Source organism: Bubalus kerabau, chromosome 10 (genome assembly GCF_029407905.1).
Source record: "Bubalus kerabau isolate K-KA32 ecotype Philippines breed swamp buffalo chromosome 10, PCC_UOA_SB_1v2, whole genome shotgun sequence".
NCBI classification, from domain to species: Eukaryota; Metazoa; Chordata; class Mammalia; order Artiodactyla; family Bovidae; genus Bubalus; species Bubalus kerabau.
Window position 1 is genome coordinate 70,101,689 of NC_073633.1, and position 51,937 is coordinate 70,153,625.

General features: G+C 42.0%; 1 protein-coding gene across 1 annotated transcript; it reads right to left on the reverse strand.

Annotated features, from left to right (window-relative positions):
* Positions 1–836: 836 nt before the first annotated feature.
* Positions 837–34,942, reverse strand: SLC28A2 (solute carrier family 28 member 2). Its single transcript, XM_055539012.1, has 17 exons — positions 34,862–34,942; positions 34,639–34,727; positions 20,925–21,016; positions 19,675–19,858; positions 18,092–18,233; positions 17,393–17,506; positions 16,986–17,063; positions 16,453–16,533; positions 15,931–16,011; positions 13,805–13,930; positions 13,592–13,722; positions 12,993–13,161; positions 12,607–12,814; positions 12,058–12,132; positions 9,950–10,048; positions 9,671–9,782; positions 837–1,044 (listed from the first exon to the last, which is right to left on the reverse strand). The coding sequence occupies exons 1-17, from the start codon at positions 34,940–34,942 to the stop codon at positions 837–839; spliced, it is 2,070 nt and encodes a 689-aa protein (XP_055394987.1).
* Between the last annotated feature and the right edge of the window lie 16,995 nt (positions 34,943–51,937).

Sequence of the window (51,937 nt, forward strand, 5' to 3'; positions counted from 1 at the left end):
TTTTATAACTTTTTGAGGAGCTCCTACATTCTTTTGAAACTCTTCCTTAAGGCTATAATATTATAAATAATATTAGATATAAGAAATATTCTAAGTCAGAGTGTCTCAACTTGAGCACTGCTGACATTTGGGGCCAGAGAATTCTTTGCTGTGGAGGCTGACCGTGCACACTAGAATGCTTAACAGCATTTCTGGCCTCTACTCAATAGAAGACATCAGTAGCATCCCCCAAGTTGTGACAATTAATTATACCTCAAGACACTGACAAATGTCCTCTGGGAGGAAAAAGTGTCATCTCCCCCGCAAACCATCATTTTAAAAGAGTCGGTAAACTTGAAGCAAAATGGCACTAAAGCAGAATACTAAAACAAAGCAAGGGCCTCTAAGAAATAGACATTCCTTATAAGTCTGCATACAGGAAATATTACTATGTAATGATTTTAAGGAGTTTTCAGGTTTACAAATGTGTGACAACCAGAAAAATCTTATGGTTCAATATTCATATAATTTTCATATATACCTTTAGTACCATAAACCCAGCTCATCCACAGAAATCCAAGAAATACAGCTTTTTACCTCAGTACACATTACATACCAAATCACATTTATAGCTTACTACATCATATAATTCTTAAGATGGCAACTAGAAGCAAGGTTTGTAAGATATTTTTTGATATGGTAATATTTATTATTTTGACTCTAAGCTCAAACAGAGCCCATACGAAATTTCTTATTTGGTTCAGCCAAATAATGGAAAAATGAGTGCTAATTTTCATTACTGACATATACTGAACCAAAATGAAAATTTTATATTTACTGTTAAAGATCAAAGTGCATTAGTTATACAATGAGAACTCTGAGTACATAAATACCTTTGCCATCAAAAAGCCATCCATATTAGGACTTTTATGGAAATTAACCAGCTTTAGACAGACAGCACTGGTGTAGAGATCACAGCAGCTATAAAGTGTGATAGCACTGAATTCTTTATCTTCCCAGGGACCAGAAAAAGAAGGAGGGTTGTAGGTCCCATTCAGAGAAGTACTGAAATGAAAAACCAGAGAGATACACAGTGGGTCAGATAAAAACAATGCAACAAGATGTATCAGTACATTCTACCAAGCAGGTGAAAACAAAAACAGAAACCTATTAATGAATCCAGTCACAATGACCAAGAAGGTAGGACAGAATTAAGTGTATTTTTTCATTCATGCCCATACTAGCAAGAAACCCTATACAATGTGTCTGCTTCTGTGCCCAATTCCAATTCCTAACCACAGTCCTTTCCAAACATCACTGAAGCAAAATTTATTCTTTGTAATGTGATTTAGAATTGAATTTATTCAAAAAAGTGAGATGATATTCCAAAGCCACTTCCCTCTTAAGAAAGGAAAACACTGGGAAGGTCATGTACACACTGCTATGTTTAAAATGCATAACCAACAAAGACCTATTGTATAGCACATGGAATTCTGCTCAAAGTTATGTACCAGTCTGGATGGGAGGAGGGTTTGGGGGAGAATGGATACACGTACATATATGGCTGAATCCTTTCTCTGTTCACCTGAAACTACCACAACATTGTTAATAGGCTATACTCCAACACAAAATAAAAAGTTTAAAGTTTGGAAAAAGAGAAAACAGCTCAGGCTTGGTTGTATATGTATGTGTGTTTCAGCTTTACTGAGGTATAATTAACAAAGTTGTAATATATAGAAAGTGTACAGTGTGATCAGTTGACATATGCATATATTGTGAAAGGATTCCCAACATTGTGTTAATTAACACATCCATCACCTCACATATTTACTTTTGTGTGTGTATGATGAGAACACAAGTTCTACTCTCTTAGCAAATTTCAATTATATGCTACAGTATTATTAACTATAGCCACTATGAGACACATTAAATTTTCAGATCTATTATCTTATATCTGAAAGTTTGTACTATTATACCAGCTTCTCCCTATCCCTCTAGCCGCTAGGCACAGGCAACCACCATTTCTGCACGTGCAATTTTTATTTTTTTTTTATATTTCACATATAAGTGAGACTATGCAGTATTTGTCTTTTTCTGGCTTATTTTGCTTAGTGTAATTGTTCATCTACATTGTTGCAAATACCAGGATTTCTTTCTTTTTAAGGATGAATAACATTGCAGTCTATATTCTACAACATTTTATTTATCCATCCACCTGTTAGTGGACACATAGGTTGTTTCCATACCATGGCTACAATAGTAGCCATAATAATGCTGCAATGAACATGGGAGTACAGATAATGACTTTGTTTCCTTTGGATACAAATCCAGAAAGGAGATTTCTGGATAATATGGTAGTTCTATTTTTAGTTTCTTCAGGAACCTCCAAGTGACTGTACCATTTTACATTTCTACAAACTGTGTAAAAGGGTTTCCTTTTCTCCACATCCTTGCCAGCATTTGTTGTCACTTGTCTTCTTTATGACAGCCACCCTAATAGGTGTAAGGTGATACTTCATTTTGGTTATTATTTGCATTTCCTTGTTAGTTGGTGATATCAAGCACCTTTTCATGTACCTGCTGGCCATTGACCATTTGGGTGACTTCTTTGGAAAAATGTCTGTTCAATTCCTCTGCTCATTTTTAAATTGGATTATTTGGGGGTGGTTGCTATTGATCTATATAAGTTCCTTGTATATTTTGTATATTAATTCCTTACTGGATATGTGTTTTGCAAATATTTTCTCCCATTTTGTTAGTTGACTTTTCATCTTTTTTTTTTTTTTTTTTTTTTTGCTGTGCAGAAGCTTTTTAGTTTGATGAAGTCCCAGTTGGCTCTTTTTTGTTTTTGTTGCTTTTGCTTTGGGTTTCAAATCCAAAAAAAAAAAAAAAAAAATCATTACTAACAAAAACAGAAGTACAGATCAATGGAACAGGATAGAAAGCTCCAGAGATAAATCCACACACCTGTGGTCGCCTTATCTTTGACAAAGGAGGCAAGCAAATACAATGGAGAAAAGACAGCCTCTTCAATAAGTGGTGCTGGCAAAACTGGACAGCTACATATAAAAGAATGAAATTACAACACTCAAATAGATGGGGAAACAGTGGAAACAGTGTCAGACTTTATTTTTGGGGGGTTCAAAATCACTGCAGATGGTGATTGCAGCCATGAAATTAAAAGACGCTTACTCCTTGGAAGAAAAGTTATGACCAACCTAGATAGCATATTGAAAAGCAGAGACATTACTTTGCCAACAAAGGTTCGTCTAGTCAAGGCTACGGTTTTTCCAGTGGTCATGTATGGATGCGAGAGTTGGACTGTGAAGAAGGCTGAGCGCCGAAGAATTGATGCTTTTGAACTGTGGTGTTGGAGAAGACTCTTGAGAGTCCCTTGGACTGCAAGGAGATCCAACCAGTCCATTCTGAAGGAGATCAGCCCTGGGATTTCTTTGGAAGGAATGATGCTAAAGCTGCAACTCCAGTACTTTGGCCACCTCATGCGAAGAGTTGACTCATTGGAAAAGACTCTGATGCTGGGAGGGATTGGGGGCAAGAGGAAAAGGGGACGACAGAGGCTGAGATGACTGGATGGCATCACCGACTCAATGGACGTGAGTTTGAGTGAACTCTGGGAGATGGTGATGGACAGGGAGGCCTGGTGTGCTGCGATTCATGGGGTCGCAAAGAGTCAGACACGACTGAGCGACTGAACTGAACTGAACGCCATTCTCAAAAATAAACTCAAAATGGATTAAAGACCTAAATGTAAGGCCAGATACTATAAAACTCTTACAGAAAACATAGGTAGAACACTCTTTGACATAAATCACTGCAAGATACTTATTGATCCACCTCCTAGAATAACGAAAATAAAAACAGAAATAAATGGGAAATAATTAAACTGTTTATAAAAGCTTTGCACAGCAATGGAAAACTATAAACAAGATGAAAAGACAACACTCAGAATGGGAGAAAATATTTGCAAATGAAACAACTGACAAAGGATTGATCTCCAAAATATACACGCAGCTCATACAACTCAATATCAAAATAACAAAGAACCCAATCAAAAAATGGATGAAAGATCTAAATAGACATTTCTCCAAAGAAGATATACAAATGGCCAAGAAACACGTAAAGAGATGCTCAACATCACTAATTATTAGAGAAATACAAATCAAAACCACAGCGAGTTAACACCTCAAACTAGTCAGAATGGCCATCATCAAAAAATCTACAAACAATAAATGCTGAAGAGTGTGTGGAGAAAAGGGAACCCTTATGCACTGTTGGTGGGAACATAAATTTATATGGCCACTAAGGAGAACATGCGGAGGTTCCTTAAAAAAATTAAAAATAGAAAAACCATATGACCCAACAATCCCACTACTAGGCATATACCCTGAGAAAACTATTAATTCAAAAAGATACATGTACCCCACTGCTCATTGCAGCACTATTTACAAAAGCCAGGGCATGGAAGCAACCTAGATGTCCATCAACAGAAGATGGGATACATATATACAATGGAATACTGCTGCTATTGTTTTGGTCACTAAGTCATGTCTGACTCTTTTGTGAGCCCATGGACAGATTGAACCAGCGTCACCTGTGGCTCCTGCATTAGCAGGCAGATTCTTTACCACACAGAGCCACCAAGGAAGCTCCCAGTGGAATATTACTCAGGCATTAAAAGGAACAAAATTGGGTCATTTGTAGTTACATGAATGAACCTAGAGTCTGTCATACTGAGTGAAATCATTCAGAAAAACAAATATCGTATATTAATCTAGCAAATGATACTGATGAACATATCTGCAGGGCAGGAATAGAGACAGAGATATAGAGAACGGACTTGTGGATGCAGCAGGGGAGGGTGGGACTAATTGAGAGACATATATACACTACATACACACATGTGTAAAATAGCTAGTGGGAAGCTGCTGTGTAGCACAGAGAACTCAGATCAGTGCTCTGCAATGACCTAGAGGGGTGGGATTGGGGGTGGGGTGGGAGGGAGGTTTAAGATGGAGGAAATATATGTATACATAGGATGGAGGAGTCTGGTGGGCTGCAGTCCGAGGGGTTGCTAAGAGTCAGATACGACTGAGCGACTTCACTTTCACTTTTCACTTTCATGCATTGGAGAAGGAAATGGCAACCCACTCCAGTGTTCTTGCCTGGAGAATCCCAGGGATGGGGGAACCTGCTGGGCTGCTGTCTATGGGGTCGCACAGAGTTGGACACGACTGAAGCGACTTAGCAGCAGCAGCAGCTGATTCACTTTGCTGTACAGCAGAAACTAACACAACATTGTAAAGCAAGTATATACAATTTTTTAAATTTTTATTAAAAAAAAAAAAAAAACCATTACTAAGACCAATGTCCAGGGCTGTCTATGTTTTCTGCAAGGATTTTCAAGGTTTCAGGTCTTATGTTCAAGTCTTTGATCAATTTTGAGTCAACTTTTGTGTATGGTATAAGACAGGAGTTCAGTTTCATTCTCTTACATGGGTGAACATGAAGGGGTTAGGGAAGTAGGCAGAGTGGAGCTTTAAACACTGGGGGCATAGATGTGCAGCCTAAACCCTTCACTGCTTAGGGGGAAGCTTAGAGCTGGGAGTTCCTTTCCATTACATGATGCTCTGCCAGGGCTGGGGTTTATAATGAGAGTATATCTCGACCTTTCCTACCCAGTTCAGTGTAGCTATTTTCTCAGTCATAGGAGTCATTCAGCTAGTTTCTTGATTTTTCTTAGAGGGAATTATTCCACGTGTAGCTGTACACTTGGTGCATACATAGGAAAAGGGAAATTCAAGCCTCCTTTGTTGTCATCTTGGTCTGGAGTCACTCCAAGTATTTACTATGAATGAACTGGACAAAAACATTCTCTTTCAGATTCTAGATACTAATGATACTCAGTAAGTGACTTTAGGCAAAAAGTCAGTTGCATTTCTGAGGGCAGAAATGAGCAGGAAAGAGTATTCTATTAATCCTTTAGTGAGGTTCAGTGATGTACTCATCATTAAACAAAAATTAGCAATTTTCACCTTATTCATTTACTTTAGATTATGCCTACAATGATATCTGCTGAACTGCCACAAGAACAGAGGAATCATAACTATGCCAGACCAATGATCTATCTAGATTATGATTCATCTTTATCAGTGCAGCGCAAAGATTATTTTTTCAGAAGATATTGGTTGCCTTCTCTGGTGAAAACCTCCAAACCCAGGAGGGTAATATCTGTTCACCTGGCATTGTTACCTGTTAAGGAGGTAGTACCCAAGCCTCTACTTGTATAGTGAACATATGTAAGATCACATACTTAATAATGACTTCCAAATCTATCTCCAGTTCTTATTTCTCTCCTAAACTCCAGACCTAAGTCGCTTCACATGATGTTTCCACAGGTGCTTCTAAATCAACATGCTGTTGCTGCTGCTGCTAAGTCGCTTCAGTCGTGTCCGACTCTGTGCAACCCCATAGATGGCAGCCCACCAGGCTCCCCCGTCCCTGGGATTCTCCAGGCAAGAACACTGGAGTGGATTGCCATTTCCTTCTCCATGCATGAAAGTGAAAAGTGAAAGTGAAGTCGCTCAGTTGTATCCGACTCTTAGTGACCCCATGGCCTGCAGCCTACCAGGCTCCTCCGTCCATGGGATTTTCCAGGCAAGAGTACTGGAGTGGGGTGCTATTGCCTTCTCCGGTAAATCAACATCTTTACCTGAATTAAGCCATAATCTCTCCCCTTTACTCCCATTCCCGGAATCAATCCCCTTCTTGTTAGTTAATAAATGGCAGCCTTTAGATCTACTTGCCCGAGCCAGAAAGGGTACAGACATTTGAGACTCCTTTCTCATCCTTACCCTTTTCTTCCGTTCAATAAACAATCCTATTGATTCTCCTTAGTCTAATGTATCTTCATCCTCACAACTACTTAGTATCAGCTCTCATCATCTCCTACTTGAGAGTATTACAGCAATGTGTTTATTGGTCTCCCCAACATCCAAATGGCTACCCAACATGATCTTTTGAAAAAACATCTCAGCATGTGTTCAGAATTCTGTAAGTCCAAATCTAAATTCCTTAGCACTTCATCCTGCTGCTGCTGCTAAGTCACTTCAGTCGTGTCCGACTCTGTGCGACCCCCGAGATGGCAGCCCACCAGGTTCCCCGTCCCTGGGATTCTCCAGCCAAGAACACTGGAGTGGGTTGCCATTGCCTTCTCCAATGCGTGAAAGTGAAAAGTGAAAGTGAAGTCGTTCAGTCGTGTCCGACTCTTTGAGACCCCCTGGACTGCAGCCTACCAGGCTCCTGTGTCCATGGGATTTTCCAGGCAAGAGTACTGCAGTGGGGTGCCATTGCCTTCTCCATAGCACTTCATAGAAGGCCTTATAAGATCTCTTAGCCTCATCTTCCAGAACTCTTTATTCACCCACATATCAGTACAAGTACACACACCTTTTGCTTTTGCAGAACCAAAGATCTTTTGCAGTTCCTCAGATCTTTCCTTTCTGGGTCCTGTAACTAATTCTTTTAGCTTATGATATACTCCCTTTAGTTTTCAACTGACTTCTTTTGGTATTTTTTCTTTGTCTTTGATTTTCTATCACTTGAAAATGATATGTTTAAGTATAGTTCTCTTGGCATTTATCCTGCTTGATGTTCTCTGAGCTTCCCAGATCTGTGATTTGGTGCCTGACATTAATTTGGGGAAATTCTCAGTCATAATTGTTTCGAATATTTCTTCTTCTCCTTTTGGTATTCATACTACATGTATGTTACACCTTTTGAAGTTGTCCCATAATCCTTGAATGTTCTATTTTAGTTTTTTTTCCAAGTCTTTGTTCTCTTTGCTTTTCAGTTTTGATGATTTCTGCTGATACATCTTCAAGCTGAAAGTGCTTTTCTCAGATGTGCTTAGTCTACTAATAAGCTATTCAAAGGCATTCTTCACTTATGTTACAGTGTTTTTGATCTGCAGCATTTCCTTTTGGTTCTTTCTTAAGATTCCTGTGTCTCTGTACTTCCATTGCTCACCTGTTCTTGCACGCTGCCTGCTTTATCCATTAGAGCCCTTAGTGTAGTAATCATTGTTGTTTAGTCACTAAGTCATGTCCAACTCGTTTGTGGCCCCATGGACTGTGGCCCTCCAGGCTCCTCTCTCCATGGAATTTTCCAGGCAAGAATACTGGAGTAGGTTGACATTTCCTTCTCCAGGGATCTTCCCAATCCAGGGTTGGAACCCGAGTCTCCTACATTGGCAGGTGGATTCTTTACCACTGAGCCACTAGGGAAGGTCCATATTAATCATAGCTGTTTAAAATTCCCACTCTGATCATCTGAAAATCTCTGCCATGTCTGGTTTTGATGCTTGCTCTGTCCCCTCAAATTGTGTTTTTTGCCTTTTAGTGTGTTTTGTAATTTCTTCTTGATAACTAGACATGACATACCCATAAAAGGAACAGCTGTAAATAGACCTTAGCAATGTAATGGTGAGATGTTGGAGAGGGGAAGCATTCTATTGTCCTGTGGTTAGGTCTCAGCCTTTTAGTTAGCCTGAGCCTCTGAACTCTGAACTTCACAAGTGTTTCTCAGTCTTTCCTCCCTCCTTGAATGGGACGAGATGGCTAGAGTGGGCTGCAGTTGGGTATTTCTCTTTTTCTAGGTCAGGTGGACTCTGATAATACCCCAGGTGGTTAGGCTTTGGTTAATTAGTTTTTCCTAAAGGCAGGTCTTGTTTAAAAAAACAGAGTGCTTTGGTGTATTTCAAAATAGTTCCTTTTCCCCTCCACCTGCCAGAAGCATGAGGGGGGTTTTGTCTGATATTTACTATGAGAACCTAGTCTAGTTCCAAGAGGTAAAACTTCCAAAAGTGTGGGGTTTCCCCTGAGAAGTGGGTCCCCTCAGAGTTTTTAACACTCAGCCTTGTCCTCCCCAAGGCTTCAGCAACTGCAGTTTCAGGTTTTCCTGCCCCTGCACGGGTTTCTGTGGCTCCAGTAAACCATTACTCCCTGTGTTTGCCTGTCACTCCAATCTTGGGGTCAGCAGTTTGCCTTGGGTTTATTACAGATTCAAGAAGAGTTATTGATTTTTCAGACTCTTCAGCTTTTTTTCACTTTCATCTTAAGATGGAGTGGTGACCTCTGAGTTCCTTACACACAGAACCAGAAAACTATTCTAATAATATCCCACGAATTGGTAAACAAGTTCATTTTTACACTACCTGAATGCATTGTGATTTTATCAATTAGACTTTATCTGTCTCAGTCTTCATTTCTGTCTGAAGAAGCTCTTAAGTTTTGGGCCACTCAGGACCACTGTCAACCTTCACCTACAACCTATCTATATTCAGATCACAATAAATACTTCACTTCTGATGAGGGAAATCACCCTCCCTTACTTCTTCTGCTACCCCGCCACTTCTCAGTACCCCATCAATACAAGATATTGTCATTTGTAAAACTGATGATTTGTCCATGCTAGAGCCAATAGTGAGTATGCATCTAATAATAAAAAAGAAGAGAGATCTAGACCACCACAAATACCTATCCCCCTTCTTATATGTTCTCTTCAGTATCCATGTGATTACCCTCAAGACCTTACTTTTCTCCAATCCCAGAAATTCCTGAGTGAAAGAGAGCGTAAGAGAGGAGACTCGAGCAGGGATCCAGTGCTCACTCACCTCTGAAAGAGCTCTCTGCAGCACACATAGGTCTCATAGGTTCGGTTGGTGAAACTTGTGTTTAGGAAGGAGACACAGTCAGTTTCTGCTCCCCTGGGGACATAGAGGATTCCTGGATAAAGGAGACAGAGATGCTAAGGGGAAGATTTTACACATGTTCCTTAAGGCTCTTAATTCTCTGGGTATAAATTGAGAATACTGTAGATTTGAAGCCTTTTCCATGCATATGTGAGACGGATGGTTAAATCAGTTATTCTGAGACTAAGCTAGGACACTTACCTGCCACACAGGCACTGATAAGGGATACACAGGCCCCTGTGAAGAGGGCACTGACCACAGCCTTGGACAAGTCACTCTTCCGGTGGGGTACCATTGATGCTCCAGACAACAAAACAAAACAATTCAATCTCTTCTCTGCCAGGCAACTGGGTATACCCATGAAACCTGATTAGAAGAATGCTGAGTATCAAAACACAGCGGATGAATCGCATTCTTACTGCCAACCACCAGATGCTTGCCAGTGGTGTGCTTTGAAGTATATGTATTCATAGGTCACTAACTTAGACACTCCCCAGGTCAAGGATGGTGCGTCTGACTCTAACTTCCGTGGTTCTGTGAACATTCCTAAGATGTATCTGAACCAAGAAAAGCTCTGCATTGCTCCAGACAGTACAAATGCCTTGGGTGTTCACTATTTGAAATTGGCATGCTTGCTGCTGCTACTGCTAAGTCGCTTCAGTCGTGTCCGACTCTGTGCGACCCCATAGACGGCAGCCCACCAGGCTCCTCCGTCCATGGGATTTTCCAGGCAAGAGTACTGGAGTGGGTTGCCATTGGCATGCTTAGGGTGGACAGAATTAGACAATTTTGAGCCAGAGAGATGAGACCAGCAACATTCATCTAAGCCTTAGTCATGTGGTGCGTATTCCACCACTAGATGGCAATCTCACAGTCAGGTGGTAATGGGGCATCAGAATTAGAAGACAGACAACTTTGTGACAGAAGGGGAAAAGAAACTGAAAGGAAACTGTTTCGCCTTTAAATTGTTTGATCAGCTACCAAGTAAATCAACTTAATGATTCTAGCCCAGAACATGAATGAAATAAAAAACGAACACACTAAGCTGTGTTTTTCTTATTTATTGTTCTTTAGTCGCTCAGTCGTGTCCGACTTTTTGCAACCCCATGGACTGCAGCATGCGAGGTTTCCCTGTCCTTCACCAACTCCCAGAGCTTGCTCATACTGAGTCGGTGATACCATCCAACCATCCTGTCCTCTGTCATCCCCTTCTCCTCCCGCCCTCAACTCTTCCTAGCATCAGGGTCTTTTTCAATAAGTCGGCTCCTCACATCAGGGGGCCAAAGTATTGGAGCTTCAGCTTCAACATTAGTCCTTTCAAATGAATGTTCAGGACTGATTTCCTTTCGGATTGACTGGCTGGATCTCCCTGCAGTCCAAGGGACTCTCAAGAGTCTTCTCCAGCACCACAGTTCAAAAGCATCAATTCTTCAGCGCTCAGCTTTCTTTATGGTCCAACTCTCACATCCATACTTGACTACTGGAAAAACCATAGCTTTGACTAGATGAACCTTTGTCGGCAAAGCAAGGTGTCTGCTTTTTAATATACTGTCTAGGTTTGTCATAGATTTTCTTCCAAGGAACAAGCGTCTTTTAATCTCATGGTCACCATCTGCAGTGATTTTGGAGCCCAAGGATCTTCCAAACTCTTGGAATCCACTATTCTCTTTGCCCAGCCTTCAAGGACAGCTCCACTGTCTTCATATTATTTCCTCCAACCATCGCCATTTAGCAATATTCTTAGCAATCTAAATGTAATCTGTGTATGCTTAAAATACTCATTCCTCCTACAGCTGGTGACTTGTAGCTTTAATTCCAACACTTCACAGCACTTGCTCTATCTATCTACCTTATATGTCTCTGTTTTTATTTGTTCTATGATTCCTTGCACAAGGCCTATTTCTAAGAAGTCAACTGGTGAGCAGCATAATTTCAGAAAGTACCTTCACTACTGAACAAAAAACAAAATACTTTTACTTATTTATGTACTATGTCCATTTAATGGTAAAATAAAAATAATACCATTATAGTGTCCCTCATAGGAAAAAGAAAAATAAAATTGGTTTCTTGGGCCTCCAACAGGGAGGAAAAAAAAAATAACTGAAGTTGAGATTCTAAACCCAGCCTTGGCTCCACACATAGCCAGGTAGCATGATTACTTGAACTCCAAATTAACTGCCAATGGAGAGGACCATTTCACATCAGCTTCTCTATCTGGGCTCAACTTGTACTGAAGCACCAGGGCTGCCTACTATAGATGCTGGGACCTGGCTGGCATATTGGGTAGCTGGGAAAAAGAATTAACTCACTCAAGCCTCCCAGTGTGATTCCTATGGAACTCAGATTGGCAAATCTACAGAGTGAAAACGTTGTAATGATTTCCACTCTCACCTAGGGAAAACAAAAATAAATAAACTCAGCCCCATGTGTGCAGCTGTGTAATCACGAGAGAAGTTCCAGAGTACTTGGAACCCCTAATCTTGTCCGTACCACTCTAAGGAGTGTGGAAAGGATGCTCAGAAAATAACCACTCCTTGAGTTATTACAGGGATAATGACATGAAAACCACCCTGGTTTCTTGCCCAGTGTTCTTGTCTAAGCCTTGAGAGCCTGTGAAATCTATGATAGAAGCTGGGTCAGTGTGGAGCGGGGTGGGGGAGGGGGGGAAAATGACCTCAGGGCAGCTCAGGCACAGAAGCTAAGCACACTGTTACTCTCCTGCTTTGGGTCAGACTCTGCTTTGACCCTGACTCTTCCTAGGGTCAGGCCTGGGACCCTGGAGAGGGATCTGTGTGTGTGAGATAAACTTTTGTGTAATACTTTGTATCTGTCCACAGACTGTTAATGCTTTTCCAGACTGGCACTTAGAGAAATCCACTGCTTCTTGCCTTCGATCCACTCCTCCACTCCAGAGAGACGCTTGTTTTTGTACTGAGACAGTTGCTGATAGGCCACAAACTCGTTCGTGAAGAATTTCATCCCCACCATCTCAGCCACCATTGGACAGTCTGCCCACTCGACACCCATCATGAAAACCATGGGCCTTAAGACATAGGAGCAGATGACCTGGGTGAGAGAGATATCTCACATCAGGAGCCCAGGACTTCTCTGGAACCTTGACTCAGTCCCCTAACCCCTTCTCCCTGCCATGCTCCCTTAGCTCACTGCAGGTCAGAAGACGTGCAATTCAAGGACTTCGTAAACACACCCTAGAAGGACCTCCCTGGTAAATGGAATCCATTACCTGAAAAGTGAGTCCCTGTATGTCCATCATTTCCCCTAGCCAGGAGAGGGCAGCATTGATGAAGGCCAACACGGCCAAAAAAGCAATCAGGTTAGCTGCTACGTTAGAAGCAAGGCCCACGGCATCTGTGGCTCCATTGCTGGCAGCTTCCAGGACATTCTTCTCCTTCCTGTGGTTATTGGGCATAAGGGAAGAACACGGTGTCTAAAGTAATCTCAGCCCCTCAGAAAAGAGATGTCCCAGTGCCCCAGGAGTGCAGGAGTGCAACAGAAGAGTGCAAGAACAGCTTAAGAGGTGATGGGGGTTCCTAGTGACCCTTGCTGTGGAAATTACTAATTTTCACAGTATCAAATTCAATCACCATGAAATTGTACTGACACAAAGAACAGAGGATAATGGCATGTAGAAGGCAGAGGAAATGGCAGGGTTAAACAAAAGAAACAAATCAACATGAATAGCTAGAGGCAGAGGTAGACACAAGGAGATATGGAATCATATTATTCCCTCTCCGGGAGACTTGGAGCCTTGAACCACAGCACCACTCTTGATTCTGCACATGACCTCACCATCTCCCAAATTATATGCTTCATTGGACTCACCCACAGGGCAATTTTACCCCCTCCTTATTCTTGAACTTCGACTCCTCTACTTCTGGATATACCAGCTTTGACAAAGCAAGAGCAGAAGGGGCAGCCATCACAGAGGCAGAAATCAAGGATGATGCATCAATCTGTAAGGCCAGACTTAGGAGTTAGCATCTACAGAACCCAGACTTGGGCTCACCCAGGAGTGATCAAACAGACTATGCTTACCCCAAAGGATATGAAGGCTCCCAACACAGTGCCTGAAATGGTGGCAAACCCTCCAGTCATCACTGTGTGGATTTCAGAGAGCGTCATGTCTGCAAGGTATGGACGGATGAGCAGAGGTGCCTCCATCTAAAAATAAGACGGAGAGAGTCAGATTCAAGAGGGGTACAGTTTCCCACCCCAGAGTGCCCATCCCAGCCCTGGGCTCATAGCCCTCCAGTGTGGGTGCCCTTCAAACTCTGAGCTCTGCTCTTAAGCTCTCCTAGTGTCTAGCTCACTCCCTCTAGCACCTAATTATATCCTGGCTGGCATTGTTCTATGTGTTTTCATATGTGTTTGTCTCATCTATTTAAAAATTAGAATTCTATAGATGAGAAATGGTATATTTCTTTTGTAGGTTCTCAGTCTAAAACTGTATACTTAATGGATGACTTTATGGAGTACAGTGTACTTAGTAATAACTATTAACTGCTTAAAAAGTATTCATTAAATGAACTGCTACATGAATGAAGCCCAACGTTGATGAAACAATCAAAAGAAACAACGTTTGTGAAAATGGTATGAAATTATGAAGGCCCGACTATGCAAACTATATCTAGTATTGTAAAATAGGTAATATTTACTATTTAAAGAATGATAACTATGTGCCTAGTGCTATAGATGACAGGGACATTTTATGAACAAGGCAAAGTTTCTACTCTTAGGACTTCATAGTCTAGCAGAGGAAATCAAATTGATTATGGAGAATTTCAGCAAAATGTTGCATTTTATGCTAGAAATATATAGAAGTACTCTGAGACCATTGAAAGGTGTCGCCTCCATATTCTGGTTTCTTCCAGTGACCTTTGTTTTCCAGGGTCTCTAAGGAGCCTTGCTCAGGGCCAACACCAAAGCTCTTCCCCATAATACTTTTTTGATACATTTGTCTATATGGAGTAGGTGCTCAGTATATGCTACTGACTGATCAACTTAACACTAGGGACAATGGCTTGTCAAACTGACAAGGGATTGGTATTGAAGTCTTTCTCTTCTAAGGTCCTAGGCTGATTAACTATTTGAAATGGTCTCTGCTACTGCTGCTGCTGCTGCTAAGTCACTTCAGTCGTGTCCAACTCTGTGCGACCCCATAGACGGCAGCCCAGCAGGCTCCGCCATCCCTGGGATTCTCCAGGCAAGAACGCTGGAGTGGGTTGCCATTTCTTTCTCCAATGCATGAAAGTGAAAAGTGAAAGTGAAGTCGCTCAGTCGTGTCTGACCCTCAGTGACCCAATGGACAGCAGCCTTCCAGGCTCCTCCGTCCATAGAATTTTCCTACTCTTGCCTGTCCTATGGACGGAGGAGCCTGGAAGGCTGCAGTCCATTGGGTCACTGAGGGTCAGACACGACTGAGCGACTTCACTTTCACTTTTCACTTTCATGCATTGGAGAAGGAAATGGCAACCCACTCCAGCGTTCTTGCCTGGAGAATCCCAGGGATGGCGGAGCCTGCTGGGCTGCCGTCTATGGGGTCGCACAGAGTTGGACACGACTGAAGTGACTTAGCAGCAGCAGCAGCAGTAGCAGAGACCATTTCAAATAGTTAATCAGCCTAGGACCTTAGAAGAGAAAGACTTCAATACCAATCCCTTGTCAGTTTGACAAGCCATTGTCCCTAGTGTTAAGTTGATCAGTCAGTAGCATATACTGAGCACCTACTCCATATAGACAAATGTATCAAAAAAGTATTATGGGGAAGAGCTTTGGTGTTGGCCCTGAGCAAGGCTCCTTAGAGACCCTGGAAAACAAAGGTCACTGGAAGAAACCAGAATATGGAGGAGACACCTTTCATAGTCCCTGAAGGGGGACGATTTAGACCAGAACATTTCCCTAAATCCCTGTGTAAGAAGTTAGATCTGTGGTTAAGTATGTCCCCATCACACGCATCACATAAGTATTATTTGAGATGAAGGGTGAAAGCAATGAGTTGCATTTCCTTTGAGCTTCTGAATTTTGTTTCATCAGAATGAGTGGCTCCCCATAGAGTCTTCATTTATCTGACTTTTCAAAAGGAAAGCATACATTTCTCAGCCCATTGTCTGCCATACTTTCTATTCCCCAGAGAAAAGATCAAAAGTCCTCAGGATGCTTACCATACCCACAAAAATGTTTCCTGCCACAGCCAGGGTCTCTGTGGCCATGGTGCCCATGGTGATTTGCAAAAACCAAGCAATCTAAAGGGATGCGAACACCCAAAACATTAACATTAGCAGAAATCTCAGAGTGTATCCAGCAAAACCCCTCCTCCATTAACATTGGTAATGAAATCAAGGCCGTGAGAAGAAGAGTAACAAGGCCGAGACCACAAGGCAAGTTACAAACAGATCCTGGACCAGAACTCAGGGCTCTTCGCTTCCAGAAAAAATAAATTAAAACTCAGGATGAAATGGTAGCTCAGTCCATTTTTTCTCCTTGCTGTGCCCCTCAGCCTGCCCAGGGCCTGGTCCTGACCATCTGATATCAGGCACGCTTGAAAGAGTGTGCTTTTCACATTGGTTCTAATGCTCAAGATATGAAATATGAGCCTTCTTTTTCAAAGTAAGTATCATCTTCATGCCTCTTGACAGATCACACAATAAAAGCCCACCTCCTGGCTGCATAGCAGAATGACTCACCTCCTGAACAACCCACTGCACAAGGCCCAGGTAGTAAAGGATGGACATCACACATCCAAAGAAAAGGATGATGGGTAAGGCCTGTAATGAGAATGATGGGGCAGGCAGTGAGATCCTACAATGAACATGCCATGAGCAAACTGTGTTTCAGGCATGTAAGATAACTTCCCATCATCCCAAGTGCAGCTGATACAGTATAGATACTCAGTGGATATTTAAACACAAGCTAGTTTAGGAATAAATTTTAAGTGTATTGCAAATCTATCATGCCATCAATACTAAGCCACAAAAAGATGTTTTCTGAACCTTCCTCTCCCACCCCTACTTCATTCCAATTTCAGTATGGCACTGAACAAAGGGCAAGAGACTGACGCTGCTTCCTATATGAATGGGATCAAATCCTCTTCTTAGGGTCATTGGTATACAGACTGTCTGATTTCTTGGACATACATCTTCATCATCTGTTTTATCCCTCTTCCCACACCCCACCCATCACCACTGACCCTCTTTCTTGCTCATGAAACAGACATGACCTGAAAGGCGAAGACATCTTTGACCAGAACATCCCCCAAAACAAAACTGGAGCCAGCCACTGTATAGCTGAGGAAAATCTGAAAGAAAAGGGAGAGAGAGATAACAAGAGTGAAGTCACGAAAGACATAAGGAAGATAAGATCAGCCTCATGTATGACTTGGACCTACTGCTGCTACTGAAGTTGGCCTCCCTTTGACAGCATGGGAAGCAGGCTATGTCCCTGTGAGTTACTCAGTGAAGGACAGAGGACTCAGCAGTTCAGTTCTCTTCATTCCTATGCTTAGCTGTACCCCCGTGTACTCTCTCCTTTCCTCATTAACAAGACACAGTGTGATCTCATGTTTTTCCCAATCTCCTTTCTCTAGGGTTTGCAAAGAGCAATGCCCTCACATTCGATTTCTCATACCTGAACCTGTTCTCCCAGCCACTGAAATGCATTAAATCCAGGATCAGTTCTGATGACCAAGATCCCAAAGATGAACTGAAGACCTAGGCCCCAAAGCACTGCCCTCCAGGACACCTGGGACCAAAAAGAACATTATTCCAATGTGAGTTCTAAATCAGACTTGTTAATTACCTGACTGGTGTTTTAAACATGGGTATATGTACTCTGGAACCAATCTAGGATGTTAATAGTAAATCTGGGGTAAGATGGAAGTAGAGAGAATGTGGTACAGGGTAGTGATATACAAAGAGCCACATACATATATGTGTTTTTTAAACTTACACCTACAGGTTAGGTCTGACACAGTCAGACACACACACACATACATATAAAAGCATCATAAACCAATACTTTAATATTACTATGTGCAGTACTAGTTGATTCTCTACTAGTATTCTATTTTCTTTCTTTCCTTCTTTATTTTTTGTTTTGTTTTGTCTTTAACACTGGCCTGCATTCACAAAATTGATATCAAGACTCAGTTTGTGAATAAGTGGTCCAGGGCCTCTTAGAACCTTAAACTTCACTTAAGAGCAAAATTATCAAAGGAGAAAATTCCAGAGATTGTTAAGAACTCAGTTCTCTGCCTTTGTAATCAATACTTGGCATATGCGCTTGGCTAGGTATTACTATGCCCACCCCTGCATAACCCAAACTCACTGCGCTATGGTGTTTGGAGCAGGCAAAGAGGATGATGATGAACATGCAGATTCCTGCAAGGGAGATCAGCTGCTCTGGCCTTTGGGCTGTGTCCAGAGCCAGCCACAGGATAAGGCCAATCAAGGAGACTCCTGCCAACACCCTGCAGAGGGAATTTCAGGATAATGCCATCAACTCAGTGAATGAATAAGAAATAATCAACTTAACCTCTAAAAACCAGAAATTCATCAAATGGATAAATTCATCAAAAGGATAAACACAATAGGTTAGACACAGAGACATGTCTTTAGAATCATTCATCTGGTGGTTTCCCAGTTACCACCTCTCCCCTCCCCTCAACTCTTTTACTCACAGATGGAAGGTCAAAGAGTCCAATCTGAGGACATAAATCTCATGACTTCCTCAATCTATCATATCAGTAACAAAAAGACTTATTCTTCAAGATTGTTCTAATGCAAAACCTAAATATTTTCAAAAGAAGAAGGAAAAGTCCCCTATGGATCTCCACCCAGTTTCCAACCACTTGAAGGGGCAGAATAAAGGCTAAGGCTAAGCCACAAATCAACGACTTATGGCCTTATGGTCCCTTGATGTACCAAACATCACAGTCAGTACACAAACTAGTCTCCTCAAGTCTGAGTGTTGGAGTCATTTCAGTTCAAGGAGTAAGAATTAGAGGGCAAATCACATGTGAAAAGAAAAGAAAACCAAAACACACACACACTGTCCATTGAGATGCTGCAGGAACAACAATGACAACAGGAGAGAGGACAGGTCAGGGTTGAATACTGGGGCTGTTCTCTCTGTGAACTCAAAGTGAATTAAATCTGGCTTCCAGAATCCATCCTGCTAATGAAGAAAGTACTTCAGCTCTATCTCTTCAGTGTCAAATAAATCAATGATCCGAAATTTAGGCTGTAGTCTGGGGTGTTTCTCCAAATGATCACTGTTGCAAACATTCTTAACAGCTATTTTCTGTGCATCCATTGGACAAAAGGCAGAAAAGAGGAACATACAGGGAGTCTGAAAGTCGTTCGCTCACCCCAGGTCTGTGATCAAAGGACATGTGCATGCCATAGTTAGTTAGATGAGCTGTGGCTGCTGTAGCATTTGGTTGAGTATACATTAAACAGTGCTAAACTCTAATTATAAGACACCTGTGGGTACAGGAAGTCTGGAGGACTAGAGGGGGAAAAGAGCATAAAAAGTATCCAGAAATTAAAGGAGAAACACATGAGCACCAAATCAATTTGACAGTTTAATGCAGCTTTGTCTTGATTACTTTTGTGAAGAGGAATATGGTTTTTCTCATTTCCGACACCAGCCCTGACAATAAACAGACTAAAACCCTTCCCTGAAATGTAACCCCTCCTGACCTGCAAGCAATATTAAGATAGGAGATTGTAAGAAACTGGACTAAGTTCAGTGCTCAGAGGCCCGCTGCTATTTGCTCCCTGAGCCTTGGTTTTGTAAAGTATAGGAGAACTTTTCTCAGACAGCTCAGAAACCAGGAAAGGAGGAAAAGGGTAATGGATTGGGGTTTAAGACAAGTTGTGGGACCAGGAATATTGAGATTATCTTACCATTTCATCCAAAACTTCAGGTGGGAGTTTTCAAGGGGCTTGAGACATCTCGTCAATTTTTCACCAAAGAGCCTTTTCAGAAAGCGGTGAACCAGGACCAAAAGCACCAAACAGGTGAGGACGAACAAGGCCAGTGCCCTATGGAAATCCAAGATGCAAGCTGCCAGGAAGTAGGCAGCATAAGCTAAAAAGAGAAAGTACAAAGTAAGGATCAGCAAGGCAGAGACCCTAGGAACCAGTGAAGACTGAGTCATGAATGTCTGGGTAAGGCAGGAAAAACCCTCCAGCAACCTTACCACAAGCCCTGTCAGACTGAGCAGCAGTTCCCAACGCCAGGGTAGATGGCTAGCTGTTTTCTTGGGGGATTCAGAGTAACCAACTTAGTTTGAATGCTGCATATTTTAATTTGTCCCTGATGAAATCTCATTCCTTTCTATGTTATCTGGTATCCTCTTTCTATTCCTTGGTATGGACTTGATCAGCACCTACTTTTATACACTTAAAAAAATCATCTTTTCTCAAAACTTTATAACCCCAGTCATTTTAACCTTTCCTCTTGAGCAGAGGCATGGAAGCAGGCTACTACTAGGAATAACAGCCATACGGTCCTCATTTTATGGCTCCCTGACTCACCCCAAAATATAATTTTTATTTTCACCATCCCAGCTGCCTCTAATATTGACGTCAAAGCCCCATACATCATTGACAGCATATTTTAAACAGAGGTTTCCTATGTGTTTTGTTTGTTTATTTGGTTGGCTGGTTTTTTTTGCTGTGTCTCATGGCTTGCAGGATCTTAGTTCCCACACCAGAGATCAAACCTGGGGCCCAACAGTAAAAGTGCTGGGTCCTAACCACTGGACTGCCAGTGAATTCCCAAAAGGTTTGCTGTGATTTAGAAACATTTTATATCATTGGTCTTATTGGCAAACCAGCAAATAAGTAACATATACTACAGGCTTTTTTCATAGACTACAAGAACCACGCCCTTCATCTACTCAAGACACTGAAATAGAGACAAGCCCAGATTCTTAGAAATATTTAAGTCTATTGAATAGTACAGTTTGAAAAATAGCTTATTCTCAGATTTTACTTATTCCTAGAAGTACAATTCTATACATTACAATTCACTACAAGTAGTTAAGAGCTATACATCGTATAGGTTCTTTCCATCTAGGAGTAGTCTTGACAGAAGGTCCTATTTCTGAAATGACTGTGTCTCTCACTTCCACAGGTTCTCAATGTCTTACCCAAACCCAGCAGGCTCAGTAGGATCTTCTTGAACAAGCCAGCATGTGTTTTACAGAAACTTCTTGCCCTGGTGAAAGGCTGTAAGGTCCTCCTGATGAGAAACCAAAAGTTAAGATAACAAAATTTACTACATCCTGTTTGCATCAATTCCCAGAACTTAGATGGTGCAGCCTGAGGAAGAATTTTCTCTTAAGAAATTCATCCAGGGGAAGTTAGGCAGTGTCCCAGCAATGCCAGAAAGGCTGGATCAACCTTGCCAATGGGCAGCAGCTCAGGACATTCCTACCCAGCCTGGACTAACAATATCCTGATATCGTTAGTGGAGGGGGAGGAACAGGAAGACACTCTTGGACCTTTCTGTTCTCTGGAGACAAGGGACTATTCAGCTTCCAGATTCAGAAATGGGCCTATCATTCTGAAAGAAAATAAAAACCACACAAATCCATAGCCCTAAACAGTCAATCAGACATGCACTGATGGACCAGAAGGAAAACACTACCATCCCCAAGAATCCCACCCCCAAGAATCCCTGGCTGAGAGGACCTAAGAGGAGACATCCAGCAAGCAGGTCTTCTCAAGTTTAATTTAACAAACCTTTATATAGTGTTTTCTATATGTTGGACTCTTTCTAAGAAGTTTAAAAGTAGGAACTCATTGACTCCTAGTAAGAACTCTTGAAGTGGTTACTATTATCATTCCCATTTTACAGATGTGGAAACTGGAAAGCAGAGAAGTACCTTTCCCAAGGTTGTGGAGGTTGTAAGGAGCATAGACAGAACATAAACTCAGGCAATGTGGCTTCAGAATCTGAGCTCTTAACCATCTTTCTATGCTGCATCTTACCTAGGCCCCAAGCTCACCTGTCTCTACCATTCTTAAATGTCCTGAGCACATTGGAATTATATGAGCATAAAGTGCTAATTTCCAAATTCTCAGAAGATCCAAAGAAGATGAGCCCAGCAAGAAGGTCTCAATTGGCCATCATGCTGAGACAGAACAGCTTAGCCAGAGCTGGAACCAACCACTAGCTCCAAATGCCCTGAGGACTTGGCTCACAAACTTTTATGTTCTATGGCTGCCTCTCCTATCTAACACACTCCTCTCTCTTTCTTCTCCTTTTTTCTTCTTTCATCAAGGAGTCCAACGCTATGTTAGTTGAGTAGAGTGTATTTTATCAGATATAGGTAAAGGAGAAAATATTCCTTATCACCTCCTGACTTAATCAATCCAAGAGGACACCTTGCCATCACCTTATGACCACATTCGATCATTTCCTAAGGACTACCAGAAATCAGTGAAGAATACTCATTTCTGCAAAACTCATGAACAATCTGATTTGAGAACATAATTTAGAGCTGAACTTCTGTTTTTAAAAATTAGGATTGAAAAAAAATCATAAGGGACATTTCAAAGAAAAAGGCAAAATAAGATCTCAGTCTTTTTTAAACCAACTGAGAAGCAGTGCATAGAAGTATGTGCACAGGTATTCATGTTCCTGGCGTCTTGCTTGGCCCACGATCTTGCTAACATGGCCAAGTTCCTTATATAATGGTTCAGCTTGAGAGTTAGTAACTGTGTTATATCCAGAAGCTGAATTGAGAAAAATAATCTCTCTGGTAGATGGTGACACTCGATACCTTGTCCATAATTTACTGTGATGTCTGTACCCACTGATAAATTCTTCAGGTGTGTGTATGGAAGGCTTTCCAGACATGGACTAATAATAACCTTCTCATTCACATGCTAACTGCCTGCAGCCTCAGGTGACAGCGTGAGAAAGAGTAGGGTAAGGATGTTAGGTAGTGCTAGCTCAACACTGCATTAGTGGGCGCCATAGGTCAGGGCTAGCAGCAAAAGTGTTCATGCATTTTTCTCAGTGACCCTTTCTACAAGATGTGGAAACTCCTCTTCAAAAAATTCATCTGACTGTTGACAGAGGGGCCCTGGGCAAATCCTTGCTTGCCTGAGCTTGAAGTAAGAACCAGAAGGAAGGAAATGAGTCAACCCAGTATTAAATGATGATCTGAGTAAAGGGCAAGAGTTCCAGGTAGAAGTGACCGGAATCTCTTCAAGGAGTCCAAAGTTTCCATTTGATAATAGCAAAGAGTTCAAGAAGGCGGAGTAGAAGGATATGCACTCATCTTCTTTGAGAACACCAAAATCGTGTTGAACAACCACTGACAGGAGAACACTGGAACTCACCAAAAAAACAGATACCACATTTGATGACAGCATAAAAAGAACTGTACTGGGTACCACTTTGCCAGATTCAAAGTTGTTCATACAACTGGTTTAAAACTGGATGTGCAAGACTGCTGGATAGTGTTGCAGAGGAGTTCAAGAACAGTTACCAAAAGTGCCCAAGGGAGAATGGTGACTGAGAAGCAAAAAGGCTGTTAACAAAACAAAGTGGAAAGCCAAATAGGTGTTGGAAAACCAGCAAAGGCAAGAGAAAGGTCTCTCAGATGGGGGTCAGCAAAGCTACAATGGAGGCAGAGACTCTGTGCGCCTGGGGATGACCAGTGCTGAGAACCATCAACCTAGGTAGAGTGAGAAGGAAACTTAAATTAGAACACAGATGGGCTTAACTGCTCAGTTGTGATGGATGTGTTGCCTTGGAAAAGAACTCTCTCTCCACACAGGACTCAAATCTTTACTTGATGCGCAATAAAAAGTCAGATTTCTTCACAGTAAGAATAGAAATTCAATGCCAACAGTCCAGAAAATCAAGAGGGACCTAGTTAGTGGCATTTTCAACAAGCTATTCTACCTAGCCTCAATTTCTTCCTTCCAGAGGTCTTCTCCCTCCAAGTTAGAGGTAGCAGGGGTTCTGAAAAGCAGGAGAGTCTTCCCAGTAAGGCTCTCTCTCATTAGAGAGAGTCATGACTCTCTCCCCAGTGGCCTTTGTGGGCCAGCCCTTTAGTTCCATTGTTAGAAAAACTTTCTCCAGGTTTCTAACATACGATTAATGCCCATCATGGAGTCCCTATGCTATATAAGCTGTCCCTATTTACACCTTCTTTTAATGATTTCAGTAGGAATTCGAGGACAAAGGAGCTCTGGTTCATTCAGCAGTTGAATTCATGCTCAGGTTCTAATGAGAAAAACAAAAGAAAACTGGAGGGGTCAGGGGAGGAGTTCCCAGCAAGGACAGGCGGCCTAAAGTTCTTCACGCAGGACTTACATTGACATGCAACTTAGTCCACCCAAGATGTCCTTCCATACATTCTTCCCAGTAATTTGTGCAGTTCACACCCACCCATTTATCTTGCCATTCCCACCCATCCCTGTCAGGCTTACCACCATCCTCCCAGGAAGTCAGAACAGTCACTCTGATAGTGCAGCCAGAAGAAACAACAGACTTAGCAGGAGCAGTTGGGCGGCTAGGAAGAAAAGTGAAAAGGAGAAATGATCAAGAAGGAGGCAAGGTTGACGACATTCAGTGATGTGTAAAATCAGGTTTGGCAAATAAGATGGCAGTAAACAGGTGACTGGTTCTGTTTGAAAAAGCCATTTACAGGAGAATGACTAGATGAAAACAGAATTGCAGGGGACTGAGTGAATGTGAGCATACATGGACTACTTTAAAAAAAAAAATAACTGCCTCCGAAGGAAAGAAAAACCAGATACTATTTACTAAGCACTTTTTACCAGGTACTGCAAGAATCTCTCAATCACCCACCCCCCAAAACCACAAGGCTAATGTTATGCTCATGAACAAGGAAACAGCCTGCTGGCAGAATTAGAATTTAAAACCCACCTCTTTCCATTACCCCATGTGACTTCTAATTAGACACAAAAGACTGGAATACCAGAGGGAGGGACCATTCTGGAATTCCAAAGTTATAGTTGCTAGGAGAGTAGAGGAGAAGAAGCAGGTAACCATGCCAGTGAATGTCGAACAAGCTTTCACAAGAAAAGGACAGATGAACTGATCCAAAGGTAAAGGGGAAGGCGCTTGCCAAGGAGAGATGTTGCAGGGAGTCAGAAGAAAAGGCTGGCGTACCTCAAGAGGAGGAAAAGTATCCTTGAGTGAGCCTAGCATTTTGAAAGAACAGTATGATTTACTGTTGCTGAGAAGCAGGGAGCATGTGGATGGATGGTGGGAAGAAAGCTTGTAAAGAAAACAGAAGCCAGGTCATTTATACTTTGTCTTGTAGAAAGGAGAGACCCACTGAAGAACTTAAGCAAGGTAATAACATAGGCAGGCTTCCCCTTTGGCACAGTGGTAAAGAATCCACCGGGAATGCAGGAGAGGCAGGAGATGCAGGTTCAATCCCCTGGGTCGGGAAGATCCCTTGGAGTAGGAGATGGCAACCCACCTCAGTATTCTTGCCTGGGAAATCCCATGGACACAAGAGCCTGGTGGGTTCCAGTCCATGGGGTCATAAAGTGTCAGACACGACTGAGCATACACAGCAGAGTAACAGCAGATATGCATTTTCTAAACAGAAGCAAAAAGGCAAATTGGTTGTGTGAGAAGGCCTTACAAATGGCTGAGAAAAGAAGAGAAGTGGAAGGCAAAGGGAAAAAAAGGAAAGACAAACCCATTTGAATGCAGAGTTCCAAAGAAGAACAAGAAGAGATAAGAAAGCCTTCCTTAGTGATCAATGCAAAGAAATAGAGGAAAACAATAGAATGGGAAAGACTAGCAATCTCTTCAAGAAAATTAAGAGATATCAACGGATATCTTTCATGCAAAGATGGGCACAATAAAGGACAGAAACGGTATGGACCTAATAGAAGCAGAAGATATTAAGAAGAGGGGGCAAGAATACATAGAACTATACAGAAAAGATCTTCATGACCCAGATAATCACGATGGTGTGATCACTCACCTAGAGCCAGATGTTCTGGAATGCAAAGTCAAGTGGGCCTTAGGAAGCATCACTACCCAGCAAAACTCGTGGAGGTGATGGAATTCCAGCTGAGATATTTCAAATCTTAAAGATGATGCTGTGAAAGTGATACACTCAATATGCCAGCAAATTTGGAAAACTCAGCAGTGGCCACAGGACTGGAAAAGGTTAGTTTTCATTCCAATCTCAAAGAAAGGCAATGCCAAAGAATGTTCAAACTACCAAACAATTGCACTCATCTCACATGCTAGCAAAGTAATGCTCAAAATTCTCCAAGCAAGGCTTCAACAGTACGTGAACCAAGAACTTCCAGATGTTCAAGCTGGATTTAGAAAAGGCAGAAGAACCAGAGATCAAATTGCCAACATCCTTTGGATTATCAAAAAAGCAAGAGAGTTTCAGAAAAACATCGACTTCTGCTTTACTATGCCAAAGCCTTTGACTGTGTGGATCACAATGAACTGTGGAATGTTCTTAAAGAGATGGAAATACCAGACCACCTGACCTGCCTCCTGAGAAATCTGTATGCAGGTCAAGAAGACATGGAACAACAGACTGGTTCCAAATAGGAAAAGGAGTATGTCAAGGCTATATATTGTCACCCTGCTTTTTTAACTTATATGCAGAGTACATCATACAAAATGCCAGCCTGGATGAAGCACAAGCTGGAATCAAGATTGCCAGAACAAATATCAATAACCTCAGATATGCAGATGACACCATCCATATGGCGGAAAGCAAGGAGGAACTGAGAAGCCTCTTGATGAAAGTGAAAGAGGAGAGTGAAAAAGCTGGCTTAAAACTGAACATTCAGAAAACTAAGATCATGGCATCTGGTCCCATCACTTCATGGCAAATAGATGGGGAAACAATGAACACAGTGACAGACTTTATTTTGGGGGGCTCCAAATCACTGCAGATGGTGACTCCAGCCATGAAATTAAAAGACACTTGCTCCTTGGAAGAAAAGCTATGACCAACCTGCTGCTGCTGCTGCTAAGTTGCTTCAGTCGTATCCAACTCTGTGAGACTTCATAGATGGCTGCCCACCAGGCTACCCCGTCCCTGGGATTCTCCAGGCAAGAACACTGGAGTGGGTTGCCATTTCCTTCTCCATGCATGAAAGTGAAAAATGAAAGTGAAGTCGCTCAGTCGTGTCCGACTCCTAGCGACCCCATGGCCTGCAGCCTACCAGCGCTCAGTCGTGTCCGACTCCTAGCGACCCATGGCCTGCAGCCTACCAGGGTCCTCCGTCCATGGGATTTGCCAGGCAAGAGTAGTGGAGTGGGTTGCCATTGTCTTCTCCAATGACCAACCTAGACAGCATATTAAAAAGCAGAGATGTTACTCTGCCAACAAAGGTCCGTCTAGTCAAAGCTATGGTTTTTCCAATAGTCATGTATGGATGGGAGAGTTGGACTATAAAGAAAGTTGAGCGCTGAAGAATTGATGCTTTTGAACTGTGGTGTTGGAGAAGACTCTTGAAGGTCTCCTGGACTGCAAGGAGATCCAAACAGTCCATCCTAAAGGAAATCAGTCCTGAATATTCACTGGAAGGACTGATGCTGAAGCTGAAACTCCAATACTTTGGCCATCTGATGCGAAATACAGACTCATTGGAAAAGACCCTGATGCTGGGAAAGATTAAAGGCAGGAGGAGAAGGGGAAGACAGAGGATGAGATGGTTGGATGGCATCACCAACTCGATGGACACGAGTTTGAATAAGCTCCAGGAGTTGGTGATGGATAGGGAAGCCCAGCGTGCTGCTGTCCATGGGGTCACAGAGAGTTGGACACGACTGAATTACTGAACTGAACTGGAGGCAGTGGGATGGGTGACAGGCTGGGGCCAGTAAGGAAGTAACTGAGGGTGCAGGGGAGGTGCATGCACAGGAGGTGAATGCACAGTTGTTTGAGAAAGAGGATTAACATCAAGTGGAGGAAAACTAGGATGACAAATGAGGTTCTTATGGTGAGTGACTCAGTCAGGATGCTAACATGCACCCAAAGAGAGGAGACAGGAGGAGGAACAGACCAGAGGAGGAAATGTGAGTTTATCTATCTTTGTATGTCTAAAGCCCAGCCCAGGGCCTGACTTAGTAGAAAAGTATCACACCTATGCTAAGAGGAATTTCATTTTAATGTTAAATATAAAGTATATACACCACACCTAGATGAAGATGTTTGGTAAGTGGTTGGATATATAGGTCGGAAGCTTAGAACAAAGATGCAGACATCAGATGTGGCTTTATGAATCCAGACATTAAGTGTAGGAATGAGAAGAAAAGACAAAAACAGGCTCTGGAAAACAACAGACAAGAAGAAACATCCAGAGAGGCAGGAGAATGAGGAGGGTATAGTGCTGTTGGGGGCCGGCGTGAGGCACTCCGCCCATGGCAAAGGTCATGAGGAAGGAGGCTCGACATACGCAAAGGCGGGATCGAGCCTCAGGAGTCCCCCTGGAAATCCTCGAGCATCTACCCCCATAACCAGAGCCTGCTTACTTTACTACTTTGTGCTCTTACCTACACCTCTGACTTTACGGGGGGCTGTCCCCCACCACCTCTTTTGGAGAAGGAGTTAACTTAGAGCTCCAGTTAATAACAATTCCTGGGCGTGATAGGAGTGTTTCAACCTACAAACTCCTCTGAAGGTTCTCTAGCCTGCCTGACAGGCTTATCCGGCCACATGTGATTGCTCACAGCCTCCCAACCGTGAGAGGCATGAGATGCTTTAAACCTTCTAAAAACAGGTTCCTTAGAAAAGTTAGAAAGCTATTAGTATAAGTATAATGGGCTGATTAGAAATTGTATTGGTGAAGGGTTTTTTCATTTGTTGAGCCAATGTTTGTTGCTAAGTCTCCATATCCCCTGCCCTTACACACATTAATGAATATATAGAAGAAATAAGTATTAACCTTTGATATAAATCACGTTAGACCTTAGGCTAAGTAAATTCTTTCCTTAACTAAAACCCACTACACCCTTTCCCTATAGGAATGTAACTTTATTTGGGTGGCATCTGTTTTAAGAATAATCACCCCTGGAGAAATAAGTGTCCTGGTTGACTGATCGCTGTCACAAGGAGAGGGTCATAAATTGTCAGCAGGTCCCCTGGCCAGAAGATGATGTAACACCCCTAAGACCTCTGTATACATTTGTATGAAGCACCTGACTTTGATAAAAGTCAGGACTGCTAACCCCGCATGACTTCTGCATAACATCTCAGTGTATAAAAGTAGACCATGGAAAATAAAGAATTGGGATCAGTTCCTCGAAAGGCTGGTCTCCCCATGTCTCTCTCTCACTCTGGCTGAGTCTCCATCTGGAGCGCGGAACCCACCATGCTTACTAATTATGCCTGGGCTTCTAAGATCCGACCGGGGAGGCCTCAGTGTCTTCTCTCCTTTGGGAGAACGGAAGGACGCCTGTGGCCTACGTAAGTGGTGCAAACTTCTTGTCTTGAAGTTTTATTGGTCTCCCGCGTAAACCAAGCTACTCAGCCTCTTTTCTCCACTGAATTTTCCTACTGAGCTATCCTCATTCTATTACTCTTTATATCTTTGATGAATAAATAATTAAATAGGTCACCGACGCCGTCCCCACTTCGAATACCCTGGATCAGCCGGGGCTGGACCCCGGCATAGTGCCATTAAAATCAGTAAGTGGGGACTTCCTTGGTGGACCAATGGTTAAGAATTTGCCCTGCAATGCTGGGGATAAGAGTTCCATCCCCGGTCAGGAACTAAGATTCCCCATGCCATGAAGCAAGCAAGCCTGCACGCCACAACTACTGAGCCCACGAACACTGCAATGAAAGATCCTGCCTGCCATAACTAAGATCCAACACAGCTAAATAAACAAATATATTTTTTAAAAATCAATAAATGAGTTTCCAGAAAGAAAGGATCAGAAGGGTCATGCTGCAGAGATGACCAGTGAAAGTGTGTATACATTGGACTTGGTAAGTAGGTTTTCACTGCTCACTTCAGTAACAGAATTTCAGCTGAGCAGTGATAGTGAAGACTAGATTGCACTGGGCTGCACTGAATAGGGAGGTGAGAAAATGGAAACAGCAAGAAAATCCCACATTTCCAAGAAACTTGGCCATGAAGGAAAATGATATCACAAGTTTGAGATAAGGTTGATTTTTGGTTTTGTCTTATTATAAGAAAGAAATTTGAGTACACTTATAGATTCTTCAAGCCAGGCTTCAGCAATACATGAACCGTGAACTTTATGCCAGGAGCCACCACGGGAGATCCCACCCATGACAAGGTCAATTGGAAGAGATCTGACGAGCAAGGCTGATCAGAACTCAAGGGACCCCCTGAATATGCTTGAGCATCTACCCCAAAACCAGAATCTGTCTGTCTTACTACTTTATGCCTTTCACCAACTCTTCTGACATTAACAGGGGGCTATCCCCGACCACCTTTCTCTGGAAAAAGTCAACTTAGGGCTTTAGTTTATAAGTCTTCTGGGCATGAAAGGAATATTTCTATTTTAACCCCTCTGTTGGCATTCTAGCTTGCCTGACAGGTTTATCTATACTCTTGCAATTAATACACATGATTGTTCACAACTCCCCAACCTTGAAAGGCATGGGAAGCCAAAACATTCTAAAAGTCCTAATGAGCATAGAGTCCTTTAAGGGATGAAAAATTATTAGAATAGACAGTACTGGTAAAGGGCTTCATTATTGGGCCAATGCTTGCTGCCAAGTTCCCATATCCCTTATCCATTGTGCACCTGGGAGTGCATTGGTTAACATAGTTGGAATGTAAGAAAAACAAGTAGCAGCCTTGGAATTAACCACATCAGACCTTTGAGCTAATTGGTTCTTTCTTTGTTGTGACCCACTGCACCTTTGCTCCGTGAGAATGTAACTCTGTTTAGTACTTTCTGAGGCTGGGAAAAATAAAGAAGAAACACTTTAAGGGAAAACAAGTTTTCTGGCTGAGCAGCCTTTATCAAAAAAGGGTCATAAAATGTCCACAGGCCTCCAAGGCCAGAAGATAATGTACACAACATTGTTTATGGGAAAGGTATGCAGAAAAAATCCTGGTTTTGATAAAGACAAAACAGATGTAATGTTTGGGCTGACTCTGTATGACTTTGCATCTTTCATTTCCCTCTATGTACAAGTCAAGGTATAAAAGTTCCTTTTGAAAATAAAGTTATGGGCCTCGCTCACCGAAGCTTAGTCTCCCCGTGCCATTCTTTTTTTCCTTTTCCCTCCTTTTCTCTCTCTGTTCTTTCTGGATGACTCCTTGGAACACAGGAGCTTTATTGTCTTTCTGTGTAAATCAAGGAAGATCAAGCCCTGCTCTCCACTTTGCTATCCTTATCGCCTAAGCCGTCATCCTGAGGGTACCCCTGGATCCTGCTGGGGCTGGACCCCGGTACTTCCAGATGTTCAAGCTGGTTTTAGAAAAGGCAGAGGAACCAGAGATCAAATTGCCAACATCCGCTGGATCATGGGAAAAGGAAGAGAGTTCCAGAAAAACATCTATTTCTGCTTTATTGACTATGCCAAAGCCTTTGACTGTGTGGATCACAATAAACTGTGGAAAATTCTGAAAGGGATAGGAATACCAGACCACCTGATCTGCCTTTTGAGAAACTTATATGCAGGTCAGGAAGCAACAGTTAGAACTGGACATGGAACAACAGACTGGTTCCAAATAGGAAAAGGAGTTCGTCAAGGCTGTATATTGTCACCCTGCTTATTTAACTTATATGCAGAGTACATCATGAGAAACATTGGGCTGGAAGAAGCACAAGCTGGAATCAAGATTGCCGGGAGAAATATCAATAACCTCAGATATGCAGATGACACCACCCTTATGGCAGAAAGTGAAGAGGCACTAAAAAGCCTCTTGATGAAAGTGAAAGAGGAGAGTGAAAAAGTTGGCTTAAAGCTCAACATTCAGAAAACGAAGATCATGGCATCTGGTCCCATCACTTCATGGGAAATAGATGGGGAAACAGTGGAAACAGTGTCAGACTTTATTTTTCTGGGCTCCAAAATCACTGCAGATGGTGATTGCAGCCATGAAATTACAAAATGCTTACTCCTTGGAAGGAAAGTTATGACCAACCTAGATAGCATATTCAAAAGCAGAGACATTACTTTGCCAACAAAGGTCCATCTAGTCAAGGCTATGGTTTACCCAGTGGTCATGTATGGATGTGAAAGTTGGACTGTGAAGAAAGCTGAGCACCGAAGAATTGAAGCTTTTGAACTGTGGTGTTGGAGAAGACTCTTGAGAGGCCCTTGGACTGCAAGGAGATCCAACCAGTCCATTCTAAAGGAGATCAGTCCTGGGTGTTCTTTGGAAGGACTGATGCTAAAGCTGAAACTCCAATACTTTGGCCACCTCATGAGAAGAGTTGACTCATTGGAAAAGACTCTGATGCTGGGAGGGATTGGGGGCAGGAGGAGAAGGGGACAACAGAGGATGAGATGGTTGGATGGCATCACTGACTCAATGGACATGAGTTTGAGTAAGCTCTGGGAGTTGGTGATGGACAGGGAGGCCTGGCGTGCTGCAATTCATGGGGTAGCAAAAAGTCAGACATGACTGAGCAACTGAACTGAACTGAACTGATAGATTTGGGGAGGGTCTAATGGGGAAGGAGTAATAGAAGAAGTAGAAAACAGAGGGCCCTTAGAAAGGGATAGAGAAGGATGGATAAGGAGATTAAGAAGATGGGTAAGGGGCTTCCCTGGTGGTCCAGTGGTTAAGAATCCCCCTTCCAATGCAGGGCACTCGGGTTCCATCCCTGCTGAGAGAACTAAAAAGCTACTGAGCCCACAAACTCTAGAGTCCATTCTCTGCAACAAGAAAAGCCCGTGCACCACAGTGAGAAGCCCCTGCCCACATGCTGCAACGAAGGGCCTAAGCAGTCAAAATTAAAAAAGAAGAAAGTTAAAGAGGTTAGCTTCAGACTCAGGGAGAGTAAGCTTTCTGATAAAGGAGGGAAAAAGATAGGGATTCATGCAGGTGCAGGTATATTTAAGTTAGACATATAGGAAGATAACAATGTTTAAACAAAAATAATAATATTATAGTATGCAGGACTGATGCTGAAGCTGAAGCTCCAAAACTTTGGCCACTGGATGCGAAGAGCCAATTCATTAGAAAAGACTCTGATGCTGGGAAAGATAGAAGGTAGGAGGAGAAAGGGATGACAGAGGATGAGATGGTTGGATAGCATCACTGATTCAACGGACATGAGCTTGAGCAAGCTCCGGGAGATGGTGAAGGACAGGGAAAGGACAGAGAAGCCTGGCGTGCTGCAGTCCATGGGGTTGCAAAGAGTTGGACACAACTGAGTGACCAAACAAAATGTAATTTATAATGTATGGAAGTAAAATGTATAAACATAAACAATGGTAATATAAAGGCTGGAAAGGGACAAACAGAAGTAAACTACTATAAAGTTCTTATACTATATATGATGAGGTATAATATCACTTGAAGGCAGACTTGGTAAGTTGAAAATATATATCATAAGCTCCAAACCAACTACTAATATAGCAAAACAAAGAATTATACCTAATAAGACAACAAAGGAGATAAAATGGAATCATTGAAAAATATTCAGGGAGTTCCCTGGTGATCCAGGGTTTAGGACTCCATGCTCTCACTGGTGAGTGCCCAGGTTCAATTCCTGGTCAATTATAGAAAACTTACTGTCAACTCATAAAAATGTGATATATAAAATAAGTGGAAAAACAAAAATACAAAGTAGTAATGTCCACCCTGGTGCATATCAACTGATATATATCCATTTGAATATAGAAGTGAAATTCTGGAGAAAAGAAATTTTAAAAATTAAGCTTGCTTTCTCTATGAAGTCACTAAGTTAACTCTCAAAAATAAAGAGAAGAAAGAAACATGTATCTGTATATTCCCTTTAGAAACTATCCAGTACCCTCTTCTAAGCTTCTCAATGTATGGCTTCTGTGTTGTTGTTGTTTTTTTTTAATACAGATTCTTTTCCACACCAGGGAATACAGCTTCCATCTAACCTATTTTACCCCAACAATTTCTATAGACTTTACTTCTGCGACTACGACCATGAACAAATTCAAAGACTGTTCTCACTCCTTCCTTGACTATTACACAGAACATTGAAGATTAATTGTACTTTCATCATTGACACTTTTTTCTCTTTTGACTTCAGAGATTGTATTTTTTTTAATTTTATTATCTCTCTTGGTGGTTCCTTCTCTGGTTTTTTTAAATTTCTGATTTCTCTTTTTCCTCATCCCCAAATCTGAGTATTTCAGAAGAGCTATTTTTTTAAAAAATTCTATAGGGAAATTCCCTGGAGGTCCAGTGGTTAGGACTCAGCACTTTCCCTTGCTGAGGTCCTGGGTTCAATCCCTGGTCATGGAACTAAGATCCTCTAAGCTCTGTGGTGCAGCCAAAAATAAATAAATAATAAAAAAAATTATAAGCCTCAATTTTCTAATTGAAAAAGGTGATGAAAATTAGTATCCACCTGTTGTGAAAATTAAATTAATTAATTACATAAAGCATTCTGTACAATAGTAAATACTCAATCATTGTTGGTTGTTGTTATTCTCATTGTTGTTATTTTTGTTGCCAGTCCAACCAATGCTGATACTACTGAACTCATTACTTATGGCCCAGGTATATTTAACAATTAATTACATAAAAATAGACACATGCACATGGTAATGGCACATGGCTATGAATCTTATTTCCACAATAAGATCACCAGCTCTTGAGAACAGGGCAAGCCTGACCTCTTCTAAATCCACTGACCACACTAGCCAACCCTAGGCCCCAACTGAATCAACGCTAGAACACCTGTACCTCAGTCGTGTGGGAGGTTCTAATCCACCCTTAAGGCTGTGTCCTTGTTCTTCAGTCCTCTTGCTTCCCTCAGGATTTATCCCTTCTACCTGTAAGCAGAGGTAGAATTGAGGTCAGTCATAAGGCCCTGTCAGGGGTGACAGGGATTGCAAGCAGCCAAATACCCTATGTGAGGCCATGCGTCAGTCAACAGAGATGCACAGAAACTAAACTGGTGAGTTACCGTGAGTTCCAGCCCTGGGTTCTGTATGCCAGTCTCCACAGTGGTCAGAGCAAAGGCCTCTTTTCCATTTGTTTTCTCCATCTCCTGTTCTCCTGAAAGACAAATTCAGAGCCAAGAGTGGAAGATTAGTTGTTCTGTAATGTGAGACTGGATAGAACTTTTAGGGTCAGTTATCCACAGGAAAAACAAAACTAAAAATATGTAGAGATTTAGGTGACTTCTTTAAGGTCTGAGAATAGAGAAGATTGGAAGCATAATTCTAAAATAATGAACAATGAAATATAGACTTCTACTTTCTATTGTCAATGGTTAAGGAAGGGGAAATAACATAGAAGAGAAATGAAGGGCAGGGGAATTGACATGAATCAGTGGCTCGCAAAGGGCTCCAGGACCTGGACTAAAAAGGACTATCTTCAGTTTCCTTGAGGAAGAGCGAGAGGGCAACTACTCCTGCTAGCCTCCAGGAGGCCCCACTGAGCTGTACTAAGAAGAAAAGAAGGCGGCAGAGGGCTGGGAAGACCATGCCCACAACACATTACTGAGAAAACCAAGATGAACAGACTTTCAAGTTCCTGACCATAATGCAGCATGACAATCATTTCTGGAGTATCTAAGAGAGTTCCTCATGAGAGAAAAGAAACCTACACATGGAATAATCAGGATGAGTGTTAATTATCCCCAATAAAGAAAGTTTCAAAACAAAATGAGAGAATAAAGAAATAAAGCAGGAATTCCCTGGTGGTCCCCTGGTTGAGAAACTGCCAGCTAATGCAGGGGATGCAGGTTCAATCCCTGATTCGGGAAGATTCTACTTGTTGCAGAGCAGCTAAGCTCGTGTGACACAAGAACTGAGCCCTTGCTCTAGAGCCTGAGAGCCACAACTATGAAGCCCTTGCGTCTAGAGCCTGTGCTCCACCACAAGAGAAGACACTGCAGCAAGCCTATGCACTGCAGTGAAAAGTAGCCCCTGCTGGCCACAACTGCTGCGAAGTCACTTCAGTCGTGTCCGACTCTGTGCGACCCCAGAGACGGAAGCCCACCAGGCTCCCCCGTCCCTGGGATTCTCCAGGCAAGAACACTGGAGTGGGTTGCCGTTTCCTTCTCCAATGCATGAAAGTGAAAAGTGAAAGTGAAGTCGCTCAGTCGTGTTCAACGCTTAGCGAACCCATGGACTGCAGCCTTCTAGGCTCCTCCATCCATGGGATTTTCCAGGCAAGAGTACTGGAGTGGGGTGCCAACTAGAGAAAGCCTATTTAGAGCAGTGAAGATCCAGCGCAGTCAAAAAAAAAAAAAAAAAGGCACAAGCTCATTTACTGGAATCATCCATTTAAGAAAAAGAAACAAAACAAGCACTTGAGCTCACTATAAGCAACCTCTATCTAAACATTCAAAGTCATAATACACGTTCATTTGAGACTTTTTTTTTACTTTGTAAAATTTTTCCTTCCCTATGGAATTGTGTTTGTTTTTTTTTTTTTTTTTACTGTGATCCTTTCAACCATTTAAATATAATTTCATTAAGCATCATAAACGGATAACTTTTGTTTTATAAATCAGGGCCTTCCTGCATAGATATAGACCTACTTGAACTTGGTCTCAGTAGGCTCAATTAAAAAATCTGGCAAATCAGGTTCCTGCCCTCCCCCAAGATAACTACTTACTCCAGTTTGTAGACTTCTGGTGCCTCAGAGAGGACAGAGAGAACTCAGTTCCATGCTACCCTGACTCTGAAGTCAGGGCTGGGAATGAGGGAGGGTGATTCCGAGTGGCTCATTTTGCCCCTGGGCCCTCCTTTGCTGTGCTTGCCTTTGCCTGTAGAGAAGGAGTGCAATGTCTCAAGTTAAATATTTATATGCTTTAAAGACTGTTTTGCAGGGTCAGGTCTAAGAATTCTGCAGGAATTCCTAACAGGCACTTCAATAAAAGCACTGTCCAGTACTGAACTAGGCACAGGGGGGAAAAATAAGTAGAAAAGTTAGAGAAAGATCTCTGCCCTCAGAAAATGGATCATCATTTGGTACTGGAAAGACAGTTCTTAGAAAACAATGGAACACAGGACTGCACAAGATTTTATTCCAAATGACTGCTAGGAAGTCTTTTGCTAATCCACTTAACAAATATTTATTAAGTACACACAATCACACTGGCATGGCTCTGGGTGCTGAGGACACAAAGATGAATGGGATACTGTTTCTACTTTGAAGGAATTACAAATCAGTGAGGAAAGACGTGTCAAAAAAGGCTTTACACAGCTGGTTCCATTGGTCCTGAGCCGGGAAAGTCTTGAAAGGTAAGCAGAGAATCACTGACAGAGAACAGGAAAGATATACTATAAGAGGGAGAAACACACAGAAAAGGCACAGACATGAAGCCTTCCTGTCATACTAACAAGGCTGTAAAAATACAGCTAAAGCATAAGGGGATATTTTTGGGGAAATTAATGAAGGAGGGACAAAATAAAAATAAGAAATTAGTTAAGGAATGAAAGGAGAAAACATGAAAGACATCATGATGGTTTATCAAGAGATGTCTGGAGATGAAATCGAGTGCCAGGCTGAACGTTTGGGCTTATCTGGAGCCAAGTGGGGAGGCAAGAGGAGGGACTGGAAGGATGCCTGTTGGGGACAGGAAGACCAGTCAGGAGACAAAAGCTGGTCCAGGTTGGACATGGAGAGGCTCTAACCAAAGCAGTGGATGCAGAGGAAGAAACAAATCTATAAGGAGTGATGACTGGTGGGGCATGGAGGGAGTAAATGAAAGGGAGGAAGTAATTGTCCAAAATTGTTCAAAATAATCTAATTTCTTCCTGCTCCTACCCGCCAGTAATACTGAGCAATATGTTGTTCCCTAAACATTTGATGTTTCCTTCTGCCTGTATAGTCATACGTTTGCAGATGTTGTTCCTTCTGCCTCTGACATGCTACCGCTATCTATTGCTGTTGTTGTTCTTCAGTTGCTAAGTCCTGTCTGACTCTATGACTCCATGGACTGCAGCAAGTCAGCCTTCTCTGTCCTCCACTATCTCCTGCAGTTTGCTCACATTTATATCCATTGAGTTGGTGATGTTATCTAACCGTCTCATCCTGAAGCTTTCTTCTCCTTTTGCTTTTAATCTTTCCCAGGATCAGGGTCTTTTCCAATGAGTCAGCTCTTTGCATCACGTGGCCAAAGTATTGGAGTTTCAGCTTCATCATCAGTCCTTCCAATCAATATTCATAGTTGATTTCCTTTAGGATTGACTGGTTGGATCTCCTTACAGTCCAAGTGACTCTCAAGAGTCTTCTCCAGCACCATAGTTCAAAAGCATCAATTCTTTGGTGCTCTGCCTTCTTTATGATCCAACTCTCACATTCATACATGACTAGTGGAAAAACTAAACCTTTGATTATATGGACCTTGTTGCCAAAGTAATGTCTCTGCTTTTTAATACTGTCTAGGTTTGTCATCGGAGAAGGCAATGGCACCCCACTCCAGTACTCTTGCCTGGAAAATCCCATGGATGGAGGAGCCTGGAAGGCTGCAGTCCATGGGGTCGCTAAGAGTCTGACACGACTGAGCGACTTCACTTTCACTTTTCACTTTCATGCATTGGAGAAGCAAATGGCAACCACTCCAGTGTTCTTGCCTGGAGAATCCCAAGGACAGGGGAGCCTGGTGGGCTTCCATCTATGGGGTCACACAGAGTCGGACACAACTGAAGAGACTTAGCAGCAGCAGCAGCAGCAGGTTTGTCATAGCTTTTCTTCCAAGGAGCAAGCTTCTTTTCATTTCATGGCTGCAGTCACTGTCCACAGTGATTTTGGAGCCCAAAAAATAAAATCTCACTGCCTGCACCTTTTCCCCTGCTATTTGCCATGAAGTGATGGGACCGGATGCCATGATCTTAGTTTTTTTCAACGTTAAGTCTTGAGCCAGTTTTTATTTACCTAGCAAATTCCTGTACCACCAAGTCTCTGTTGCAAGGCCACTGTTTTCAGTGAAGTTTTCCAAATTCTCTCCAGTTCAGACTTCAGACCCCTTTCCCCACACTCCTGCTGCAACAAGCTTTTGCAGAGGTCTACAGAGCATTTAGTGCTCTACATGTCTACTTGTTTCCCACTAGACTATGATTTCATCAAGCACAGGCTCTTTATCTTATTTGCCACTGTAACCCTGGTAACTGCGCCTTCCCTGGGGGCCAAGAGTGTAGATGGGAAGCTCCAATATTTGGCCACCAGATGCTAAGAACGGACTCATTAACAGACTCATTGGAAAAGACCCTGATGCTGAGAAAGATTGAAGGTGGGAGAAGGGGACGACAGAGGATGAGATGGTTGGACGGCATCACCAACTCGATGGACATGAGTTTGAGCAAGCTCTAGGAGTTGGTGATGGACAGGGAAGCCTGGTGTGCTGCAGTCCATGGGGTCACAAAGAATCGGCTGAGCAACTGAACTGAACTGATGCCCAGACTCAAGATCTGCCACAATATTGTTGTTGTTTAGTCACCAAGTTTTGTCCAACTCTTTTGCAACCCCATGGATTACACCCTGACAGGCTCCCCGTGTAGTGGATTATCACTTCCTTCTCCAGGAGATCTTCCCAATTCAGGGACTGAATACACATCTCCTGCACTGGCAGGCGGATTCTTTACTGCTGAGCCATGAAAGAAGCCCGCCACAATATTAGGCAATCAATAAATATTTGTGGGGCTTCCCTGGTGGTCCAGTGGTTAAGAATTCACTTTGCAACACAGGGGACACCAGTTCAATCCCTGGTACAGGAAGATCCCACATGCTGAGAAACAACTAAGCCCCCTTGTGCCACAACCACTAAGCCCACTCACCTTGAGCCTGTGCTCTACAATAAGAGAAGCCACCACAGTGAGTCCACGCACTGCAACTAGTGAGTAGCCCCTGTCTTGCTGCAACTAGAGAAAAGCCCATGTGTAGCAATGAAGACCCACCACAGCCAAAAAATAAAATAAATACATGAATATTTAATAAACAAATATTTGTAAAATAAGTGAAACAAACAGATTTCTGACATTGGGTGTGAAGATGATAACAAACACCAGAACAGGAAGATATATCTCTATTTCCCTAGCTCCATGCATTTGTGTACACACACACACACACACACACACACAAAGCCTAGCAGAGTAAATGTTTGTTATATTCTGTAACCTAGAGCAACTCATTTTGCCTCTCTGGACCCCTTCTGTTATTCCTGCCCTGCCTAATTGTCCAATGCTATTTCACAAGATTATTAAAAAAATTTGATATACTAATGTAAAGATGATTTGAAAAACAGTAGGAAAACTTAGAATTGTAGGGTATTATTGTAAGTCCCTATAGAAACTCAGGAAAATAAAAGACATTGTAAAGGTCGCATCTGAAAACAATATGATTATGAAATCTCTCAAACTCATTCTCAGTCAGTTCAGTCATTCAGTAATGTCTAACTCTTTGCAACCCCATGGACTGCAGCATGTCACGCCTCCCCGTCCATCACCAACAGTCGGAGCTTGCTCAAACTCATGTCCATTGAGTTGGTGATACCATCCAACCATCCCATCCTCTGTCGTCCCCTTCTCCTCCCGCCTTTAATCTTTCCCAGCATCAGGGTCTTTTCCAATAAGTCCGTTCTTCGCATCTGGTGGCCAAAGTGTTGGAGCTTCAGCTTCAGCATCAGTCCTTCCAATGAATATTCAGGGTTGATTTCCTTTAGGATTGACTGATTTCATCTCCTTGAAGTACAAGGGACTCTCAAGAGTCTTCTCTAACATCACACATCAAAAGTATCAATTCTTTGGTGCTTAGCTTTCTTTATGGTCCAGCTCTCACATCCATACATAACTACTGGAAAAACCACAGCTTTGACTAGATGGACCTTTGTCGGCAAAGTAATGTCTCTGCTTTTTAATATGCTATCTAGGTTGGTCATAGCTTTTTTTTCAAGGAGCAAGCTTCTTTTAATTTCATGGCTGCAGTCATCATCTGCAGTGATTTTGGAGCCCCCCAAAATAAAGTCTGTCACTGTGTTCATTGTTTCCCCGTCTATTTGCCATGAAGTGATGGGACCAATTGCCATGATCTTAGTTTTCTGAATGTTCAGTTTTAAGCCAGCTTTTTCACTCTCACTTTCATCAAGAGGCTCCTCAGTTCCTCCTCACCTTCTGCCATAAGGGTGGTGTCATCTGCATATCTGAGGTTATTGATATTTCTTCTGACAGTCTTGATTCCAGCTTGTGCTTCTTCTAGGCTGGCATTTCGTATAATGTACTCTGCATATAAGTTAAAAAAGCAGGATGACAATATACAGCCTTGATGTACTCCTTTCTCAATTTGGAACCAGTCTGTTGTTCCACATCTGGTTCTAACTGTTGCTTCCTGACCTGCATACAGATTTCTCAGGAGGCAGGTCAGGTGGTCTGGTATTCCCATCTCTTGAAGAATATTCCATAGTTTATTGTGATCCACACAGTCAAAGGCTTTGGCATAGTCAATAAAGTAGAAATATATGTTTTTCTGGAACTCTCTTGCTTTTTCCATGATCCAACAGATGTTGGGAATTTGATCTCTGGTTCCTCTGAATTTTCTAAATCCAGCTTGAACATTTGGAAGTTCTCGGTTCACATACTGTTGAAGTCTGGCTTGGAGAATTTTAAGCATTACTTTACTAGCATGTGAGATGAGTGCAATTGTGCAGTAGTTTGAGCATTCTTTGGCATTGTCTTTCTTTGGGATTGGAATGAAAACTGACCTTTTCCAGTCCTGTGGCCACTGCTGAGTTTTCCAAATTTGCTGGCATATTGAGTGCATCACTTTCACAGCATCATCTTTAAGATTTGAAATAGCTCAACTGGAATCCCATCACCTCCACGAGCTTTGTTGGGTAGTGATACTTCCTAAGGCCCACTTGACTTTGCATTCCAGGATGTCTGGCTCTGGGTGGGTAATCACACCATCGTGATTATCTGGGTCATGAAGATCTTTCTGTATAGTTCTTCTATGTATTCTTGCCCCCTCTTCTTAATATCTTCTGCTTCTGTTAGGTTCATACCATTTCTGTCCTCCTCCTGAGAACAACTAAAAAGGCTACAAAGTGAAAGTGGAAGTTAGTCACACAGTTGTGTCCAACTCTTTGCCTCCCCATGGGCTGAAGCCCACCAGGCTCCTCTGTCTGCGGAATTCTCCAAGCAAGAATACTGGAGTGGGTTGCCATTTCCTTCTCCAGAGGATCTTCCCGACTCAGGGATCAAACTCAGGTCTCCTACATTGCAAGATTCTTTACCAACTGAGTCACTAGGGAAGACCCCAAAATAGGCTAGACGAATATTTAAATCAACAGGAGAAAACATTGCAGGGCAACCAGTGGAGGCAGAACTTGAAGGTCTATGATCCTTGAGAGACGAGAAGCATAACAGTTGAGTTCCACATTCATCCTAGCTCTTTTTCTGAGGACATTTTATTTTCCAAATCACAAGCAGTCTTTTTGAAAGGGAAAAAGAAAAAGGAAAAAAAAAAGAAGAACCATGAAGAAGGAGCCTAAAAACCTGCAACCAAATTTCAAAGTCATTGACCAACTAAAAAATTTCAGATGTTCAAAACAAGAAACCAAAAAATTCAGTGAAAAACAGTATTTGGAGTGGTTAAAGACCAGAGATTTCAGCAACTATGTGCTGCCAGCTATACAAATGTTTGTTTTGGATCTTGATAAACACATCAAGTTTTCTATTGAGACCCTAAAGACACCATAGCCTAGTAATAAGAAACATGTCTAAAGAATAAATACTATGCCCTAGGACATTTCTTTTGTACTGACTTCCCTGGTGGCTCAGATGGTAAAACATCTGCCTACAATGTGGGAGACCTGGGTTCAATCCCTGGGTCGGGAAGATCTCCTGGAGAAGGAAATGGCAACCCGATCCAGTATTATTGCCTGGAGAATCCCATGGATGGAGGAGCCTGGCAGGCTACAGCCCATGGGGTCACAAAGAGTTGGACACGACTGAGCGACTTCACCAGTTTACCAGGAGAAAGACAAGGCTGAAATAGCAAGCTTAAGACAAAGCCTCAACAGGATCAAGTCAATCCACTTCTACCTTATCTGACTGAAGAAAGAAATGCTAACCTTCTTCAAGTACATATAACATCATCTAGAGCCCCTACAAATGTTCAATTACAATGTCCAGCACCTAATTTTAAAATATAAGAGATTCTAAAACAAAAAAAAAAAAAGAAGGATCAAATGACCAACCCCCTCAAAAAAAAAAAACAGATCATAGAAACAAATCCATAAATGATCCAGATATTAGAAATATCAAATAGGGCCTTTAAAATAACTATGATTAAACTTTCAAGAAAATAAGGGGAAAGGTGGAGAAACAGATGAAAAGATGGGAGATTTAGAAAAGACAATTAAAATCTGTAAAAAATAAATGCATATTCTAGAAATTAAAGGCTAACTGAAATGGTTTCATGAACTACATAAAGCAAAAGGCAGGGTGAATGAACTCAAAAAGTGGTCAACAGAAAACATCTGAACAGCACAGAGAGAAAAAATTGAGGGGGAAAAAAGAGAATAAGACTTCCATCTTCTATTAAGGATGCAGAATGCTGGAGAGTCTTGCTCCCTTCATTAAAACAACAATTTTGAAAATCCAGATAATCTGAAATTTTACAATTTTTGTTTAGCCAATCAGTAACCTGGGTTACAAGTCACCCACCCAGTCTATGGCGTTTTGTTATGGCAGCCTGAGCAGATTAAAACTGAGGCTTATTATGAAGAGACAGTAATTAAGGCAGTGTGGTGTCAGAAAAAGCACTGACACATAGTCAATGGAATAGGGTCCAGAAATAGACCCACAAATATACGGTCAACTGGTTTTCCACATGTTATAAAAGCAACTCAATGTAAAAAGGATAATGTTTCCAACAAATGGCACCACAGCAACTGGGTATCCATATGCAAAAAAGACAAATTAATTTCAATTCATAATTTGTGCCCTATTTTAAAAGCAACTCAAAATGGATCAAGGACTGAAATCCCAAATCAGAAAGTATAAAGCTTCTAGAGGAAAAAAAAAAAACAGCAAATTTTTGTTATCTTGGACTATACAAAAATTTCTTGGATATAATGTCAAAAGCACCATCCATAAAAGAAAAAACAATAAAATTAATTTCCTCAAAATTAAGAACTTCTGCTCTCCAAAATACACCATAAAGAGAATGAAAAGATATACCACAAATAGGTATAAAATATTTGCAAATTTCAAATCTGATAATATACTTACAACCAGAATATGTTTTAAACTCAAAAAACTGAATATTGAGGAAAAAAACAAGCAAACAACTTGATAAATGGGCAAAAGATTTAGATATTTTACCAAAGACAATATCAGGTGGCAGAAAAGCATATGGAAAGATGCTACCTCATTAGTCAACAGGAAAAGGCAAATTAAGACCACAATAAGATACCACTGTATATCCATTAGAATGGCTAAAACTAAAACGGAGGGGGTGGGCGGGGCAGGGGTGGAGAAAAGGAAAGGAAAAGAAAGAAAGAAAAGAAAAAAAAATTACAATACTAAGTACAGATGAGTTTGCAGAGCAACTGGAATTCTCACATACTGATGGAGGGAATGATCTCTACAAGCGTATACAAAAACAAATTATAAAAATCAACTATATTTCTATGTACTAAAAAAATGAATTTTAACAAAAGATACCTTACAATACAATTTTTTAAATAGAGTATCTTCAAATACTTCTTTGTCTCACCCATCTGTTCTTTCTGGGACTCCAATCAGATTTGTAGCAGGCCCTTGATGATATTCCACAGATTTTTAACTCAGTGTTATGTCTCTCTTGTTTATGCTTATTTAAAATAGTTTCTATTGCAATGTCTTCAAGTTCACTAATCTTTTCATCTGCAATGTGTAAGCTGCTACTAAACCCATCCAGTGTACTTTTCATTTCAGATGATGTATTTTTTTATCTCTAGAAGTTTAATTTCAAGCATATCTTTTTTATATCTTCTTTTTTTGTACCTCCTATTTCTCTCCTATTTAAGCTTTCCTATTTTCTCTCCTACCTACTTCTTCTACCTTCTTGAACAATATTTTAATACATATGGAATGGGATATACAATAAATATTAAAATACTTGCTTCAAAGATTTTGTCCTGTATATCTATCATGTGTCCTTCTGTGTTTTTTTCTATTGACTGATTTCCCCTCTTGTTACAAGCTCTATTTTTATGCATTATTACATAAAGTAAATTTAAATTTTTTAAAAATGGTAATTTCAAGTCAGAGGGCAGTTAAAATGAGTTTTACACAGTTAGGTGCTGCATTTTTTTTTGCATTCCTTTACCCTGCGTCCGAGGTCAGGGGCAGTGGCCGGGAGGAGCAACCCCACATCCAAGGAGCCGTGGCTGCACGGGCACAGGAGGGCCTAGAGGAGCTATCCCACGTTGAAGGTCAGGAAGGGTGGCGATGAGGAGATACGCCTTGGCCAAGGTAAGGAGCATTGGCTGCGCTTTGCTGGAGCAGCCGTGAAGAGATACCCCACGCCCAAGGTAAGAGAAACCCAAGTAAGAGGTGTTGCAAGAGGGAATCAGAGGGCAGACACACTGAAACCATACTCAAAGAAAACTAGTCAATCTAATCACACTAGGACCACAGCCTTGTCTAACTCAGTGAAACTAAGCCATACCCATGGGGCAACCAAAGATGGGCGGGTCATGGTGGAGAGATCTGACAGAATGTGGTCCACTGGAGAAGGGAATGGCAAACCACTTCAGTATTCTTGCCTTGAGAACCCCATGAACAGTATGAAAAGGCAAAATGATAGGATACTGAAAGAGGAACTCCCCAGGTCAGTAGGGGCCCAATATGCTACTGGAGATCAGTGGAGAAATAATTCCAGAAAGAATGAAGGGATGGAGCCAACACAAAAACAACACCCAGCTGTGGATGTGACTGGTGATAGAAGCAAGGTCCGATGCTTTAAAGAGCAATATTGCATACAAACCTGGACTGTCAGGTCCATGAATCAAGGCAAATTGGAAGTGGTCAAACAGATGGCAAGAGTGAATGTCGACATTCTAGGAATCAGCGAACTGAAATGGACTGGAATGGGTGAATTTAACTCAAATGACCATTATATCTACTACTGCCGGCAGGAATCCCTCAGAAGAAATGGAGTAGCAATCATGGTCAACAAAAGAGTCTGAAATGCAGTACTTGGATGCAATCTCAAAAACGACAGAATGATCTCTGTTCATTTCCAAGGCAAACCATTCAATATCACAGTAATCCAAGTCTATGCCCCAACCAGTAATGCTGAAGAAGCTGAAGTTGAACGGTTCTATGAAGACCTACAAGACCTTTTAGAACTAACACCCAAAAAAGATGTCCTTTTCATTATAGGGGACTGGAATGCAAAAGTAGGAAGTCAAGAAACACTTGGAGTAACAGGCAAATTTGGCCTTGGAATATGCAATGAAGCAGGGCAAAGACTAATAGAGTTTTGCCAAGAAAATGCACTGGCCATAACAAACACCCTCTTCCAACAACACAAGAGAAGACTCTACACATGGACATCACCAGATGGTCAACACCGAAATCAGATTGATTATATTCTTTGCAGCCAAAGATGGAGAAGCTCTATACAGTCAGCAAAAATAAGACCAGGAGCTGACTGTGGCTCAGACCATGAACTCCTTATTGCCAAATTCAGACTTAAATTGAAGAAAGTAGGGAAAACCACTAGACCATTCAGGTATGACCTAAATCAAATCCCTTATGATTATACAGTGGAAGTGAGAAATAGATTTAAGGGACTAGATCTGATAGATAGAGTGCCTGATGAATTATGGACTGAGGTTGATGACATTGTACTGGAGACAGGGATCAAGACCATCCCCATGGAAAAGAAATGCAAAAAAGCAAAATGGCTGTCTGAGGAGGCCTTACAAATAGCTGTGAAAAGAAGAGAAGTGAAAAGCAAAGGAGAAAAGGAAAGATATAAGCATCTGAATGCAGAGTTCCAAAGAATAGCAAGAAGAGATAAGAAAGCCTTCTTCAGCGATCAATGCAAAAAAATAGAGGAAAACAACAGAATGGGAAAGACTAGGGATCTCTTCAAGAAAATCAGAGATACCAAGGGAACATTTCATGCAAAGATGGTCTCGATAAAGGACAAAAATGGTATGGACCTAACAGAAGCAGAAGATATTAAGAAGAGATGGCAAGAATACACAGAAGAACTGTACAAAAAAGATCTTCACAACCCAGATAGTCACGATGGTGTGATCACTGACCTAGAGCCAGACATCCTGGAATGTGAAGTCAAGTGGGCCTTAGAAAGCATCACTACGAACAAAGCTAGTGGAGGTGATGGAATTCCAGTTGAGCTATTCCAAATCCTGAAAGATGATGCTGTGAAAGTGCTGCACTCAATATGCCAGCAAATTTGGAAAACTCAGCAGTGGCCACAGGACTGGAAAAGGCCAGTTTTCATTCCAATCCCAAAGAAAGGCAATGCCAAAGAATGCTCAAAGTACCGCACAATTGCACTCATCTCACACGCTAGTAAAGTAATGCTCAAAATTCTCCAAGCCAGGCTTCAGCAATATGTGATCCGTGAACTTCCTGATGTTCAAGCTGGTTTTAGAAAGGCAGAGGAACCAGAGATCAAATTGCCAACATCCGCTGGATCATGGAAAAAGCAAGAGAGCTCCAGAAAAGCATCTATTTCTGCTTTATTGACTATGCCAAAGCCTTTGACTGTGTGGATCACAATAAACTGTGGAAAATTCTGAAAGAGATGGGGATACCAGACCACCTGATCTGCCTCTTGAGAAATTTGTATGCAGGTCAGGAAGCAACAGTTAGAACTGGACATGGAACAACAGACTGGTTCCAAATAGGAAAAGGAGTTCGTCAAGGCTGTATATTGTCACCCTGTTTATTTAACTTATATGCAGAGTACATCATGAGAAACGCTGGGCTGGAAGAAACACAAGCTGGAATCAAGATTGTCGGTAGAAATCTAAATAACCTCAGATATGCAGATGACACCACCCTTATGGCAGAAAGTGAAGAGGAACTAAAAAGCCTCTTGATGAAAGTGGAGAGTGAAAAGGTTGGCTTAAAGCTCAACATTCAGAAAACGAAGATCATGGCATCTGGTCCCATCACTTCATGGGAAATGGATGGGGAAACAATGGAAACAGTGTCAGAGTTTATTTTGGGGGGCTCCAAAATCACTGCAGATGGTGACTGCAGCCATGAGATTAAAAGGCGCTTACTCCTTGGAAGGAAAGTTATGACCAACCTAGATAGCATATTGAAAAGCAGAGACATTACTTTGCCAACAAAGGTCCATCTAGTCAAGGCTATGGTTTTTCCTGTGGTCATGTATGGATGTGAGAGTTGGACTGTGAAGAAGGCTGAGCACCGAAGAATTGATGCTTTTGAACTGTGGTGTTGGAGAAGACTCTTGAGAGTCCCTTGGCCTGCAAGGAGATCCAACCAGTCCATTCTGAAGGAGATCAGCCCTGGGATTTCTTTGGAAGGAATGATGCTAAAGCTGAAACTCCAGTACTTTGGCCACCTCATGTGAAGAGTTGACTCATTGGAAAAGACTCTGATGCTGGGAGGGATTGGGGGCAAGAGAAGAAGGGGATGACAGAGGATGAGATGGCTGGATGGCATCACTGACTCGATGGACATGAGTCTGAGTGAACTCTGGGAGTTGGTGCTGGACAGGGAGGCCTGGCGTGCTGCAATTCATGGGGTCGCAAAGAGTCGGACACTACTGAGCGACTGATCTGATCTGAAATACTTTTGGACTTCATTCTAGAATACAGCTAAGTTATTACTTGGAAACAGTTTGAATCTAGCAAGTCTTTTTTTTTTTTTTTTTTTTTTTTGCTTTGTTACGGAGATCCAAAACAGCCTTTAAAGGGACTTCCTGGGCAGTTCAGTTGTTAAGACTCTGAATTTCCACTGCAGGGGGTGTGGGTTCCCTACATGGAACTAAGTTCCCATCTGTCTTGAGGCCAAAGAAAAACAAAACAGCCTTTAAACTAGGACTAATTTGGCTCTACTACTGAAACAATCCTTTCCTGAGAATTTGACTCAATGCCCCAAGAGTTAGGTCTTTCCACTTGGGTCAGTAGTTTCCCAGTCCTGTGCAAGCTCTAAGGATTTTTCTGATTGCTCTTTTTCAGTTCTTCTTTCTTAGGTCTCAGTGGTTTCCTCACATGCATGTCCTTATCAGCCTTCTCTCTGTTACTCTCTCCTCGTCCGTACTCTGTCCTGTGAATACCAGCCATCTTGAACTGAACTCTGAATCCCATGAGATCAATGGGCCTGGAAACCCTTTCCAGGCAGTAAGCTAAGACAATCACAGTGTTCATCTTATTGCCCTTTCAAGGATCACCATCCTGTGCTGCCTGTTGTCCAATATCTGAAAATCTTTTCAGTTGTTTACGATGAGATAAGTCTGGACCTTGTCACTCCATCTTGGCCAGAAGTGGAAATCTGTGAGTAATTATGAGTGCCTACTATTGTGCTGGATGCAGCCTTCGATGCTGAGGACACAGTCGTGACCCACACAGACAAGGGTCCTGTCCTCCTGGAAAAAAGCTTTTTCAAAAAAAAGAAAAAAAAAAAAAAGGACCTCCAGGGAAGCCTGCATAGCATCTTTTTAATTTTATTTCTTTTGCCTGTAGTGGGTCTTCATTGCTTTATACTGGCTTTCTTTAGTTGTGGAGATCAGGGGTCACTCTTTATTGTAAGGAGAGGCCTTCTCATTGTTGTAGCTTCTCGTTGTGGAGCACAGGTTCTAGGTGCATGGGCTTAAGTAGTTGTAGCACATGGGCTCAGCAGTTGTGGCTTGTAGGCTTAGATCCATAGCATGTGGAAACTTCCTGGACCAGGGATCGAACCTGTGTCCCTTGCATTGGCAAGTGGACTCTTATCCACCGTGCCACCAGGGAAGTTCCGGGAAAAAGCTTTTTAATAAATGCCTGTGAAGATCAGTATTGGATTCTACAGCAGGAATAGATACAATTAAGAAGTCTTCATTCTGCCTTTCAGGACTTTCAGATCTACAGCTTCAAAAAATAGCAGATTACACTGGAGGGCAGAGGATAGGCAAAGAGGTGAAGCAGACATCTATATAAAAACTTCGCCTATCATTTTTTTGCTTGTTTGTTTTTGCTCTCTTCCTTTGTGTGATTTTTTCCATTACTGTTCTTTTGGTTTTTTTTTATTTTTTGACTACCATTTTGTAAACAGAATGGTAGTTGGTTGTAACAAAGCAGCATTAGTTTAAGAATGAATGTGGGTAATTATAGTGTCCATTCAACAGAATCCTAAATCAAGTTGATTTATATGAAGTGTTTATTTATCTCAATGCTTGATAGGGACAGCTTTTTCCCTAACTTCAATTCAACAAATAATTATGGACAAATTCACAGCTCGGAGTAGTGTATGGTGCCTTTTCATCCACTCCTATGCAACTTGTATTATTATTCCTATAGTCTTTTGCCCCCAGATACAGAAATCTCTCCGGAAGAATCTCTCTTATTCAAGACCACCTCCATAATTTGTGGGGCCCAGTGTGAAACTAAAACATGCCCCTCCTTGATCAAAAAAAGAATTACCAGATGTTGACAGCAGAGCAAAGCAAGCATGGGACCCCTCTGAGAGTGGGCCTTGTGTGACTGCCTAGGTCGCACACTCATGAAACCATTCCTGCTCCCGTCTCACCTCCAAACAAATTTCAGTCTCCTCTTTGATGCCCTCAACCATCTGTCAGGCAGACAGGAAGGCTCTCCAGCAGCCTGGTAACACAATTAACACAAACACACAAATAAACAGTCAAAACATTTGCATCATTAGCAGATCGAATGCACAGTGCTTCTCCTAGGGTTGTAACACAACAGGTACTTGATAAACACTTGTTGGATAACAAATACTGAAGAAATCATGCCCTAAGAAAAGGAGTTAGTTAGCATAGCTTTGATCATCAGGACCTTTCTGGCACCCATGAAATCTTCCCACATGAGTGATCCCTTCTTGAACTCTAAGGATAGGTCTACCAGTGTTCATACCACACTAACGTCATTTAGCAGTCTTCGGAGGAAAACTGTTTAAACTGAAGGAATTGGGACCTCCCTATTGTCATCCTGCTTATTTAACTTATATGCAGAGTACATCATGAGAAACGCTGGGCTGGAAGAAGCACAAGCTGGAATCAAGATTGTCGGTAGAAATATCAATAACCTCAGATATGCAGATGACACCACCCTTATGGCAGAAAGTGAAGAGGAACTGAAAAGCCTCTTGATGAAAGTGAAAGAGGAGAGTGAAAAAGTTGGCTTAAAGCTCAACATTCAGAAAACAACGATCATGGCATCTAGTCCCATCACTTCATGGGAAATAGATGGGGAAACAGTGGAAACAGTGTCAGACTTTATTTTTGGGGGCTCCAAAATCACTGCAGATGGTAACTGAAGCCATGAGATTAAAAGACACTTACTCCTTGGAAGGAAAGTTATGACCAACCTAGATAGCATATTGAAAAGCAGAGACATTACTTTGCCAACAAAGGTCCGTCTAGTCAAGGCTATGGTTTTTCCTGTGGTCATGTATGGATGTGAGAGCTGGACTGTGAAGAAAGCTGAGCGCCGAAGAATTGATGCTTTTGAACTGTGGTGTTGGAGAAGACTCTTGAGAGTCCCTTGGCCTGCAAGGAGATCCAACCAGTCCATTCTAAAGGAGATCAGGCCTAGGTGTTCTTTGGAAGGAATGATGCTAAAGCTGAAACTCCAGTACTTTGGCCACCTCATGTGAAGAGTTGACTCATTGGAAAAGACTCTGATGCTGGGAGGGATTGGGGGCAGGAGGAGAAGGGGACGACAGAGGATGAGATGGCTGGATGGCATCACCGACTCAATGGACGTGAGTTTGAGTGAACTCCAGGAGATGGTGATAGACAGGGAGGCCTGGCGTGCTGCAATTCATGGGGTCGCAAAGAGTCGGACATGACTGAGCAACTGAACTGAACTGAACTG

Excerpts from the sequence above, each read along its gene's own strand:
- SLC28A2 (XM_055539012.1), bottom strand. The coding sequence starts at position 34,942 with ATGGAGAAAACAAATGGAAAAGAGGCCTTTGCTCTGACCACTGTGGAG. Across the intron at positions 21,017-34,638 it reads GAACCTCCCACACGACTGAG|GAGGACCTTACAGCCTTTCA; the intron begins GTACAGGTGTTC and ends GTTTCTCATCAG. Across the intron at positions 10,049-12,057 it reads AATCACACTGGGAGGCTTGA|CATCAATGGTACCCCACCGG; the intron begins GTGAGTTAATTC and ends TGTTGTCTGGAG.